The sequence below is a fragment of the Patella vulgata genome, chromosome 8 (genome assembly GCF_932274485.2).
Source record: "Patella vulgata chromosome 8, xgPatVulg1.2, whole genome shotgun sequence".
NCBI classification, from domain to species: Eukaryota; Metazoa; Mollusca; class Gastropoda; family Patellidae; genus Patella; species Patella vulgata.
In genome coordinates, this window is record NC_065886.2 from 14784218 (window position 1) to 14850223 (window position 66006).

The window sequence follows — 66006 nt, forward strand, 5'->3', positions numbered from 1 at the left end:
ACTTAGTCTAACGATCATTTGGAATAAATCGATGAATGTGAACTTCATTTCATTTTGTCATTTGTTTCTTCGTCAGTTTCATTAGGTGACTTTAATAACACTTAAAAATCAAATATCCCCTACTTTTTTTGAATAGTATATATTAAAATGAATTACAAAACCAATTTTTCCGTAGTCAATTGTTTTATTTAATTAGGGGGATTAAGGAATCAGTCTGGCGTTAATGAATACACACGCGGGCTGTATATAGGTAATTAAGGATTAAACATTCTGAATATGCATTCGGTCACTGTGACGTCACTGGCGTCTGAGGGGATTAAGAGTGTTTTCGATAATTTGCAAAGTCGTATTTACGGAAGGTCTATTTTTACGACTGAATTAATTTCAATCAGGTTGGTGTGAACTTGCCGTAAAGTTGATATAGTAACCATTGGCTACACGTATCGAAAAGTTTTTTCGTCCATCTTATGTGCACTTTAAATTACACAGACCTTACTTAAACTTGGCTTTTTTAATATTATTATGTTTCTGAACAAGAAGTAGGAGAGGTTAAAATCTCTCAATAACGATAAGTTGAAACAAATTAATTAAACTGGATCAGTATATTTTAGATGAATGCATAGACATATTGTTAATAACTGAAACATGGCTAAGAAAACAGTGACACACTATAGTTATTAATGAATCCCTTGCCACAGAGCCCAGACTGTTTCTATTTGAATATTGCCAAACCTGTAGAAGTGGTGGATTAGGAATTATCTTCAAGATAATCTCTATCTCTGAAACAGTTTATTAGCAGTGAAATCAAATCTTTCAAGTGTTTCGAACATATTGGCTTCAACTGGCAACAATAAAATGTTTTTGCTCAGATATTTGCCTTATATTGATCTCCCCCTTCTGCTAAAAACAAACTGAATTTCCAAAATTTTGAGGATGAATTCCTTGAATTGACCTCTGATCTTAAGGCCGTGTAAAATTGATACCTTGTTTCTTCTCCCCATGCTCTGGGTAAACCTAAGAGGGTGTGCGGTAAACACAACACAAACTGTAATTTTCAACACAAACTTTTGCAAGACCTTTATACACTATGAATTTGGTATTCTTTCTCATTCATATGATATACACTTGAGTTTTTTTCATGCAAACAACTACAATTTATAAAAGACTTACATATCCACAGACTACATTAATGTAGTTTTAAAACCTTAAAATGTCCCCAGATATAGAACTAATTTCAGGTCTGAAATCTGTTTTAAAAAAACTGTCGGTGACCTGGCCAACATTTGATTAAATTTGACGCAATTTGAGTGATGTTTTGATCTTCCTTTGATTTACCTACGAAAAATTTATGGCAACAATCAGCTGCTGGCAAATCCCTTTTAAACTGGTTTTGGGGTAGTATATCATCATTCACGCTGTACGCCGACTTGACAATGTCGTTAAAAGTAAAATTATACGGCACGCCAATGTCTGTCCAGTCAAGAATTGTTGTTGCTTTCCGACAGATTTTGAGCGAAACTATCAGTCCATACTTCGCCAGATCGTCCCATGCTGATTTTTCACAAGCCAGGACTCGCCTAAGAGTCGCTTTTTCATTGGTTAGATTACACGTTTCCTGCCACTTACATCCAATAAAAAATATTCTAACTTTACGATTTAGACGTTAGCATGCCGGCATTGATTTAAGATCCGTATTTTCATCGGACGATATTATTATTATCAAAAACACACGTCTCTGGCTAATGAAAGGCAATGTACATTATCTATGGTATACCGAAGCCCTAACTATGTATAATCGATGGCTATAGACCTGAACCGGCATACTATGAACTTTTAAACATTCGGAGATCGCTTATTCGGTTAAAATTTCGTATTTTTTAAATATTTTTATTTGTGTTGAGAACCTGTGCAGGCGATTTTTGTGTCCCTATTCCTAAGCGCGCGGGCGAGAAGAAACAAGGTATCAATTTTACATGGCCTAATGTAACTTGCAGACAACCCCTTTTCTTTGGTGATTATAATATCCATGTAGACAATGCTTTCGGCAATAATTCCCAGAAATTTACACAAATATTGGATAGTTTTGGATTGAAACAACTTGTTGCCAGACCAACACATGATAGCAGCCACACATTAGATCTAGTTATCTGAAAATCAACCTCAAAACTGATAACAAATGTGGATGTATGCAACCCTATCAGATCGCTTCACTGTGTTTGTGGATCTCAACCTGTCAAAACCAGCCCCTACTAAAACTGAATAAGTATATAGGAAGTGCCGAAATTATGGTGAAATATCAACTTGAATTTCCTTAGAATACATTAATAATGAAACTCTTTCACAAAAGATATCTGAATTAGACTCTGTTGATAAGTGGTCAGTTTTTATTCCAGCCCTTATTTGTACTTTAGACAGACATGCTCCCCATAAGAAGCATACTGTTACCATCAGACTCTGCAGTAAATTGTTCAATGATTACCTTTTAACATTAAAACACCAGTGTCGGAGTGCCGAAACCACTTGGTGAAGGTCGGGTTTAGTAATGCACCGTCAAATATACAAGTGTAAACGTAACGAGTACTCATCTGAGTTAAGATCAACTAAGATTAAATATCTTCAAGATCTCATAACCAAGCCCAATATCGCTAAAACCCTGTTTCAAACTTTCCCCAGGTACCCATCATGTTTTCAACAAAGATAGTCTACCAGAGGTTATCTCAGACTATTTCATAAGTAAGATAAACAAATTCTGTGATCTGTTGTCTGATGTGCCCAAGACCAAACAACCTATCTTCTCACTTGACAATGCAGAGAATTTGAACCAACTGACATTTAATCCAGTTTTTCTAATAGATCTTCAGAAGATTATTGTCCCCCACCTTTCAAAAAAAGCAGGAAACTATTAAAATGGGTTCGTCCATCCGTCCGTCAGTCAGTCTGTCTGTCTGTCCGTCACACTTTTTGGGACACAATAACTCTCTTTCTAATTGAGCTAGAATGTTCAAACTTGGTGTAGGTGTTTATTGGGTCAATGATGGAGTGCGAAGATGAGCATTTTCCGCTTAGGGTAAGCAGAGATAAGCAATCTGATTGGTTGATGCTTTAGGGGCACGATAACTTTCGTTATAATGAAGTGAGAGCGATGAAACTCTGAATATAGATTCATTATATCATTACCTTGACTAAGTTCGATTGTGCGAATTTTCTGCCTGGGCTAAGGAGCGATAAGCAATTTGATTGGTCAAAACTTTGGAAGATAAAAACTCTGCTTTTAATTGAGGTAGAATGTTTAAACCTGATGTAGAAGTTCATTTGGTGAATGTCTTGACTGATTTCAATGATTAACATTTCAAGCTAAAGCTAATCAGAGCTAATCAAAGCTAATCAATTTCATTGGTCGATGTTCTCTGATAGAGAGTGTGTAGTTTGTTTGCTCGATACTTTTGAAAAAAATAAATGTGCGATTAATTAATATGTGTCATCTATTTATTTTGGGATTTCGGCGGGGGACATCAGCCTCACTGATGGCTTGTTCAAAATGCTCCCATAAATTCATGCAATCTGGACGCTATACCGACATGACTTTTAAAGATATGTTTACTAAACCTGCTTCAGATAGTATTCACTTTAAAAAATGATTGCATCTCTAGCTGCCAGTTTCTGACAGCATTTGAAACAGCAATTAATAAAAAAGTAAAACCATGATCCAAGTCTTGGACCAGTATCACATTTATCTTTTGTTTCAAAAGCCATCGAGAAAGTTTTTGCTGAAAAACTCAAATAGCATCTCTCAGAACCATTTCATTCCGCATATTGAGACAATCATAGCTGTGAAACTGCATTGGTCAGAGTGAGTAATGACTTATTGTGTGGTATGGACAACAAGTGTGTCATTTTGTTTGTTTTGCTTGATCTATCCGACATTCGACACTATCGATCATCATATTTTACTTCACAGACTCAAAAATAGGTTAAAATTATCTGACTCTGCTATAAAACTTATTCGATCATATTTATCTAATCGTAATCAGATTGTAGGTGTAGACGATGCTAAATCAAATCCAACCCAAGTAAAATTTGGTGTTCCACAAGGATCTGTCTTGGGACCAATTCTATTTACTATCTATACCTCTCCTCTCGGTGAAATCAACTGCAAACACTGTGTAGACTACCATCTCTTTGCAGATGAAACTCAACTTTATCTATTAGGACCACCATGTGATATTCCAGACAAACAACGACAATTAGAACGTTGCATTGAAAGCATTATAGTTGAATGACTCATTGGCTCTAAATCGTGTATTTCATCATCAGATAGACACCCCATTCATGTTGGAAGTGATCACAATACCCTGCTCAACGTTTAACATTACTATGGATGTGTCAAAACAAGTTGTAGCTGTTTGATGGCATGTAAATTTCAGCTGTTCAACATTGGTCATGTATATAAGAAATACTTAGATACAAATTCAACTGTTAGTGAACTCTTTAATCACATTGAGATTGGACTATGTAAATCGGTACTTTACAGACTTCCAGCTTCTTCTCTTCGCTCATGACAAGATACAAAACACTGCCGCAGTTGAATCACTAGAACAAAACTCCAAGACAACATTACACCTTTGCTCAAATCCCTCCTCTGGCTTCCCATAAACAGATATATTTGATATGAATTAATCCTCCTCACAAGTGCATTCATGGTTTAGCTCCTGACTATCTGAGTGATCTTCTACAGAAGCGCCATCGAGTAGAACAGTTCTAGATGAGATGTTTATAGATTCAATGTTGTTTATTTCTTGTATTATACACACTATTGTTGTAATGTTTTATTGTATTATAAATACTGCTGTTGTAATGGTTATTGTATTATAAATACTGCTCTTGTAATGGTTATTGTATTATAAATACTGCTGTTGTAATGTGTTACTTAGGAGATAAACACTTCCTGTTTCGCATTTAGAGGGGTGTTATTATGCAATAGACATGTCCTGAGATTTTACATTATGACTCAAGATGCTATCTTATTTACTTATTGATATTGACAAATGACATTTATATTGTAATTTTGTATTTTATAGATATGATTTGAAAGTAGGGAGTACATATAGTTTAGAAGTAAGCAAACCATGGGATGCTCAGTGTACTCCACTAAACACCACTCACGCCAGTTTAACTTTGAAAATCAATGGAAAAACCAAGGTATTTCAGATAACATCTTCTCAGATTGAATAAATAAATTTTAGAACCTGTTGGGAACCATGGTGTTTCAGTGTATAAAATGTTAGCTCACTATCTAGTTTGACCAAGAAAGTTTCTAGTGCTTTACAGAAGGGTTTCCTCTTGTTTGGTATAACCGCTAGTTTTTTATCAATAACTAGTGAGTCTGGAATGGTTCTTCAATCTTTTAATTACTGCAACTTAATTATATCTTACAAATGACAATAATTCAATACACCTACAGCACAGTGGATGATCGACGTAGATGTTACTAAGTCGGGTGACCTAATGACTTGCCTATTGATGTACATTAGCCTATTTATACGCCCACCTTTTCATGTGAACCCATTATGCCGCCGACGTCTGTCCGTCCTTCCGCAGTTTGTTTGTGGACACTCTATAGGTCACAATTTTTATCCGATTTTAACGAAACTTAAATATATAGGTCTAACTCCCAATAATCTGGGATCCGTTCGATATTTTCATATATATCGGACCATAACTTCATGGATTATGGCCCCTGATTGTACGAAAAAATACATATTTTAGCTTGTGGACACTCTAGAGGTCACAATTTTCATCATGATTTTGATGAAACTTGAAATGCATGTTTATAACCCAAAGATCTTGGTTCCTGTCAATATTTGCGCATATCGGATCTTAACTTCCTGAATTATGGCCTCTGACTGTATGAAAAATCGTGTTTTTTAGTTTGTTATTGCCCCTCTAGATGTCATAATTATTATCCGTATTAAAACAAACGTTCGAATATATCACTGTTACATCATAATGTTGGTTGACTGCCCAACAAAATGGCCATTCTTTGTACGTCAATTGTGTAAAAGTATATAATATGAAGGTTGTGGACCTTTTAGTTATCCGATTTTGATAAAACTTAAAATCCCTTTTGATATTTGCGCATAACTTTCTGGATTATGGTCCCTGATTGTATGAAAAAACACTTTTGTTTTTAGCTTATTCTCTATTCATCTCTTGTAAAATGTTCGCGTATCTTGCCTGGCAACCGCTGGTTTATCTGTACAGTAAAAATATGGCTGATTATTTATTTAAACAGGATACAATTGAAGTGAACTCTGCTAATGGTTTATATCCATCTGTTAAGATATCTGGCAATCCAGTTAAAGTCAAGATAAAAGATTTTGGAATATATGTGGTAAGTGTTCTTGCCATCTGATTGTAAATAATCCATGGATAGATCTAGATCTCAATGTACTTACCAACCCACTGAAAGAGAAATATACTGTTATACTATAACATTAACAGAAATCAGTTTTCATGGGAAACAATCATTTCTCTGACAGCACGACGTTTCGACAAGTATCTTCTTATAGTTATCGAGCATGTTGTGCTTTTCAATCAAATTGCTTCACTCTAAGCCGAGAAAACCTTATTTTAAAATCACCATGGCCTTGATTGTCATTGTTAGCGCTGTCACGAAAATTAACAAAGACTTGATTATCCATTTTTATACGTCCACATTCATAATGTGAACGTATTATGCCGTCGCCCCTGTCTGTGTGTGTGTGTGTGTGTATGTATGTATGTGTGTGTGTGTGTGTGTGTGTGTGTGTGTCTGTGGTTCGCCTACAGGGCGCAATTCTTCATGGATTTTCTTCAAACTTGGTATACTTATTCCTTATACCCCAAGGAAGATCCCTATTGTTTTTGGTGCATGCCCGACCCCCCGGGGCAGAGCCACGCCCATTTCTAGTATTTGTTTGTTTGTCGTCTACAGGCCACATTTCTTAACTAATAATCTTGAAACTTTGCATACACATTCTTTGTACCCTAAGGAACATCCCTATCGTTTGGGGTGCATGCCCAACCCCCAGGGGCAGAGCCACGCCCATTTTCTTTTCGTGTGTCTTTGTGTCGCCTACAGGGCGCAATTCTTACTGGATTTTCTTCAAACTTGGTATACTTATTCCTTATACCCCAAGGAAGATCCCTATTGTTTTTGGTGCATGCCCGACCCCCAGGGGCAGAGCCACGCCCATTTCTAGTTATTCTTTAAGTGGCATTTAGCGATCAGGGAACAAATTAACAGAACACAGTTTTTATGGGATACAATCACTAGTTTATTCTAAAAGCACGACGTTTCCACAAGTATTCTCTTATCGTTATCAATCAAGCAAAAAAAAACAAAAAAAAAACGTCATGCTTTTAGAATAAAGACATCGATTGTTTTAAAATAAAAATTGTGTTCTGTTAATGTGAACGAAATGTTATACTGATAGCAGTCCTACAACCCAGTTTTATTTCACAGACCCTCAATGCAAACTGGACCATATCAAACAAAACAGGAATGTGGACGTATATTGCTGCGTTAGCGATGCTCTTGTTGTGTTTAATCATCAACAGACTTTGAACAGCAGATCGGAATCAAATCAAATGAAAATTGAACAGATAAGATGGCATTGAGAGTTGATTATGGTCTTTTCATGTTAATAAATGTCTAATTAATAATTTAGATAACATTTCAGGCCTAAAGAAAGACCTGCAATAGGCAGATTTAGCTCTTGCATAATGTATGTTTAATGTGCACATATTGTCTCCTCAACTTCATCCTTGGCTGTCCACTGTTTATTGTGAACGCTACACATCAAGAGTTCTTTCTGTTATAAATTATGAAGATCTTTACATTTTCACTTAATTTAATCTTATAGACCTTAGTTACAAGGAATTCTATCTAGTTTCAACAGTTGACAGAAATTTTAATTCCTAATTTGATGAAAGCACGAAGTATACTTCGAGAATATTAAGAATTTTAAAACAGATTAGAACTGCGTAATAAAATACTGAAAATAGTAAACTGATTTGTGAATATGGCGGCCATTTAGGGCAGAGACCTATGATAGCTCTCTGTGTGTACAGAATGATCTTCTCACTGTCAAGAGCTACCATGGAGAATTTTGCAGCTGGTTGGCATATTAAGTAATTCCAATAATGTTAAAATGACTTGTAGGATGTGCAGTACAATGGCTGTTTAACACAAAAACATGTGTCTATTCAAAATTGTTTCCAGCTACTGGTGTGTGTTTAAGCTGTGAAAGTTTAGAGACAAATAATGGCCTTTCAAAGCAATCATTTTTTTATCTCTTCTGTATAAATGTTGTTAGTTTCCTGAAGCGACGATTGCAAGTTTTTCAACATCTAGACGTTGCTACACTTTTTTGCTATTCCCAAACTTATAGTTACGTTATCTACCTTTACCACAGAAACGTGAACAGTAGCGTCCAATCAGAGGTTGTGACACAAGCACACTCAAATCAAACATGACGACCGCCACGGAGACCTTGACCGTGAACTTTGCAACTCATTTATCAGAGGTAGACATTTTAGCTTGAAAGCGCGAAACTTGGTATTCATGATGACCAAGGAATCTTATAGGCTCTCAAACTTGGTCAGTACCTAATCAAAATTTGTGCCGAAATATGAAGGGTAGTACGTGAAAAGCTGCTCGTATGACCCCTGATGTGACCTTCCACAACAACCAGTCAGATCTTCATGCAGTGGAGGCCATCGGAAGTGTAAAATAAAGAAACAAAATATAGATCTGTATTTTAATCAGATTGATTCTGTCAGTACTTTCTACAATTAATTTCTCCAACTGTTTTCATATTTCAATACATACATATACACATAATCCAGGGCTAACCTGATTTTGGTCTAATATATATTTTTTTCTCACCAGACGTGTCCTGACCAAATGGTGGATGTGGAATATAAGACAAAATCTGCCTGTGATTCAAATGGACTGATTTCGTAAGTTTACGTAATTTTCTAACATAAATCTAAGGTAAACTTTATGTCTGAAAAATGACAAAATGATCTAAAATCGACCGAACATTTTTACGTAATGTTTAATATTATGATGTTCTCTGGTGCCAAAGCGCTACTCATCTTGTTGTCGTTCTTGTTATTCTTGGAACAGACGTGCTTCGAAATAAGCTTAAGCTCTGCAAATTCAAGTATTATCCACATGAAACTTGACATGCATGTCCATTGGACAATTCTGCATCGATGGAGGGGCTTCAATATTCGATATTCCATCACAATTCTAAAATGACTGCGATGACATAATCGTTAGTTCCTGGTTCATAGTACTATGGTACTTGTTATAAAAGATTTATAGCATGTCTTGAGTAAATTTAATTATTTATTTATATTAATGACAGACTTTATGATACAGCGCGCGCACGCTAACCATTCAGATAATTTATTGTCTATTAAGCGACCTGAACAAGTCTTTAAGGCTTCACTAAGCTTTACAGATACTGTCTCAAGATTTGAATGAGAAAACAGGATGGCACTGTCGTCAGCATATAAGATTAATTTACAAGGGGCAGGTATGCTAATGATCATGTTGTTCACAGTGGAACAACAAGGGACCCAGAATGCTGCCCTGTGGAACACCACAAGAAGTTTCCAAGGGGTCTGACAAAGTTTTACCACCCTGTGGATTGGATGCCGATGGTTTCACGTTTTTTACACAAGATATCATGGTCGACTGTGTCAAATGCCTTTTGCATACCGGAAAATTCCCCTTAACATTTAGATCCTTGAGATGATCCAGTAAACTGTGTGACAAAGTGATCTATACCTTTCATCAAATTGAACGATCATTTAGGTGTTTTTTGATAATATATGATATTGATGTTTCGACTGTATGAATACTTTTCTTAAGTCACGATTGTCTGTGTCGTAGTTAAACATGTAATTAATTCAATATGTCCTTTACGGGCTGCACATGATCTGTGTATAACACTCGGCAGAACTTAATGACCTCAAAGGAAATAAGCAGTGCAGTTACAGATACCATAATCTGATAAATAAACAATACCATATATGATGATTCACTCTTGTCCATTTTCCCTAATTGTCGTACGCTATATATAAGCAGGAGTTTACGGACAGTAAGTCATTCTTCGAATAGAACTCCTCCCGAATTATGTCTATGTCATGTTCTTAATAAAGGTGTTAACAATTATGCTGATCTTCTGTTATCTGTAGTGTTACAGATAATTAAAAATGTGTCAGTTGAATGGCTGCCCCTGAAGCCTGATTGTTGTTCATATGATAAATTATTGTATTTCAAATGATTCTCCAGTTGTATATAAACAGCCTTTTCCAGAATCTTGGACACAATACTGAGAATGCTTACAGGCCTATAGTTGCTCACAAGAAGAGAACTGTTCTATTATAATGGTTTGACCCTAGCTAATTTTAACTCCTCCAGAAATGTAATTTAAGGATATCAGCACCGTCTTTTAGAAAACGAGCAGGAATATCATCAAGACCTGTGCTTTTGACAATGTTAAGTGATTGGAGCTCCTTATATACAAAATCTTCTGAAACATGATGCAGGCTAAAATTAAGACTGTGAGCATTACCAGTTCTGCTGTCATAGAAATCTGAAAAAAAGTTTAGAATTATAATCATAAATAAAGGTAGGTATAGGTAACTGTCGAACTAGTGTTGAAGCGACAGTAGTGAAGAATTCGTTGACATGGACATTTATACCATCATTGGATATTACAATTTACTATTTTTTTTTTTTTTTCCATTCTTATAGCCAAATTCTTTCATTTTTGGGGTTACTTTTGTTTTCATTCTGTTTATTACTCAAATATGTACATTTTTCTTTTTTAATGACTATCTGTATTTCTTACTTAAAAAAAACCTTTTGTAATCAAATTCATTTTTATACGTCCACATTATTGTTTGTGGTGAATGCCAAGCCCCCAGGGACAGAGCCACGCCCATTTTCTTTTTGTGTGTCTGTATGTCACTTACAGCCTGCAATGCTTAATCGATCATCTTGAAAACTTTTTTATACTTATTCCTTATACCCTAAGGCTGACCTCTATTATTTTTGGTGCTTGCCCGACCCCCTCAGACAGAGCCACGCCCAAAATTTGTGTGCCTTTTGTGTCGCCTACAGGCCGCAATTCTTAACATTTCCATTTGAAACTTTGCATACCTATTCCTTTTCCCTAAGGATGCCCTCAATTGTTTTTTGGTGATTGCCCAACCCCCAGGGGCAGAGCGACACCCATTTTTTCTTTGTGTCTCTGTGAGTTGCCTACAGGCCACGATTCTTTATGGATTGTCTTTGAACTTGGGATATGTATTCTTTATAAACAAAGACGACAACTGCATATCACGACCCCCAGGGGCAGATCCACGCCCAATTTTTATGTTTATATCATTTACAGGCCGGAATTCTGAATGGATCAACTTGGTACTTGGCATTTGTATTCCTTATAGCCTAAGGGCATCAACTATTGATTTTGGTGAATGTCCCGACCCCCCGGGGCAGAGCCACGCCCAATTTTTGCCTTTAACACCCAAAGGCCACAATTCTGAATGGATTATCTTGGAACTTGGTATACTTATTCCTTATACCCTAAGGATGGCAACTATTGATGTTGTCATTTCAATAACAGGATGGTACCTATTTATATTGTTTCCATATCCAACCCCAACGGGCAGAGCCATGCCCAGTTTTTGTATTTATAGTCTACATGCTGCAATTCTGAATGGATCATCTTGGAACTTTGCATACTTATTCCTTATACCATAAGGACAGCAACTATTTATTTTGATGCTTGCCCCGACCTCCTGGGGCAGTGCCACACCCACATTATTGTTAGTATTTTTCTGGATATTTGGCAAAACAAACCCGACGCCTAGCCTTCTTTGCCTCTGATCATATTACAGCAATTTCATATTTCATTCTCTTCATTTTAAAAAGTACCATATATCAATCAAAGCTGGAATGTGGACGTATATTGCAGCGTTAGCGATGCTCTTGTTGGATTTTTTGAAAGTGCCAAAAGGGAATCCATTTTAGAAATTAATTCCAAAATGGTGCATGTTTATGGTAATGGGTAAGATTGACGACCTTTCTGTCAGTTTGTACACAGGTGGATCTGTGTTTTTCATCCTATTTTCATTCCTGCCATTTGATTACATCTCAAAGGTCAATGTTATACATTTCACTGGGTGTTGGTTGGTTGAATGGTCTAAAACATGCGCTTTAGATTATCAGGTCAAGCAGTGTGGTTTCGGTCAAGCAGTGGGTTTTCTCTGGGTCGTCTGGCTTCCTCCCACTACTAAAGACCCCTATTTAAAAATTAAAATAGAACCATATGTTAATCCCGAAATGACATAGTTTACGTTGAGTGGACTTTTATTAAAATTGTTATCAAGAAATGTGGACATATATTGTGACATATATTCTTCATTCAATATTTTGGAAATTGTTTGATATTACTTACAATATTGATATATATCGTGATATACTGGTTATTTATATTTGAAAATTGTTCGATATTACTTACAGTAATGATTTTCATATCGTGATATATATCATCATACTGGTATATAAATCACCCAACTCTACCATCAAGCACAACTGTTCTTTAGATCTATAGTAATATCTTTGATTTAGACATCATTGTGTTACTTGCCTTACCTCTTGTTTTTTGCTCTGATAATCTTGTGCCCTTTCTAATGCATTGTATCACTGAGCCATCTATTTGCTCCAATGTTTTTCCTCACAGAATATCTAAAGGGAGATAATGTATGATTTTTTTTCTTAAAGAATGCAGACCACAACTGATTTCCGAATATCTTTTCTTATAGTAAATGGAAGGGATCAACAGGACGATCTCTGGTAAAGAGTAATGTAGAAGTTGGCAGACGACATAATACAATCACCATTAAATGTTTAGAAGTAGGTGCGAAAGCCAACATTGCACTGGGTATTGGTAGAGGCAATTATACTGAGGGCGATCAGCCTGGTTGGCGGGCTAATTCTATAGGTTACCATGGCGATGATGGATTGTAAGCATATCTTTTATTTGGTAACCCTGAAAAATTTCTAATGAATTGAGAAATATACCATAGGCTCAATTATCAAGTATGCAACCCCAATAAATGATGCTGACAATAATAAATGATACTTGATAATCATACATTCCTAAAAATAAAAAATTAAAACCTGCCTCTCGGATCAGATTTTTGGTAAGGATTGTGTGACCTTATATATTGTACAGTAATAAAATAACTTTCTTCAATTCTTTTGCAGTTTGTACCATAATAGTGGGTCAGGACTTGCCTTTGGAGGGACGTGGAAAAACAATGATGAAATTCGGATAAACATCTCTGGTTTTAAGTCAGACTTTCTTCAAAATGGTGACACAGTAGATATTGAATGGTTTAAAAATGGTCAACTAGTAAATATTGATTACAGTTTTATTTTGTGTTAATGAAAGCAAAACTGCAGCCATTGCAGAATTTTTATTTTCTGTATATTAATTAAAGATACATTATGGGAGATTTGATAACGAGTTGGCAGTTCTCACTATAATAGTTAAAAACTAGATAATGTAAAGGCAATTTGCTGAAAATTTCAGTCAAATTGATTCACTATGAACCGAGAACTAAGTGGTTGAAATTTCCGGCCAACCTTGGTCATCATTACTAATGTCATTGCGATAAACAGCATAGTCTCGATTATCCATTTAATCATTAAATCGTGAAGGAAAGTTATGCAGTACATCGGCTCACAATCCACTAACGATCGCAGGCTAGCGATGCCATCTAGAGTTGATTATGGTCTGGACAGGTTAATTAATGTCTAATTAATAATTTAGATAACATTTCAGGCCAAAAGAAAGACCAGCAATAGACAGATTTAGCTCTTGCATAATGTATGTTTAATATAAACTTGAATTAAATGTAATAGTAATATAATTGTTTATTATAGGCTGGGAAAAAAACAAGTTTTACGTACAATTCTGATGAAAGGTGTGTGTTCTTGATAGGATTACATTCAAAAGGTCAGAAAGTACAAATAATGAATTACCATCATACCAAGGCAAGTATCACTATTTTAATCTTTTCTTCATATAGACTACACAATATGATAGCAATATAATACATGTATATCAGGTGCTCAATTGTAGTCTGAATCCTACTCCATAAACAGGTATCAGACTAGTAATTACGATATGATAGCAATATGAAAACAAAATTGATGACATTTGGAAAAGAAAAACACTGTGGCAACACCGATCTCTGGATTCCAAATATAAAGAAATATCTCTATTGGTGTGCTGGGACCAGAAACGAAGACGATTCAATGCAGTTGTTACGTCAGTCACATCCAGAAGTACAGCCACGAAATCATTTCGTTTCATAAAAGCTGACAATTAATTATCTCTTGACACCCATCTTGTTGTCTTTATAGAAAGCGAATTATTGTATCGATTTACTGTTGGCTAACTCTAATTAATTCGGATCAAAAGGAAACAGAGAATATGGCTACAGCGACTGTCTTTGTTATTGTATTATAATACAAATTCTAAACTGGATCTTAAATTAGAATAAATTACAAAAATTATTCTGTAGTCAATTGTTTTAATTAGGGATTAAGAAATCAGTCAGGCGTTAATGACTACACACCCTGGCTGTACAAGGAATAGACATTCCGAATGTGCATTCAGTCACTGAGACGTCACTGGCGTTCGAGGGGATTATGAGATTTTTTGATAATTTTCAAAATCGTTTTTACGGGAGGTTTATATTTTCGACTGAAGATGACTGATTTGATTTTAATCAGATTGGTGTGAACTTGCCGTAAAGGTCATGTAGTAACCACTGGCTACAAGTACATACAATTCCGTCTGGTGATCTTATGTGCACTGCAAAGTTCTGGACATATAAACATTTTTCCTTTGAGATTTAGGTGCCCGATGACACTTTTAAGTGCGATCTAGCACCATAAAAGCAATTGCAGTTCTTGCTGTACTCTATTTATGAGTATTTCCACATTATTGTCTTTTATTTTATTCAATCTATTTTAATTTGTTTTATCATTTTTGTTTCAGCCAAAACTTGAACAAAATTTAGATAAGTTAACGATGGGAAGATGTTTGAATTATTCGCTTGCTGACGATGGAACTTTAAGATACAGGTAAAGTGTTTTATGTTCAACATGTATCTTAAATCTTAAACCATGTGTGGTTGAGTTGACCAACAACCTTATCAAACCTGATTCCTGGTAGTTCAAAATATCTGAACTATCCTGGGATTTCCATTTTTTTTCGTCCATTTTCTGGAGGATTGGTCAAAACTGTAAACAAACAGGAATTTATATACCAGGACTTTCCCTACAAAATATGGATCAAATGTTGACTTACCTTGTTTACCTGTGCTTTAAATCAGCAGGATATTTTAATCAAAGAACACAGGTGTACAAGCCATTTATCAACAGTTGTTTTCAGGCGATTATCAAGTTTTTCGGGCACTGGCTATATGATGAAGAATAAAATTTTAGTGGATTGTGAAAATGATTCACAAAATAAAGTGCTGAAAGTCCGGATTTTTTACTGACCATTGTGTTGGGCGATGCAATTCTCAGTTGGAGTTCAGAGTTTCAGAAAATCACTCAATTCTGATGTTGATGCAGGGTTTCTAGTTCTCAAACTGCAGCTCTAGAAGATTTGCTCTGCTAGGCGCTACTTCTTGTTATAGTGCAGTTATATATGTATATATGTAGGTTCATTTTTCAGGAGCTCCCGCCATATTTTTCTGTCAAAAATTATATAGCACCACCCCCCTTCCAGTAAAATAGATCTGTACGTTCATGCCAATGAACATGGCAAATTTAGCATTTTATTTATATTGCTATTTGTATTTACACATAGAAACTAAAGTGAACGATATTTATTGTGTTTTGAAGTTTAAGTTTTAATTCATAATGATCAACTGGTAAATTCTCCTTTTGGTCCATTTCACTGTCAGTCAGTTAAAACTGGTCAATATGACTGAAATGGAAGCCATGCTATAATCCTTAATAATGCAGTAACAAATTCAAGAATTAAATGGAGATTAGATAAAGAGCTGGCAGTTCTCACTATAACAGTTAAAAACTAGATAACGTAAAAGCAATTTGCTGAAAATTTCAGTCAAATTGATTCGCTCTGAACCAAGAATTTGGTGATTGAATTTTCAGCCTAGCCTCGATCGTCATTACTAAAGTCGGTATGATAAAATCATAATCTCGATTAACCATTTCATGATTAAATCATGAATGAAAGTTAAGCAGCAAATCTGATCCTAAGATGGTAAATATCGCAGGCTAGCGATGACATCAAGAGTTAATTATGGTCTGGATAAGTTAATTAATGTCTAATTATTAATTTAGTTAACATTTCAGGTCTAAAGAAAGACCTGCAATAGGCAGATTTAGCTCTTGCATAATGTATGTTTAACTATGAATTTGATATGATATGAATTTTTTAGGAGTTAAAAATATCCTGAATCATTAGAAATTTAGCATAAAATCCTGCATATAACATGTTGCCATATATAAAGCATGCGTACCCAACTTCTCTGATCCCAGAATTCGGGAAAAATTGATATTCCCCTATATAACATGGAGGTAAAATTTACCTGTAATCCAGCATAACACATGGATCACACACTGTCCAGACCTATACGAACGACAATATTCCTTATGTATTTATCCTGTATATGTTGGTTGTATAATATGTGTTTTCCATATGTGATATTTTGTGTATATTTGATATACTGGCCGATGAATTTACAATTATTAAAAATAGGCCAACTCAAAATAAGAAGGAAAAATAATATTAATAGAATCTACCAAACAATAAAACATTAGCTTTATCGATTCCAGTAACAACACAAAAGGCATAAGCTATACCATTAATCTGTTAAACTTTGTGCAGTTTAACACATAAATGCAGCGTAGAAAGTTCTTTTTTATAATCTTTCAATAGACGACAAAATATATCCTTAATAATAATGCCATTCAGTTTCCAATAATTGTCAAAGACTCAAAAGATAATTTACATTGCCTTATCCATAAACACACTTACAAATCTTTGAAAGAAACGCCCGACAAACAGGTCTTATAAATTACCGGTAAGCCTATTCTGTTAGTTACGTGATTGTGTTAATGCGTGAATTTTTACGATAATATATTTTTCTTCTACTATTTCCACAGCAACCAAAAATATCCTGAATCATTAGAAAAAAACTAAGAACAAAATTGTTGAACTATTAGTACGGCAACCAAAAATACTAATGTTTTTTTTTTTTACTATTTCTGTTTAAGGAAGGGTGAAACGGGATATTCTTCATTTATATCTAAGACTCCCATTAGTAAACATCTGCCATATTTTGAGGCAACTGTTATTAGACTAGAACAACATAAACACCTGTCTATAGGACTAGGTCCAGCTATCCAGCCCTATAATCGTATGGTTGGATGGGATACCTATTCAATAGGTCTCCATGCTGATAATGGCAAGTTAGTATCATTTCATGTGATTTTTAATCATTTGTAGAATATCTGTCACTATCTCTCAGGTTCACTTACACGAAAGTCATGGGCTTGATCCTGATGTTGGTATTTACTCTCTTTGGTCGGATTTCCCATGTTTGGGGCTTTAGGTACATCAACCCATTGCAAGGTGAACTATAAGTGTGTCCAAATATTTGTCCAAATACCAACAGTTTCATACTGAATTTTACTGTTACCCTTTCCTCGCTGACCCCTTTTAATTCATGGAGCTCGCAATTAAGGGTCAATAGATTCCAGGATGAGAAACACAGATGGGTTCTACATAGACTGCAGGATGGGAAGCACTGTTGGGTCTGTTGACTCCAGAATGTGAAGCACTGATGGGTCTTTATACTCCAGGATGGGAAGCACTGTTGGGTCCGTAGATTCCAGGATGTGAAGTGCTTATCTTTAGTAGACTCCAGGATGTTAAGCACTGATGGGTCTTTATACTCCAGGATGGGAAGCACTGTTGGGTCCGTAGATTCCAGGATGGGAAGCACTGTTGTGTCTGAGACTCAAGGATAGGACACACTGATGGGTCCTTATACTCCAGGGAGTTTGTATGACCGACTGGTTAGCATGTGTGCGCTGTATGATAATGTCTGTCATTGAGTCAACTGGCATGGTTTTGATTCCCTGGTTGTACGTGACAAGGACTAGAGTCATTTGTCCTACCTCGTAGGTTTTTCCCGGATGCTCCTGTTTCCTCCCACTATTAAAGACCCCTACGTGCAAGCGAATTATTGAAATATAATTAAACCATGTTAGTCCTGAAATGACCTAGTTTGTGTCAAGAGGACATTAAAACCCATTTCTCTCTCTCCCTTATACTCCAGGAAGGGAAGCTCTGATTCCTCCGTAAACTCCGGGATAGGAAGCGCTGGTGGGTCAGTAGTCTCCAGGATTGAAAGCATGGATTTAAGTAATTCTTATGCACCTTTTGATTTTGTTTGAAACTATATTTATTGTACATATATTAAAGAATATACAAAGAAGCTGGAAGTGGATTGTCAAGTCCTATAATAAACTATGGTGTAAATAGTGTTGTTGGGTGTGGTATAGATGTAACTAAGGCAAGATTCGATGAAGATGGATTCCTCGTTCCACAACAAGAATTATATATATATTTTACTGTCAATGGTGTAAAGGTAACTTCAGCTGCCTAGATATATTTTACTTGATAAACACGCATCTGATGAACCCAATTCAAGACTTTATAGGTCCAGGGACTGGAGCCCAATCACTAATCATCTTAGATATACACATCTGATGAACCCAATTCAAGACTTTATAGGTCCAGGGACTGGAGCCCAATCACTAATCATCTTAGATATACACATCTGATCAACCCAATTCAAGACTTTATAGGTCCAGGATCTGGTCTCCAACTGTTTCTCATCTTGTTGTTATTCTTGTTTGCTAGGGTGACCTTCTTTGTAAAAAAAAACCTAAGGCTCCACCATTTCATGAAACTTCAATTTCGTTATGATGTCACAGTTCCAAGAAGGATTCGATGACGTTATATAGTCAGTTCCTGGTCCATAGAACACTGGTGCTAGTTAAAGGAGCTAAACCTCTATCTCAGTATTATCCATAATATTCGAAATTAAAAACACAAACTAGAACTGCGGCAGAAGCAGTTCTGACGTGTTTCGGTACGTAAGGTCACGTCAGGTCACGCCTTGTCACGTCAACAATAAAGTTACACCATGAACTATTGAGTATAGACGTAACATCCAATACCTAATAAAGTGGGAAAACCTGTCATGTTGAACTTTTATTAAAATCAGACGTTATACTTCAAGACCAAACTTTTTGATATTAGTTGTCAGTAGATGTCAGGGTCATCATATATGCAAAGGTCAAGGGTCATTGAATGGCTAGTTCACCAGATTGTAGGTCAAAAGTCAAAACCAAAAGTAAACAAAATGGAAATTCAAAAATTGGCTCCAATTGTTGCCATTTGTATTAGGTTCAAAACAAAAATTTTTTTTCGAAAATATGGCGGCTGAATATTGATTTGAAAGTTTTTTTGTAAAATTCAATATGGCGGTCAAACAGTTGAAAATGTTATGGAACAATGGTCGCTGAAAATGAAAGACAATCTGGAGCTAACCCTACCATTTTTAGTCTTTTTTTTAAAAATTGAGAGAACTATTCATGTTTGGGAAAAATCGGTAGGCCTCTGTAATTATTGGAGGTTTCCGGAAACCATCACAAGAATTTTAATATGCCATTTTGAAGGCATCAGTGTGTTCTTTAGTCCTTGATACCTCAAATACTAACGGATATACTCCATCTTGAATGTCGAAACACGTAAAAAGGGATGTAAATCATGATTAAATTAATATATGCTTTTAGATTCATTTTCGTCTTTTGCAAAAAATAGAGCTATGTGCCCTTTAACTAAAACTAAAACTTTGCAAATCTGTTAAATATTTTAAGGAAAACTATGTAGTTAAAATCAAAGACAATATTTTATAATTTCAATTATATATTAGTTGTAATTTCTATATTCGGCAGCGTGCAGAAAATATAAAATTTCCCTACGTGACTGATGCACTGTACCCTTCATTCAGTAATCATTATGATGGAGATGTCATACGTCTACATAATTTCACCACTTCATCACCAACAACATATGCAAAACCAGAGGTAAGTTATTATATTATGATGGAGATGTCACACATCTACATAATTTCACCACTTCATCACCAACAACATATGCTGAACTATGAAGGGGATTTATAGGACCCTTGTTTCAGAACTTGCCTGTCTTGAGGGAAATGAAATGAAATGATATGGGATTTAACATCCTACTGTTCTGCTCCAACTGAGCTAATGAAGATGGTTTGAGAGAAATGTTGCCAAGACAGCAGTGCTAAGACCTACTCTTATATCGAATTCCATACGCCAAGAGATCTTTTACGTGCACACCAATGTATACACAGGTCCTCTGGTTTTTGTCCCATCTAAATGACTAGATAGCTGTCCTTGTCAGGCCATCTGTCCTGCACCACTGACAATGGGAAACCACACCAGAAAATCCCAATGAACTTTCTCGGCCAATGCATGGATCAAATGCGCGACCTCCAGTCTAGCAAGCCAGCGTCTTACCCACTTAGCCACCATGGCTCCCGTCTGTCTTGAGAACTTGCCTGTCAATCATTTTACATACAGTAAAATTGTAAGTTCATAGAATTTAAACTTAATACACACTAACTACTTAAAGATATATATATATATATATATATATATATATATTGGGATAATGCTCTGAAAAAATTATCTTGCTTACAGATGTAAACAAATTATATTTAAAAATGACCCATTGACAGAGTTTTAAAGTGAATGCTCTGGATGGGGAAATGAAATGAAATAGGGTTTAACGTCCTACTGTTCTGCTCCAACTGGGCTAATGAAGACCGGCTTTTGCCATACAGTGTGCTTTGAGGGAAATGTTGCCCAGACAGCAGTGCTAAGACCTACTCTTATACTGAATTCCAACTGCCATGGGATATTTTCCATGCATGCCAATGTGTACACAGGACATCGTTTTTTTGTCCCAACAGAATGACTATACGTTGACCCTTACCAGATCCTCCGTCCTGCACCAGGGGGAGCCCTGGCAGAAAATCCTGATGGACTTTCTCGGCAAATCCTGGTATTGAACACAGGACCTCCTGGTTAGCGAGCCAAAGTCTTACTCAATGAGTCACAGAATACTGGTTGGATCAAGGCACTTTATTGTGTATTAAAGTCTATACCCAGCTGTAATTATACACCGGATGGAGAGGGGGGGTTGGATGGCTGAATGGTTAGCGTGTGCGCGCTGTATCATAAAGTCTGTCATTGAGTCAACTGGCGTGGTTTCGATTCCCCGGTTGTACGTGACAAGGAGTAGGGTCGCCTGTCCAACTTCGTGGGTTTTCTCCGGGTCCTCCGGTTTCCTCCCACTGCTAAAGACCCCTACGCGCAAGCGAATTATTGAAATAAAATTAAACCATACGTTAGTCTCAAAATGACCTAGTTTGTGTCAGTGGACGTTAAACCCCATTTCTCTCTCTGTCTGTCTGTCTGTCTGTCTGTCTCTCTCTGTCTCTCTCTCTCTCTCTCTCTCCGGATGGATAGTGCAAGGTAAATTGAGAGTAGCACAAAAATCATGTATCATACAGATATAGATAGAGAAATAACTTGCCATATTGAAGGGAAACATGGACAATTAATGTCTTCACTTTACTGTCTTTATGATGTCAATATTACATGTATCAACCTTTCAAATATCACAAAATACATGTGTCATCCTTTCAAATATCACAATATTACATGTGTCAACCTTTCAACTATCACATGTTTTTTGACATGTTTAATCTTAAATCTTTTTCCACATATACAGAGAAACAATTTTGATTAATTCTAGTATTTGTATTTTATATTTTTCAGCAGTTTTAATAAAATTATATGTCTCTGTATCCATGAAGAGACTTTGAAATTGAACAATACTTTAAATAATGTATTTTGTCGTTATGCTCTTCTGTTAAAAATTAAATTCTTCTGTTCTAGGAGAATATCATTTCTGACACAAGTATTGAAGATGGGTGTCATTTTATAGCTGTTGGTCTAGGAAAGGGAGATAATAAGAAATTAAGTCAGATTAATCAGGCACTATCTGCCAGTAAACTGATAGATTCATCATCATTAGACTCCAGCCTTGCTAAACTTCAAAAGTAAGTGCCATTGATCTGTATGTCTACCTTGCAAAATGGAGATATATTGCTGTTCCTCCTGTCCACCAGTCTTTCCATTCACATTAACCATCTAGGGGCCCATAAAACATTAGATCTTATTATACATGCATATAGGAGTATATTGATGTCACCCCTGGCTGGAAATATCTCAGCCAACACCAGGATCAAACCTGCCACGTACTGTTTGGTGAAAGTAAGCCAGTGCTCCCACACTGATCAGCAGTGAATATTCGCTAGGCCGCTACAATCACTGATAAGGATGACATCAATGCGACTTAATGAGTCTCAAATATTAACTTTTTTCCACCGACAAATTGAATTCTAAAACATTTTTTTTATGTATTAGAAAAATAAATAAAGACGTTTGACGTATTTGTAGGTAAAAATTATTTCCTATTTAGTGTAAATGGGTATTAAAATGACTAAAAGGCAGCATTCTTCCCCAAAACAGTAACGTCTTATGTAAACAAGCCAATGATTGACGCTGCGTACTGTGACGGCATGTGTTAAAGACAGTCATCTTTTACAGAGATATTAGAAGACTAGTAATTCTCTGGGAAACAGATTGTTGGGCTCCTGGTATGTTATTATGACTTGATGTAGTCACCTTGATACTCTTAGGTCTTCCGGTTTCCTACTACCATGATAAAGACTCCTATGCGCAAGTGGCCTAGTTTGTGTTGAGTGGACGTTAAACCCCATTTCTCTCCCTATCTCTCTTGATACTCTTACCGCATGTGTAACAAATTTTACATCAGTTTTTTTACTATGTGTATTTGATATAGAATATTGCCTTGTTTTCAATTTCAGAAATGTAAATAATTTAGATAAGACAGAACAACAGAACTACAGTCAATTATTGTGGCAAAAATCAGGTCTCGCGAAATTTTCCAAAAGTGCCTCCAGGCTGAAAGTTTTCTCTGTTGACTTGGCTAGTGATCAGGTAGGTTTTAACTTCTGATATCCACTAGTACATGAATAAACTGTGTATAGTATTGTGGTTATATGAATTCAATCCTAGAATAGACTGAAAATCAATAATGTTCAATTTCTCCAAACCCAATCCTTCACACCAAATTTGAAAATCAATAGGGTTCATCCTCTCACAGTCCCAATGTTTTACTCTAAATTTGAGGAAATCCTTTAATCGCAATCAATCATTAATTCACTGTATTTTCCGGTGTATAAGACGCAGGGTGGGTTTGTTTGGGGGTTTTCTAGGTATAAATGAAGATCATGTGTTTAAGATGTGCATTCTTCAAGCAGCAGCAAACACATCACACTCCCTGCTATACTATATCTACAGATCTCATATCAGAAATTGTATACAAATTGTTTAAAAGTATGTAATATGAAGGTTGTGGACCCTCTAGAGATCACAATTTTTATCCGATTTTGATGAAACTTGAAATACATGATTATAACTCATTGGATCATAACTTTCTGAATTATGGCCCTTGATTCTACGTAAAATCATGTTTTTAGCTTGTGGTCCCTCTAGAGGTCACAATTTGTATCCGATTTAAAAAAAAACCATGTGAATATATCACCGATACACACTAAGATCTTAGTTCCTTTTGATAATTGCGTATATCCAAACGTAACTACCTGGATTATGGCCCCTGATTGTTCTAAAAATTGCATTTTTAACTTGCAAATTCTCTAGAGGTCACAATTTTTATTCCTATTGTAAAAATCGTTTAACCCATTTTTGACAATAGCGAAACAACTCTCACCAAGTGACTCACGGTAGCGAATCAACTCGCGGACCCATCATACTTTGCAACGGCATTAGCGAACAAAAGCGCCATATCAATCAACATATTTCTATTGTTTTTATTTCATAAATTAATGGTGATTGAGTAATAAAAATAAAGCACCCAATGACAAGGAATGTTATATTCGCCAATTATCGAATAAAAAACATATGTTTCAACAAAGGATATTTACGTAATAGGTCAGAGGTGAAAATTAACACCATGTCAAAGACTTTGGCATTATTCCAATATTTTCACGTTGTCACTTACGGCTAATAATTTTATGATATGAAGAGTAAAATGGAATCAGATTTTTTTATGATTTACTGCCAGGCATATCGTAGAATATGATAATGTCGAAGAAATCAACTATTTGTTATTTTTTTTGACATTATGATGCGAAGAATACGGATACTCGAGCTGAGATCAAGCATGTCGCCGCCATCTTGGATACGGTACGCTTTCAAACAGACGATAACACAAAACTTACGGCTAATAATTAATAGGCGTTTTTGTGAACCGATTAGATTAGACCGATTAGCTATTATACGCATTTGTGAACCAAGTTGATTATGCTAATCGTTACATTTGTGAGACGATTTAACTCAACTGATTAGGCAAATCGACCTAATCGTCCCAGGAGATGTTTAGGCGATTAGATTTGACGTTTTCAAAATGGCGGAATGTTCGACATCGCAAGTAATTTTTAATGCTTATTGTTGTTTTTCTCCATAAAAAATGTTTTTTTTTAAAACGCATTTGATGTGTTTAAAGTAGCTAAGTCTCTAACTCAATATCATCCAAAATCTTCAACATTGAAAACACGATTTATTTGTCAAATTATATCAACATTCATGTTGTAATCTTAACGGGAAAAGATGGGCTTTTGATATCCAATATTTAAGACAAAATAAACATTTTACCATTGGTACACGAATCGTGTACCATAATGCGCTTCAGCCCTAGTTGTATCAAGAGACTCGAGGGACGAGGCTAGACACATTGCACCAAATCAAACGGCATATGTAAACTGGAATAACCAGACGTGACGCTAGAAATTTGCACCTGCTTGAGACTGCTGGCTTATTTCGCCGAACATAACGGATTTGAAATTGGAGTAAAAACGGAAACCATTGAATGTAAATCAGTTTATATACATTCATATTACAGTATTATATGCATTGCGACCCACTTTTGTCAATTTCTAGGTCACAAATGTTAGCGATTTAGCTCCTTTAATGTTAACTTTATAGTCCACAAGAATGTAGATCACCTCTGGCTCTAAGCAATTTTAGGCCCTCTGGGTGCCAGCAGTGTCACTGTAATCTGTAGGTAACTTGGACTACACGTGAAACACACGCCCCCCTCGTTATGTTAGCAGAGACAATTTTTTTTCTGATCAGTGTCCCTGATGGCAGCCATCTTACCAAATCGTAATTATCAAATTTCACATTTGTGGACCATAGCTAATCAAATCAAAATCATACCAAATCGTACTAGCAAATCAAAACCTAATCTAATCGACTCACAAAAACGCCTCTAGACTTTGGAAAACTAAATTGAATCAAAACTTTTTGGATTTAATACAAGCTACATAGAGGAATATTACATTGTCGAAGATTTCAACTATATATTTTTATTTTTGACACAATAAAGCAAAGAAGACGACCATTCCCGTCATATATCCAAAGAAAGGCAGCAATGTAAAAATGCCGATAGCGAGGAAGTGACCGTCACTTGGGGTGATATTTCTTTTTAAAAGTTATATTTATATTTACTTTGAACACTGCTGCCAACGTTAGGGACTATATTAGTGTTCTATTTTTAAAAAAAATTATTAGGGGATACTTGTTCGCGTTATTTTACCATTATGACAGAGAAAAGTCATGATTTTAGTGGAACTGACTTTTCAATGTTATTTATAGTAATATAATTTCTACTTTGTAAAATTGAATTTTATATCATTGGAAAAAACACGACAATCTGTACATTTTTGTAACAGAGTATTTCTATGTATAGAAAATATTTTTTTAGTTATTTGCAATTTTGTAGAGGGTATTAGGATTAACAAGGTACGTTGAATTCGAATTTTGGAAAAATTGAAATGAAACTATCCAACAAAAATGGGCGCTCTTTGTACGCAAATTGTGTAAAACTATGTAATACGAGGGTTGTGGACCCTCTAGAGGTCACAATTTTTATCCGATTTTGATGAAACTTAAAACATATCTTTATATCTCACAGATCTCGGTTCCTTTTAATATTTGTCCATTTCATACCATAACTTTGATTGTACAAAAAATCGCATTTGTTTTTAGCTTGTTCTCTATCCATCTCTTGCAGAATGTGGGCATATCTTGCCTGGCAGCCACTGGTTAAGTTTTAAAATTGAAATTATTTTTAGTTGTGATATTGAAAATTTTTAGGTTTTAGAATTGAAGTTTAACATTTTTGCTTTTGAAATTGAAAATTTCTGCTTTTTTTTTTAGTTTAAAATTTTTACTATTTGATTTTACCATTTTTACTTTTTATGTTTAAATATTTTAAACTGAACACAGTTTGAATATTATTTGATTATGCTGTTTATTTTACAGTGTGATAAAGAAATAGAGAAATTGAAGCAGATGATAGTCAGTCATGAGAATAGTTATTCCAGTGTACATCATGATGTCTATAAAGTATCAGATCAATTAAAGACAGCCAGTAATTCGGTACTTACTACGTTAAAAAAATCTCAACTAATCAAAACCTCTCTACATATGGATATCATTACACATTTACAACACATGGTGAGTATTTCTGTTATTTATTTGTGTCGAGTTTATGTTAACCCCCCCACCCCCTTTCTCTCTCTTTTATATTATTTATTCCAAACCACCCAGCGCAGATTCTATCAGACTAAAAAGAGACCCATCACAAAAGGTAATGCTGTTGTGCTTACTGTCATCTGAAGATCTGACCGGTTCTAGTAGAAGATCGCATCAGAGGTCATACGAGTGGCTTTTGACACTATGCCATCAGACATTTGATTAGCCAATCGGCGTTGATGTTTCTAGTGGGTTCCTCACAGTTCCGTGCACAGACGGTTTTATTGGCTAATCCCCCACATCTTCCCGAACACAGGTTATATAACAACACTTCCAGATCCTAGTGTAGTAAAGACAAGTAAAATAAAATTTTAAACTATAAAAAACGAAACGAAATAGAATCTGTGTTTTAATCAGATTGATAAAATCTTGTAAAAAGTTGAAATAAAAAATATTGTTTTATTAAAGGGGAGTGTGGTTTATATACCTGGATGGAAACAGAAAGCCATGTTATATCCAACTTGGTTTGAGACTTGTCTTAATGCATTAAAAAACCCTGGAGATAAAGTTGGTTCACGAGCTACTTGTGTTGAGCAGGAAACCTTGGCTTGGACACAAAAACAACTGTTGAAACTTATTCCCTCACAGGTAAATTATTATCATTAATAACAAAGCTATCATTGTGCTAAATCAGATGCTGATTTTACTAGTGAAAGATATTACATGTATTGAATGCTATTTTAACATTTATTCATTTGAAATGATATCAATTTTCGACCATTCTGTGGACATTTATAAATTTCCAGATCAATATATTTTGCTTTATTTTGGTTGTTTTTAAATATTTTAGGTTGATTTCATTGAGTTAAAAATATTAAATATTTAATAGATTCCATTAGTTTTTATAGATAACGAAAAACAAAAAATCTATTTAAAAATTTATTTGAATCTGAACATTTGTTTAAACATTAGAAATGGATACACATTGTATAAACAGAATTTCCTTTATAGGCCAAACTAATCAGATTTTTAATTATTTGGGGTCTTGAATAGTCTTGAGCAATAAATGAACCATCCCAATTTCATAACTTAGATATTTTGAACCAAAAGCTTTTGAGAATAACAACCTTGAAATTTTTGTTTTTAAATTATTTTTTTTTCCTGAAGAAATCGCAGGCAAAATTTATAATAGGCGTTTCTTGAGAACCGAAATTCAGATTGGTTTTGTCGTAGATTATCAGAGAAATGTTCAATTTTTTTTTAGAAATATTGATTAATTTATCACATAAAAAGCAATTTAGCTTCTCCTTTTATTTAACTGAATTATTTTTGCATACTTGTTAGTTAGGATAATATGCTATTCTCTGAGTGAATCATCTTCTATGGTGTTATATTTATATGCATACTAGATTTGTAAAATATTGTTTTTAAATTGTATTTATTATCTGTGATATTTGTTTTTATTTATGTGTACAAATATGTTTTTGTGGTTTGATTTAGCCTGTTTTAGATATTTCACTCCATTTCTTTCATTCTTTGTATATTTTATATGTTGTTTCAGAATGATTCGTTAGAAGAAATGCTGCCTTATTTAGGAATCATAAAAATTCCTTGTTTGCGTATCAAAAATACAGATGAACATTTTTTATACACTCTACCTCAATATATCATGACAGATAATAATAAAATTGTAAGTTATGTTTTTCTATTATATACTAAGAAAAGGGTGGGGTGGGGCAAATGGTCTAATGTGTGTGCTTTAGATCATAAGGTCTATCATTGAGTCAATGAGGTGGTTTCAAAACCACACTTGTACGTGGCAGGAGTAGGGTTGCTTGTCCGACCATGTGGGTTGTCTCTGGGTCCTCTGGTTTCCTTCCACTGTTAAAGCCCCCTACGTGCAAGCAAATAGTTGCAATAAAATTGAATCATATGGACATTAAACCCATCCTCTCTATATATACTTTAAAAAAGAGAACAACTGGAGCAATTATATCATACTAATAAATTTACTTATAAATAACTATTTACTATATTTCAGGCCAAGTTTGTGTCTGCTAAAGAGAATATGAAGGATATGTTTATAGTTGAAAGGACATATACATTAAACTATCCAATCACATCAAATATATTTATACATATTATAAACAGAGCCAGTAATTACAGTCGTATACTCATTTTAAACCAATCAACAGCTGTCTTTCAAAATGGTGCTGTACAAACCATCATTGAAGCCAACGAGGGTAAGATATTTAAACTGTCTATTGAAATGTTCCCTATTTAAATGTTGGATAGTTTTCAGAACTGAATAAATTTGACATATTTGAACATTTTTGTATCCCAAAATTCCCAGATTTTCTATGATCTATGTTTATGGTAAGGCCTGTTATGTATTGTGTTTATCATCAGGCCTGTTATGTATGCAAGTCAAGGGTTTGATCCCAGGTTTGTACAGTTTCATCCCTGCTTATTATTAAAATGAATGACTGGGAAGGTGTCAAGTGGATGTAACACTCCTCTCCCTAATTTTCAGGTAGAAACTGTTTCAGTGTAACTTGTTTGATCAGTATTTAAATATATTAATACAAGGTAAAATTTTATGTATACACAATTAGTGCGTATAATACAAGGTACAATTTTATGTATACACAATTAGTGAGTATATTACCATGTAATGTTTCATTGAGGATACTCTCTCCTTTACCAAGCAAATTATCCTTGTCAAAACGTTGCATAATAATACATCCAGTAATTGAGTAACCATAAGATTCTACCTTGTATTTATTATTATTTTACAGAGAACATCAAGTTAGAATCCAGATGTTATTGTCCGGTAGCAGGATTAAATAGTATTAATAGTATTTATTATTATTTTACAGAGAACATCAAGTTAGAATCCAGATGTTATTGTCCAGTAGCAGAATTAAATGAAGCAGCGATACCAGATGTACAGGAATACACAGCTAATATATTCTATCTCTTCTCCGATTATATTGATGGTATTATGAATGATTTACAGATATCACCGAACGTTAAAGATAATATACCTCCCACTTTAGGTACGATATTATAATTTTTGGAGGGGGTGTTGGGTGGCCAAATGGCTTTTAACATGTGTGCGTTGGATCATAAGGTCTGTCATTGAGACAAGTGGCGTGGATTCGATTCCCCACTTGCATGTGACAAAGAGTAGGGTCTCTGTCCAACATTGTGGTTTTTCTCAGGGTCCTCCGGTTTCATCCCACTGCTAAATACTCATACACGCAGTCGAATTAATGAAATAAAATTGAACCATATGCTAGTCCCAAAATGACCTAGTCTGTGTCGAGTGGATGATAAACCCTATTTCTTTCTCTAAGATTTTTACAACCAAATATAGATCATCCCTTAATGAACTGAATCATGGCTCTCATTTGGCTTGTAATGTGGCAGTCTTGACTGACAGACAGTTAAACTGACTGGCTAGAGAATTTGCCTGTCAATCATTTTACATACCCAAGAATTATAGTTTTAAAAAATTTAACCTCCAGACATATTAAATACAGTTTTTATGTCTAAAAACACTGAAAAATTTGATCATCTTTGTTGAAAAAGACATTTTTCTAATCGGAAGGAAACATTTCCAAAAAAGTTTTATCAGTGCTTGTTGAATTTAGTAAAGTCTAATAGTTATTTAAAAGTATGAAGTTTAAACTCCAGATGTTTTGACTATTTTCACTCAATCTGATTTTTACAATTTATTTCATTGTTTTTCAGTAAACACATCAATAGGGTGTCAACATGACTGGGATAATCGAGGTAGTAGTAAAGTCAGGACCAGCATTTGTACATTGTGTAATCAATGCTGTGATAAAGGTCGAGCATGTCCGTGGTCAGGAATAGTTGGAGACACACCATCCCTGTGTAATTGTCAGACCAATATATATGGTTGTCAGGATTGCGGAATCTGTAAAACTTGTGCCAATGATTTATGGGTAAGTAACTGGAAATTATTATCAGCTTACCCATTGGGGAAGTTTAAGTTCTTGTATGTTGACTCCCACACAAAAAACCAGTGTAACTTTGATTCCTGCACAGGCTTCTGTATAGCCTACCACCTAATAGGTTGTCTCTCTTGCAGGACCTCCTGCAGCAACTATAGTTTCAGGGCTTCAGTGCCACCCCCTAGTATCTTGATTCCCAAACAGGGCCACCTAATATCTTGTCTCCCTTCCAGAACCTCCATGTAACCCCTAATAAATTTTCTCCTTTCCAGAACCATCATACACAAATTTGTTTAACTCTTGTTAATGCAACCCCTTATAGCTTGACTCCTTTCTGGGGCTGTTTTGTAACCCACCAATAATATTTGAGTATAATTTATTGTTTATGTATTGTTTATTTATCTAAAATAAAATTGTAAAAATGTTAAAGAAACAAACCACATTATTTCATTTTTTGCAGACATTGAAATCTGTTTTACGGCCATGTTGTGATGTCACTGTATATGGATCAAAAGACAAGGGACATAACTCTGTCTTTCCTTTAAATGGTCAGACATATAATGAGTTTACATGTGTTGCTCTGGCCAGTAATGTACCTGTTTGTCTTAAACTGTAAGTAATAGAATTACTATTAATGGATCAGTGTTTGAAGTTTTTACAAATTTAGCATAGATTGTTAATTATTTTAACAGGTACTAGACAATCGAGACTAAGTCTTTATTATCTGTTTTATCGTTAAACTAAAAAATGTCAGCAGTGTTCTAATCTACTTAAAATCGAAGCGATCCAATGGCCCAAATAGTTGATTATTGGCTTATCATGTTAATAAATGTTTAAATAATACTTTATATGACATTTGAAGCTAGAAAAAAGACCTGTAAAAAACAGATTTAATTCTTACATAATGCATCTTTAACCGTTAATGGCTTGTTTTTAGGTTCGGTGATACATCAGAACAAGTTGTACAGGTTTATCCAGGACCTGCTGTGGAGATTGAAAATCAGCAAGATCTGGAGAAGTATAATCAAAATGCTGATAATTTTAAATCTTTGATGTTTGACCCTGGTGATGAGTTAAATATCACACTTCATGCGGTTCAGGTATGTCTACAGACATGTTATATTTCACACAAAAACGTATTCAGATTTCACAAACTTAAACACTGCACCTTCCTCCATCTTCACTAGCCCTGCAGGCACAGAAAAGTTAAACCCCATTTTATTTCATACAAACCGAAAAACATTTCAATTTAAAAAATATTTTAAAAAATGTATTTATGTACCTTTATTAATTTTTGCTGGTTTAAATCATTATAGACCAGAGGCTCAGTGGTGTCCATCAAATGGGCACAAAACCAGACCCAACTTTTCTATTGTAAAATTTTGCATAGAATACATTGCCGGGTGGTAATCAGTCTGCCGTTGGGTCATTTTTGGGGTTAAGGGTCAAATGAGGTATCATGAAAATATGCTGAAAATGTAAACTTGCTAAATTCACCTTTACTCTTAGTGACCCTGGAGGTCAAAAGGTGAAATTTTCTGTTTTTGCACTAGGAAGATTTAAAGTAAAAGTGCGGTGCTCAAACCACCTAAAAATACATTTTAAATGTTCCTATTATTAAAGATACATTATGGGAGATAAGATAAAGAGATGGCAGTTCTCGCTATAATAGTTAAAAACTAGAAAGTGTAAAGGTAATTTGCTGAAAATTTCAGTCAAATTGATCCACTATGAGCCGAGAAAGAAACGGGTGAAATTTTTACATAGTCTCGGTTATCATTACTAAAATCATTAATATAAACAGCATAGTCTTGATTATCCACTTTTTCTGATTTAATTATCTTTGGCCGTTAGCGGCATATAGGAATCTAATCCAGCCTACATCGAAGGCTAGCCTTGACATCGAGAGTTTATTATGGTCTGGATAAGTTAATTAATGTCTAATTGATAATTTAGATAACATTTCAGGCCTAAAGAAAGACTTGTAATAAGCAGATTTTGCTCTTGCATAATGCATGTTTAATTAGAACAAGTTTGGCTGTAGTTTTTATATTTTCTGCTGACATTTATTGGTTTAAATCTTCCTAGTGCTAACAAAGGTGATTTAGCAAGTTTACATTTTTATTGAAAGGGTGCACGATTACTTTCGATCATTTTCAGCTTCTTTTCATGATACAAGAATGGCTGCACATTCACTTTCAGTGCAAATGAACTCATTTGACCTTTGACCCTGAATACCTTGAAAACGCCCGATGGGCGAAGAACTGATTACCTCCCGGCATCGTATTCTACGCAAAATTTTCCTATAGAAAAGTTGAGCCTGGTTTTGTGCCCATTTAATGGACACCTCTCCGCACTGAGCATTTATAGCCTCAGTTTGAGTCAGTAATCCGTATAAGCATTCCAGGGTAAACAAAATACCCTTCAAAGTAATATTATCAAATTTATTCTTTTGTTTACTTGTAGCAATTACCAGGTTCAGTGGAGCTAGAAACAGAAACCAAATCTCTTGAAATTAAACCAGTTTATTGGAGTATCATAAATAGAGAAGTTCGAATATGTCATGAGACTGGTATACTATGGTAAATTGTTTGTTTTATTCTGGGGGGTTGGGTGGCAGAATTTTCTAACGCATGCTCGTTAGATCATAAGATCTGTCATTGAGTCAAGTGAGATGGTTTTGATTTCCTGCTTGTATGTGACAAGGGTAGGGTTTGCCTGTCCAACCTCTTGTTTCCTCCCACAGCTAAATACCCCTACACACAAGCTAATTATTGAAATAAATAAATTGTACGATATGTTAGTCCCAAAACGGCAATACTATATACCGGAAACACTGGAAAACAACCGGAAAACTACCGGAAAACACCATGTTATATTGAATACCAGAAAACACTGGAAAAACACTAAATACCGGAAAACACACTAAATACCGGAAAACACACTAAATAGGTAACCCGGAGACTGGCACCCTAAATAGGTAACTGGGAGCCTGGTCCTCTGTGTGCCTGGGTTAGGGTTAGGGACAGGGTTAGGGTTAGTTTCTGGTTTATAGTATAGCCCTTCTCCGGGTTACCTATTTAGGGTGGTTTTCGGTATTTAGTGTGTTTTCCGGTATTTATTGTTTTTCCGATGTTTTCCGGTATTCAGTATAACATGGTGTTTTCCGGTTGTTTTCCGGTTGTTTTCCGATGTTTTCCGGTATATAGTATAGCCCGTCCCAAAATGACCTGATTTGTGTCAAATGGACATTAACTCATCAACAATATCTTTATGAGAGGAATGACATTTTTGTCTAGAAAAGCATTTGGTAGCAGACAGTTTGTGCTTCAACTTTTATCAGGTTCTGCTGTTAGCCATCATTAATTTTGAGTGCTAGTAGCATGAGCACATATTTATATGATGATGTTTTGAGAAATTCAGGAGAATGTATTTAAAATTATAGGTAAAAAAACTGTCTTACTTTTGAGTGATACATGAGAATTCAAGAATTAACAAATGCACTTTATTTCATGAAGAATTTTTTTATATATCATTTCAGTTATGAAACTAAGTCCAATTCTGTTCCAGTTGGTCAGTTTGTGGGACCAAAAGCTTTGACTCCTGACTGTAACAGATTTTCATTTAGTAAGCCCAGTTTTAGAATATTCATGACTAATAATTCAGTCTGTAGTATGTCGTCGAGCTGGTATATTCTCTTGAATAGTTCTGCCATTGAGTCAAGTGGCATGGTTTCGATTACCTGGTTGTATGTGTGAAGAAGAAGGATCACCTGTCCAGGCCCTCTGGTTTCTCCCCACAGGTAAAGACCTCTACGTCCTACTGCTCTGCTCCTAATAGGCTAACGATGATGTGCATACACTATACAGTGTGCTATGAGGGAAATTTTGCTAGGACAGCGGCACTAGGGCCTATATTACAAATTCCACTTGTCAAGGGATCTTTTATGTGCACGCCACTGTGTACACACCTGACCACTGTGTCATCCTATCTGAACGACTATACATAGCCCTCTGTCCTGCACCACTGACATGGTAGACCCATGCTGGAAAATCTAGATGAACTTTCCAGGCCAACGCAGGGTTTGAACACAGAAACTCCAGGTTAACCAGCCGACATCTCACACGCTGAGCCACCATGTCATCTGAATTGTAGCCATTGTTGTCTTGTATAATAGTATTTTAGATCATTCACTGAAATTTCCTAAATAAGTTTTGTGTTTTCAGAGGTTATAAATGAAGGTGTTAGTCGATATATAGCCATTGGTTTAGTACATCAGAGATATCGAGCTAATCGTCAACCTGGCTGGGAGTCCAATTCCTGTGGTTACCATGCCGATGATGGAGGGTAAGCAATGTCTAATCACATCATTTGGTACATAAATATAGATAAGTTTTGTTTCTATACATGAGGGGGGAATGGGGGGTGGGGGTTTCTAATGCATGCCCTTTATATCATAAGGTCTGTCATTTTGTCAAGTGTCATGATTTTGATCCCAAGCTTGTATGTTTTATTCATTTCCCACCCACTGCTAAAGACTCCAACACACAGGGAAATTGTTGAAATAAAATTTTCCATTTTAGTCCCAAAATAACCTAGTGTGTGTTGAATAGATGTTAGACATCATTTTTCTCTCTATCTGTCTGTCATTTTTGTTTTCGATGCAGAACTGTAGGACGTTAAACCCCATTTCATTTCATTTTCATTTTCTTTATTTCAGTGTATTTATAGGAAGTGGTTCAGCTAATACTCGTTTAAAAAAATACCACAAAGGTGATATTGTTGCTTGTGAATTTGATTTTGATATTACACAATATAAATTCTATTTGAATGATGAATTGGTAAGTTTCTGATCAATATCAACACAGAATATTTTGAAGTTAGATAATTGTTGGTTTTCTAAAAATCTTTTGCATTCTTACACATAAAAGCCACTGATTGTCTCATGCAAACCACAATATTGTGAAAGTTGAATCTCTAAAAGGAATATCACGCCAAAAATGGTTCAGTTTTGTTCAGAATTGACAAATATATGATGATTGAAAAATTTGCATGCAGAGGCTATAAACATACTCACACCACCTAAACTTTTATGATGAGACATCTTTTTAATCTGGCCCCGAGTTCACAAAGCATTCTCAGACTTAAGTTAAGAATTTACTCAAAATTGTTCGTCTTATTATAACGAAAATATAGCCCTTTATAAAACTTTTGTTGTTTTAATGTATCAAATACATCAATAAGAACCTAAGTGCAAAGTTTTGTGTTTCTGGATCAAAGATATTTCTTATGAACAGTGATTGAAAGTTGAGTAAATTCTTAACCTAAGTTTGAGATTGCTTTGTAAACTTGTGGCCTGATTGCAATTATAGTATGATTGTCCACTAATGTTATGTAATGAGTAGTGGGTTGGGTGGTTGAGTGGTATAATGCCTGTGATTTAGATTATAATGTCTCTCATTGAGTCAAGTGGCGTGGTTTGATCCCAATCATTAGGTGCTGGGTCAGACAACAAGACCTTGAGGGTTTTCTCTGGGTCCTCCTGTTTCCTTCCACTCCTAAAGACCCCTACACACTAGCAAATTGTTGAAATAAAACTGTACCATATGTTACTCTTAAAATGACCTAGTTTGTGTTGTGTGGACATTAAACCCCATTTCTCTCTCTGTATTTGACCAACTAGTACAACTGAATAAAGGATTCTGTTTTTTCACACCCACATTTTATGGTAACTGTTACTGACAGTATCAATATGTATTCAATAGAACTTGAACTGACAGTATCAATATATATTCACTTGAACTGACTGTATCAATATGTATTCACTAGAACTTGAACTGACAGTATCAATATATATTCACTTGAACTGACTGTATCAATATGTATTCAATAGAACTTGAACTGACAGTATCAATATATATTCACTTGAACTGACTGTATCAATATGTATTCAATAGAACTTGAACTGACAGTATCAATATGTGTTCAATAGAACCGACAGTATCAATATGTGTTCAATAGAACTTGAACTGACAGTATCAATATGTGTTCAATAGAACTGACAGTATCAATATGTGTTCAATAGAACTTGAACTGACAGTATCAATATGTGTTCAATAGAACTGACTGTATCAGTATGTGTTCAATAGAACTTGAATCGTGACATGTACTATTACCGTTATATTACATGTTGATAATGTATCCATTGTATTGTTTTGTTGTTTATTCACCTATTTTCATATATATATATATCCATATTTATTCTTGTATTTAAGAGAGAGGTCATATAGACTATGCCTGTTCCTCAATCCCTTCAATTTCTAAATAAAATATTGTTTAAGAAAAAATAAATATTACAGGTTTACACAAGTAAAACTTGTCGAATACCTCCTGGTGGTTTTTACCCGGCTGTTGGGTTTCATTCTCGTGAAGAATCTGTTCAACTACTAGAAAAGGAGCCTTGGGAACTACCTGCTGATCAAATCGGGGTAAGTTTGACGGTAGCGAATCATCTCGTGGACCCATCATAATTGGCAACAGCATTAGCGAACAAAAGCACTACTAGATCAATCAACTGATTTCTATTGCTTTTTTTTCTTAAATTAATGGTGATTGAGTAATAAAAAATAAAACACCCAATGAAAGAAAAGTAATGTTATATTCGCTAGTTATCGAATAAACAACATTCGTTTCAACAAAGGATCTTCCGGTATTTACGTAATAGGTCAAAGGTGAAAATTCACACCATGTCAATGATTTTGGCATTATTCCAATATTTTCATGTCATTTACAGCTGATAATTTTATGATATGGAGAGTGAAATGGAATCAGATTTTTTTATGATTTACTGCCAGGAATATGATAATGTCAAAGAAATCAACTATTTATATTTTTTTTGACGTTATGATATGAAGAATACGTATACTCCAGCCAAGATCACGAGTCCATTTAGTTTAAGGACAATTAAAACTATGACGATGTATATGTCGGATATAAACCTTCTCCCTCTCTGATTGATATGATAGAGAACACTTGGGCTCTACCTGCATGTTCTCTATCATATCAACCTTGGATAGGTTAATATCCTATATCTACACCGGTAGTATGCTCTCCAGATAAGAATATGTCTAGCCTCGTTCTTTGAGTCCCTTGTTACAAATGGTGCTGAAACGCATTCTGGTACGCGATTGGTGTATCAATGGTTAAATGTTTATTGTGTCTTAAAGATTGGATATCAGAAGCCCATCTTTTCCGGTAAGGTCACAACATCAATGTTGATTTAAATTGACAAATAATTTGTGTTTTTAATGTCGAAGAATGTGGATGATATTGAGTTAAAGACTTAGCTACTTTAAGCTTCAAAGATTGTAAACATAATTTTGGTAATTTGACATGTATCTTTTTGAGACAGTATTCAATATATTAATCTTTTAATGGTATTTAGTTACTCATGGATAGAACAATAAACTATAACACAGAATGCTAATATTTTTGGACAATGTTTAGAAGAGTATTCTTTCAATGTTATCAAGGTAATAAGTTGTGAGATTACTCCTTGAAACGTCTCCCCAAAGCAGCTGTTTTCCATATTACTGGTACCAAATACATTAGTAGCTGTTTTACATACTTATTACTCATATTTGATTTTATTTTATTTTTTTCTGAACTGTTTACAGAGTCTACCAGTGCCGTTATCTTTTGATACATACAAGTATGGCAACTTGTGGATCAGGTAAGATGATATCCAATTTAGAAATGTTCTAGAATATAAAATCTGGGAGTATTAATTGACTTGGAATTCAGAAGCATAATCACCTACCACATTGTTTGAAATACAAATAGTGCGAAAGAAAATTATTGGTGACATGGAGGCAACCCTAAAATTAGGTATTGTTAGGAATATTGTTGGTGGTCTAACCAGGGCTTTCATTTCAACCCTGTTTGTCAGTTTTGACTGACAGTAAAATTGACTGGTTTTACATGCAATACAATTAGAATTTCAAGCAATTTAACCTTAAAGATGCTTTCCTGCATACAAACAGTGTGATTTGATGGTATATTTAGACTATAAACATATTTATACTATAATTTCTGTCAAAATTGTGCTTCAAATCCCCCTCAAAACATATTAATGTAATCTCAAGAATACCAGTAGCTTTATTAGTCATGTGACTAGATTTTCTGTATGTATTATAGCCCTGGAGCTGTTTTGAATGTGATATCTTCACGTAGTAAATCATCTTTAAGTGGCTGGTTATTATTGTTTAATCCCAGTAGAGGAACAATAGCTTATATAGTAAGTATAAAAACCTTTTCTCATACTCTAATATCTTACCATAATAACCACCCCACTTCAGTGAATCCCCACTGGTTGGTTTTTCTTGTATTTCAATATCTTAACATAATGACTACCCCACTGCAATATGTGACCCTTGCTGGCAAAAAGAGTCGGAATATGCAAAGTCTAATAATGAGCTACAGACAAAACATGTACAAGACTTAAACCTGTATCACCATAACTCACCGGGGATCACATGGCTAAGTGGGTAAGACGCTGGCTTGCTAGCCTGGAGGTCGGGTGTTTGATCCCTGCATTGGCCGAGAAAGTTCATCCAGATTTTCCGCCGTGGTTCCCCCTTGTCAGTGATGCAGGACGGAGGGCCTGACAAGGACAGCTGTCTAGTCCTTCGAATGAGACGAAAAACCGAGGTCCCGTGTATACATTGGAATGCACGTAAAAGATCCTTTGGCAGTTGGATTTTGATATAAGAGTAGGCGTTAGTGCCGCTGCCCGGGCAAAATTTCCCTCATAGCACACTGTATGGCATATGCCCGTCTTCATTAGCCCAGCATAGGAGCAGAACAGTAGGACGTTAAACCTCATTTCATTTCATTTCCATAACTACCCAAGCCATGAGTCGTTTCAGCCAACCCATGACGGGGGCTACAAGGCCCAGTAGTTTTATATGTGCACTTAAGGTCATAAGGTCTGTCATTGCGTCAAAAGATGAGGTTTTGCTCCGGGCTACAACTGAAAATTTGTCCGGACAGCGGCATTATGACCGTCTTTTATTATTTCCATTTTTTCAACTGTCAGGGTTCTTTGACATGCTACAAATGGGTTTCATGAGACCTAGGTTTCTTTGTCTGTTCTGAATGGTTTCTTTGTCTGTTCTGAATGATATTTATATATTTATTAGATTCATCTAGACAAAAAACAGTATGGTACATTAGGACCACGAGAAAATTTTACACAATCAGTCATTGTAGGAGGTAGGTGTTGTCATTCATGCTTGATATTTATGGACTCTTTGTCTTCAATTACCCCATTTTTATACGCCCACATTTTCATGTGGACGTATATTGTCGTCGCCCCTGTCCCTCCGTCCGTCCGTCCGTCCATAATTGTTTGTGAACAGTCTACAGGTCACAATTTTTATCCGATTTCAATGAAACTTGAAATATAGGTTTATAGCGTAAAAATATGGTATATCAAGGTTGTGGACCCTATAGAGGTTACAATTTTAATCCTATTTTGATGAAACTTGAAATGTAAGTTTATAACCCAAACATCTCGGTTCTTTTCGATATTTGCGCATATCGGAACATAACTTCCTGAATTATGGCCCCTGATTATACGGAAAATTGCGTTTTTAGCTTGTGGACCCTATAGAGGTCATAATTTTTATCCGCTTTAAAAAAACATATTATTATATCACCGTTACACCCTAAGGACGACTGAGTTCGAATTTCGAGAAAATCGGCCCAAAACTGACAGACAAAAATGGCCGCCCTTTGTTCTCAAATAGCGTAGGTCACAATTTCTATCCGATTTTGTTAAAACTTGAAATGTAAGTTTATAACCCAAAGATCTTGGTTCCTTTCGATATTTCTGCATATCGAATTGTAATTTCCTGAATTATGGCCCTTGATTGTAGGAAAAATCACTTTCGTTTTAGCTTGTTTTCTATCCATCTCTCGAAAATGTGGGCGTATCCTGCTTGGCAGCCGCTGGTGTCATTTGTCATAAAAAAAATTTATCAGCACAGATTGTTATTTGACAGTAATTGGCCATTTTGCCAATGTTTTTCCGATATCCAATAGTCGGTATTCCTGACCGCAACAGAATTTGACATAATATAGCTGAATTGATTATGCTTTTAATTTCTTTTTGTGCTTCTTTTTTACGAATTGAAATTACGACTTCATAATTGCAGATATGGCAAATAAAGTTATTTGAATAATTTCGTTAATCAATGCTTCCAACAGATTGCAGAATGGTGGGATTTAAACGGTGGGGTATCTAACACATCCACAAGAATTGTTGTCAAACAACAATCATCACTTCCCCCCCACCCCCACCACAATCCAATCCAATATATATCAGCTGATAGTATTACTAAAAGTATCTGATATCAATATAACACCTGTAACCCTTGTCCCTAGTAAATATATATCTTTATATAATTAAAGGGATGGATGTTGAGATTGAATGGTTTACGGTAGATACTGGAAGGACGTACACTGAAGAAGCTATTAAAGATGAATATTCAAAAAGAACAGGTGAAAGCCGATTTTTCCACAGGTAAGAACTTATTGAAGAGAGCTATTACACTATAAATAATGTCTCGTGTTTGTAAACCAGATTGTCTCACATTAGATCTTAAGGTCTGTCATTGGGTCAAGTGGTGTAGTTTCCTTCTGCTGTTAAAGACTCCAACATCCAAACAGACTATTTAAATAAAAAGTTAAGTCTCAAAATGACCTGCTTTCTGACCCCATTTCACATGTTCACTTGTAGACATGGAGTTTTTGTGCTGATTGAATTTGAAGACTATCAACAATTTCTTTATGAGAAGAATAACATTTTTATCTAGAAAAGCATTTGGAAGCAGACAGTATGTGCTTCATGCTTTGCTGTGTATGATATTGAATAAAATATGTGTTGTATTTTGTATAGATTGAGTGTAAATAATATGTCAACTACGTCTGTAACACCAGCTGGAATGAGTCGTCTGCTAAAAACATCAACACCATGTAAACCATCGGTAAGTTACATCATTATTTTCTAGCATGGTTCCCCCTTGTTAGTGGTGCAGGATGGAGGGCCTTGCAAAGGGACAACATATAGTCGTTTGGATGGGACAAAAAAACAAAGTCATGTAAACACATTGGTGTGCATGTAAAAAAGCCTTTGGCAGTTGGAATTTGATATAAGCTGTAGTGCCGCTGTCAGGGCAAAATTTCCCTCTTAGCACATCTTCTTTAGCCCAGTCAGAGCAGAACTGTAGGACCCCATTTCATTTCTGACAAATTGGCTGCTCCTATTTAAGCTAATAGTATAAAAAGCATGTAATACTAAGGTTGTGGTTCCTCTAGAGGTGACAATTTTTATCTGATTTTGATGAAACTTAAAATATATGTTTATGTCTTAAAGATCTCTCTGCATGTCGACTATAAAAACTTTTTAAGCTTGCTCTCTGTCCATCTCTTGCAAAATGTGGTTTTATTTTGCATGGCAACTGCTTGTTTTATATCTCACACCAAGGTTTTTTCTGAGGTTAATTTAAACACCAGGTGAATTAAAACAAAGGTTCAATTTTAAGAATATACAATACTGGATTTATTACTATGATCGGGTCCATTGTGTCGATAAATTGTACCTTGTTTTATTACAAATGCCTTTCAAGAAAGCAAGTGAATTGTTTTATTTATACAGATAGGTTACAGTATGGATGTGAAAGTGAATGGTATACACCAAAATAGCTTTTGGTTAAAAAGGGGCAAATATCAGGTGTATATACCTGTTTTGAAGGACAGAAGGGATCAAACAACATGTATTGTACGAAACCCTAAGTTCCCGGTAAGTAACAAAACTTAGAGTCCAACAGCTGGGTTAAAACTTAGCTATGACTCTATAGCTATAATACAGTTCTTTCTAACATTAGCTATGATTCTATAGCTATAATAAAGTGCTTTATGGTGTTGTCTTATTTCAGACTGTAGGAGTAATAGCATAACAAAAACTTGAATATTGCACTATACATTTAGCAGATTTTAAGACGTTTAACTATCCAAATTTCTTTATTTGATGTTTTAGACATTTATTTTAACTATCCAAATTGTTTCATTTTATGTTATAGACATTTGACTATCCAAATTGTTTTCAAAGAGGAATGACTGTAATAGCTGATTTACAACAAAATGGGTGAGCATTGAATTAAAGTTTATACAAAATATGTTATAAATGTTTGTATAGGAGCCAGACCACAATTAATTTCCACATTGACTTTGACTTTCTTGTCTATTTTGTCAAATTTTCATTGGGCTGGCCACGTCATGCTCCAAAACTTATAGGAGTTTAACCATTTAAATTTTTAGATACACAAAACTTGGAAAAAAAACTAGTAAAAATGTAACTATCTGACATTCAAATCACCATAACCAGACTTTTAACCATGTTATCCTTTCTGCTTCTAAACAATGAATATCCAACAAAACCTGACAGAAAGTGTCAATATTATAGTAAAGTATATACAGAATGTGTTATAAATGTTTATATTATAGTAAAGTCTTTACAGAATGTGTTATTAATGTTTATATTGTGGTGAAGTATATAGAAAATGTGTTATTAATGATGTTATAAATGTTTATATTGTAGTGAAGTATATACAGAATGTGTTATAAATGTTTAGTAAAGTATATACAGAATGTTTTATTTATGTTTATATTGAATGAAGTATATACAGAATGTGTTATAAATGTTTATATTATAGTAAAGTATATACAGAATGTGTTATTAATGTTCATATTATAGTGAAGTATATACAGAACGTGTTATTAATGTTTATATTGTAGTGAAGTATATATAGAATGTGTTATAAATGTTTATATTATAGTAAAGTATATACAAAATGTGTTATTAATGTTTATATTGTAGTGAAGTATATACAGAATGTGTTATTAATGATGTTATAAATGGTGGTAAAACTCTGATGATAGAATATAATAATGTATCTGCTGATGGTACTGAATCACAATGTCTACAAGTGGATGTTAAATCTAAGATAATACAACTAGCTAATGTTAAAACTGAGATGATACAAAGTGGAGGAGAACCAATAGAAGGACAGGATCAAGTAGATAATGTTGCACCCTCTAAAAAAGTCATGCTAGAACAACTGATATCAGATGTTAAAGGAAATGATATTACTCTAGGTAAAGGGTATAGTCATAGTGTGTGTGTGGGGGGGGGGGGGGGGTATTGACCTTTACAACAGAATTTCTGATTCTAGAAAAATCAAATTCTGAAATATAATAATTAAGTCAAAAATGAAAATTGGCAAATAGGACAACTTTGAATCTGTTTTTAACTCGAAATCATAAATTTGGATATGTATTTTTCATCAGGAATGTCAAACAGCTGTAAGTTAGTATATAGCAGCATTGCATATTCTATGATAATTCCTTATTTAATATTAAAAAATTTAGAAATTGAGTTTGACCAAATTATTTCAATAGCATTTAGTAAATAAATAAGAAATGACCTTTTTTTATGTCGTGTGGATGTTAATCTCTCTCTCTCTCTCTCTCTCTCTCTCTCTCTCTCTCTCTCTCTCTGGGAGTTTTACCAAGTTGAAAACTATTGAAGATGTTACGAGCCTGTTTTGAAGTACTTTTTATTTATGTCCATTTACAGGTAAGCCTATGTTGAAGAAGAGAGGATACGTTCCTGCACCATTTTATCTGGTCACAAAGGTAGACTTTTAGTTCTGATTATACTAAAGTATTTCTGAAATTTTTATCCAACACTAGACAAATGTTAAGTTGGGGATATTTGAATGTGTTCCTTTCGTTCTTCTGTCACAGTTTTTGTATCCATTCAATAAATCTTCATGGAATTTTTGTACACACATCAATCTTTGATAGTGTCATTTACTAATTTTCTGGCATGGTTCCCCCTTGTCAGAGGTGCCGGACAGAGTGCCTGACAATGGACAAGGTATGGGAAGAAAAACTGAGGTCCCATGTACACACTGGCTTGCACGCAAAAGATCTCTTGGCATTTGAAATTTGATATTAGAGTAGGCCATAGTGCCTCTGTACTACGGTAAAAATTCCCCTCATTGCACACTATATGGTATATGCCTGTCTTCATTAACCCAGTTGGTGCAGAGAACAGTAGGATATTAGAAAAGAAAAACAAATTACACCAGTATTATAGCCATTCACAGATATATATATAATTACATCCAAAATTTATTACCTGCTTGTCAAATCCTCAAATGATAATATAGTATCTGACCTGAATTTTAGATGATTAAATCTACTGAATTAAAATAAAACATTCAATAAATTTTCTGTCTGTATTGTTGTCTTGTAGGACAGTCAAAGAGTAATGGAGCTGGGTTTTGACAGTCGATGGAAGGAAAATCTATTAATAACTAAAGCTACTTGTAAAAACATACCAACAAGATTAACAGGTAATAACCATTACTGTTTGTTGTTTTACCTTATGTAGGTATATACCCCCACTTCATCAAATACCAACTACATGTCTGTCACTATACTTTACCAGACATTAGGAGAAACCATGCTTAAAACAACAAGGAACTTTCTTGGCCAGCACTAAGATCAAAGCTATTTTTTCGTGGTTATGACACAGCCCCTGACTCACAGAGCCGCTTCTGCTTTATTCTACCTTTTTCCCTAAAATATTTAATGTTTGTGAATGAGTCCAAATTTTACGCGAAAAAGGGGGACGTAATAAACGTGCCTTTAGCTGTGGTATGTTATTAATTAGAGTTAGTAGAAGGTGTATCTTCAGACAGACATATGACATATTTAATTTTGTTATATTTCAGTTCAAGGACTACAGCAAGTAGAAGCTGTGGTAGACGATGATACTTTTAATCAAAATATTTTACCTTCTCTTAAAACACTGGCCATTTATTTACCATCTGGTTTAAATACCAACAACCTATCAACACCGTCTGCTGTCAAAATGTTTACTGATATTCAACTACATCTTCTGTGTAATCCAGGTTTGTAGAGAAACTCCATTTCTTAAAGGCGTCTGTGTAATCCAGGTCTGTAGAGAAACTCTATTTCTTCTTAAGGTGTTTCAGAAATGGGTCAAAATTGAAAAATTGATTGATTACCCCTCCCACACCCCCCCCTATCAATATGTTTTAAGATGATTTGATTAAGGTATAAACATCTATATCTTTTTTCTCGAAGTTGGATTCAATTAGACCCAGATCCCATGAATTGAAATAAATAACAGCTCCGTTGGCTGTTATATCTAAAAGAAATAAGAATCTATAGGCTTTTCATAGGTATTTAGAATTTTATAGAAAAGAGTCCTTCCTGTATCTGATCAAGGAGTCCATTACCTCAAATGCTCATAACAACCAGACAATTGCTACAAATCTTCCCCTCATTTATACACAAACTATATTTACTGTGTTTTTGTATTTAAGGAAAACCAGAAATGGAAGAATTTAAAGGATTATTTAACCCTCATTTAGTTGACATGCCACCAAGTAATTTACAAAAGAAACTGTCTGCAGATGAACTGTATGGAAATGTAGCTGTTGGAATAGCTTACACACAACTTACAGCTAGACGAGTAAGCAAAATAAAAACCTAAAAATTAGGCCATTTAAAATAATATTCTGGTTCTCAGATTAAAATAAAAACACAAAAATAAAAACCTCTCCCTACCTGCATCAGAATATATATTCTTTGTATGGCCTTATATAGGTTATTTATCTTTACTTTCAATAAGATCTGATAAAGTAAGGTTATTTAAATATTCCATATTCTTATTTGAATATGTTGTGACTTAGAAAAGCTGATTTTCAGTGGGTGTACATGTTTTATTTTCAGTTTAGGTAAATTTTTGATTCATTTTATATTTGACCACTTCCACAGAAAGTTACCTTAGATTGACATTGTTTTTTTTTTTTGTATTATATATAACTCTTTTTTATGTCTTAAATTGTCATTGTTTTTTTTGTATTATAAATTTTTTTTTAGGTGTGGTTAAGTACATATGAACAAATTTTCACGGGTGGAAAATCTGATTTAACAGAAGAAAAGGTATACAGAATGTTTAATGTCTGATCTCTGGTCTGAGAGATTGTTTAGTAGCTTTCATATCCATCATATTTTCATGTTCTCAGTGGTCAAAGATATTTAAAGGTGCCTTCCGCGTACAAATTGGGTGATTTGATGATATATTTGGACTAAAAACATATTCAAATTAATTAAACTATCTAAAATTTGCTTCATATCCCTCCCATAACATTATATTTGTGAGGAAATACCCCAAGATATAAAAAATCTATTTTTAGAAGCCATTTTTGTCATATAACTTGATTAAAGGGGGGAGGACGGCAAATTGCAGAATGAATTTGTCGTTATTTATACACAGCACATTATCTTTTACAACAATAAGTATTAATAATAACATTAATCATGTTAGGAATACAATATGTGTCTGGTTTGTTCTAGTCTTATTATTTTCTATTCTTCAGATCCAGACATTACTATACAACTTGTTAAAAATGTACACCTCTTTATGTCATATCTACACAGAATTTTACGGAGAACTAAAAATGTCGAACCTTTTCATCAGCCAACAGCAAGATAATCTAGAGGCTAATATTAGTCAAATCAAACATATCGTTGATGTGGAGACCATGAAGAAACCATCTGATCACGCTTTGATCAAATTACCCAATGATTATTATGTGTGTAACGCTCATCTCTTGTCACAACAAGGATCTTTTCAAGATAAAGTGAACGAGGCCACGATGGATTTTAAACATTACAATCCATATTCAAAGGTGGTTAATATATTCGCCAGGCGGGGAATGATTATAAAGAAAATTTCAGATGAGTTTTTCAACAAATTGTCCAACCTACAAATTCTACATTTAAGCAAATGTAAACTTTTAGAAGTAATTCCCGATGGTCTATCCAAAAGTTTACAATTAAAGACACTTACGTTGGTAAATTTACCGAAAATAAAGTCATTGCCATCGGATATATTCATGTCCCCTTCTCTCGAATACCTGGAAATATCACAAGTACCAGTTAAAATTATTCCATCAAAGTTTCTTGAAACGAGCAAATTGACAGTTTTGATATTGCGATCTATGGGTCTAACCAGTATACCAGATGAAATAGGCAACCTATCACAGTTGAATACACTGATATTAAACTATAACCCAATAACAGATTTACCCATGTCACTAGGCAAGTTGCGAAACCTCACAGATCTAGATATTGATGGTAAGAATTAGACTTCACTTTAACAATATTTAAAATTCAGATCCTTTGATTGTTGGTGTATTATATTTCAAATGATGGTACGGGCAACGGGCCAATCGTACATTATTTACACTAGATGAAATATTGGATTCGCTGGACGATTTCATATAATTTGACAGCACTTTAATGGTCTCCAGAGAGTGTCTTTGAGGCAAGTGGTGTGTTTTTGATTCCCAGCTTGTACATCACAAGGAGTAGGGTCACCTGCCAACCTCATGGGTTAAGAGTCCTCCAATTTCTTGCTACTGACCCTACGTACAAGTGATTTATTGAAATGAAATTTAACCATATGTATGTGCCGAAATGACCTAGTTTGTGTTGAGCGAAGGTTAAACTCTCTCTTTCTCTTTCTCTTTCTCTCTCTCCCTCTCCCTCTCCCCCGTTCCCTCCCTACGTTGATGCCAATGTGTACAGAGGACCTCAGTTTTTTGTCCCATCCAAATGACTAGACAACTGTCCTTGCCAGGCCCTCCGTCCTGCACCACTAACAAGGGCAAGCCACGCTGGAGAGTCCTGATGAACGTTTTTGGCCAACACAGGGATCGAACCGGGGACCTAAAGGCTAATGAAGCAGCGTCCTATGCACTTAGCCACCGTGGCTCCTGTATATTTCCATGGCTGAAATGAGAGAGTTGGTGCAGAAAAATAAGAAGCTAATTCCCATTTTATTTTCTTAACAATTTTAAACATTTTTTTTGTTTGTGTTGTAGGAATGTCGTTATTAGAATATGAAAGTGGTTTTAGTGCTGATGATTTGATGAAATGGTTTCATACCAAGGCTTCTTTTTATGTTGATTACCTAGGAGAGGAGGTATGTAGCACAAATATTTTATTTTGATTACTTACCTAGGAGAGGAGGTATGTACCCCAGGTATTTTATATTGATTACTTAGGAGAGGAGGTATGTAACCCAAGTATTTTATATTGATTACCTAGGAGAGGAGGTATATAACCCAAGTATTTTATATTGAATACCTGATAGAGGAGGTATGTACCCCAGGTATTTTATATTGATTACCCAGGAGAGGAGGTATGTAACCCAGGTATTTTATATTGATTACCCAGGAGAGGAGGTATATGACCCAAGTATTTTATATTGAATACCTGGGAGAGGAGGTATGTAACCCAGGTATTTTATTTTGATTACCTTGTAGAAATGTCACTGATCATCATTTAAGGAATTTTGTATTCTTTGAAAACTACAACATTGTAAAATTGAATCTTTAAAGATGCGTTAAGATCAAGAGATAAATCTGCCTATTGCAGTTCTTTATTTAGTCCTTAAATGTTACATAAATTATTAACATGACAAGACCATATTCAATTCTCTAGTTCATCAGATGACTCTGATTTAAAGTAGATTAGAATGGTTCAGCCATTTAATGGTTTAATTTAAAAATGGAGAAACGAGGCTAAGTCTCGAATAACCAGTACCATGGTTATGATAATAAACAATCAATGCACACATCTTTTCAAAACTAAAAACAGTAATAACTATGCTCAGAATAAAGTAATTTGAATGAAATTTTCAATATATTTATTTTGCATTATCTATATTTTTGAACTGTTCTAACAAGAACGACCAGCTCTTTATCTAAATCTTACATAATGCATCTTTAAAGAAATATCAACCCACAAATGGTAAACTTCGATCAAGATTAGAAAATCTGAAACTGACTCTTATATTTTGTGCTGTAAAAATCACACAATAATCTTTGGGTCCTAATTATCTCCGTAAATTCCTATTTCACAATACCACGCTTCTAAACTCAAAACAGAAAGTGTTTATAAAAGTTTATCTTGTAATTATTATAGGTTGTACAAACTTTATTCGAGAAGTTTGATATCAATAATTCGGGAACTTTAGATGTGAATGAAGTGGCTAATCTGAATAATTATTTATTCTGGCAAGTACCAAGACTTGGTTCCAATAATATCAGTAAGTATATAATAATCTGAGGACAGGTTTTACAATTATAATGACACCATTTACTTCTCTATTCCGAGCATATTGATTATCACCAAAATGTGTAGTTAGAATAATGTTCTAACAAACTGAATGTTGTAGGGTTTAAATCCAAACATTCGTTTCTCAAGTCGCCTTGTTGAACTTTCATATGTTCAATTCAATTCTTTATTCAATTCATCAGATAACATATGCATGATACAGTTACACACAAACAGTATATACATGATACAGTTACATCAAACAATATATACATGATACGGTTATACACAAACAATATATACAGTTACAGTTACATACAAACAATATTTTACAGTTATACAAACAATATATACATGATACGGTTATACAAATATTATGTGACAACTAAATACAAAGACACAAAAGCAGTGTGATGGTTTTTGGGGTATTTAAATAAGTTGAATTAGATAATTAATAGCCATGATTAAAGAATAAATATCTGAACATACTTCTACTTATTCTACAGAGTAAAGTTTTTAACAGATTTTAATTATGTTTTAAAGGCTCAATACCACTCTTGTTGTAACTGAATAATATGTCCCAATCTTTATTCTGGTCAACAAATTGTACTATTTTAGAATATTTCAATTAATTGATGATACAAATTTCATCTTAACACACCCTATTTAAAAATTTTGAAAAATTCAACGTAATGGTTTGAAACGTTTAACGTAAACCTTTTCAAATGAAACTTCGATTTAAAAATATTTTCGAACCCTCTGGACAAGTAAAATAGGATGTAATGGATAATTTACACAACAGGTAGGACACTTAAACATCTAATACTTAGAATAAGGCTAATAATTATTTTCTGGAGCTTTCAAGCCAGCAAGAGTGTTATTGTCCCTTTAAGAATTGTTATTAGAATCAATATTACCATACTCATGTATATATATATACACACTTTACAATTCAATTCTTCACTACTTTCCATTAGGGGTGCCAGTGAATTCTGAGCCTTCTTGTAAAATCAGTTTCAGAAATATATCCTCTGACTGATACATGATTATAAATGTCATTCTACAGATTTATATTCCTGACAGATTTTCATCAAGTTTTAGCCAGTGTTATTTATGTACTGGTATATCTAATTTTGATTGGTTAACTGGCAATCAAATAGTGTGTAAGAAATTAAATCTAGATTGCACAGCTATAAATATGGAATATGGAATATCATGTACATTAAAATCTTGTTTCGGCCAGAAAGTGATAGATATTATAATTTTTTCAGGTTGCACTAGATGACCTAATTAACATTGTGGGAATGAATCTTTAAATCAAGACTTTGATTCATTTCTTTTCAGATAATGAAGAATATGGAGGAATACCACCTTGTGTGTTTCTACTCATGAGTCTAGAACATTTGTCTTTAAAGAACCAGGCTATTACGGCTGTACCAGTGCATATGTGTCGTCTGACTAATCTCGCTAACCTTGACCTTGCTAGTGACCCCCTGTTAGAAAGTTTACCAGGAGCTCTAGGTCATCTACCAAATATTAAATGTAAGTTTCCCTTGGAAGTGTTTTTAGGATTCATGGGATATTTGTAGAAGGATACCATCATATTGCAATAAACGCAAAAAAATCATAGCCATGGTGTGAATGTACTTCTACATTCTGATGACAGATGGTGACAGTATAAAAGTTTGTGTTTTTAGTACCCCCCCCCCCCCCACCATGCCTCTGTTCGTCACTCTTTTAGGAACACAATATCTCTGCTTCTCATTAAGGTGTGGGTGTCTTGACAGAGGTTGATGATGAGCATTTGATTGGTCAATGCTTTGGGGTACACAATGACTTTTATTCTGATCAAGTAAGAGTGGTGGAACTTAGTGCATAGTTTCATTACCTTGTCTAAGTTTGATTATATGCATTTTCTGCTTAGGCTAAGTATACACATTTTTGATTGCTCAAAATTTTTCAAAAGATAAATGAGCAGTTAATAACAAAAATGTGTCATCTATTTATTTTGGAATTGTTGCTAGAGACATCAGCATCACTATTGGCTTGTCAGACTCTATATTACATGTAATGTATGTCCATATTGTACAAGACTCATATTCAAATTCTCTTCTGAAAATCTGTTAATTTGTTCACAAGTGGTCATTCAATCCTTTATCTAGAATTAGTTTAATTTCTTAATGCAAATTTCTTTCTGTTTTAGCCATCAATTTATTCCGATGTCCATCGTTGCGTACACCACCCAATGAAGTTGTACAGAGAGGTTTTGAATCTGTTCAGGCGTATTTAAAACGTTTGGCTGGTGGTTTTACGGAATGTAGACGAACAAAACTGATGTTGGTTGGATTAGGTGGTGCCGGTAAAACAAGGTGAGTTACTCCACTTTGATTGGGTGGGTGGGGCATGAGTGGAGGGGCATGATGGAAAAGGGCAGGGGCCTACTGTACAGGGAGGATTAGAACTCTGGGTGATAGTTGGATAAGGTGGTACTACACGGTGATAAACTTACTCCACTTCAGTAGAGTGGGTGGTGCATGAGGGTTGGGGGTGGGGGCATAACATCCAGGGAGGATGGGAACCATGCTGGGTGTTAGTTAGATTAGGTGGTGCCGGTAAAACAAGGTGATATAGTTACTCCACTTCAATAGGGCAGTAGGGTATCCTGAGTGTCCCACCCAAATGTTTGGGCAGATCATTGGTACTTGTTGTCTATTCTAGATATCTTTATGAAACTCTGTATACCATCAGTTGTGCTTATTTTTAATTAGATATTTCTCAGATTTCCTTGTAGAAACATTTTGGTTTATAGGTTAAATTACAGGTAGCTGTTAATTAATTCTGTTATATAATTTGTTACAGTTTATTAAAAGCTATAATGAGTGTTAATAATAAAACAGTAGGAACTAAAGGTGAACAGATTACTGATGGTATAGATATACAACCCTGGACAATCAAGACTAAAGACAATATTGAAGTTACATACAGTACATGGGATTTTGCTGGGCAAACTTTATACTATAATACGCATCAGGTATACATTTCTCTTGTAAATATTTATATGTAATAGTTGTGTAATTGTTAATTCCTATACAAAATTGAATACAAGAGGGTTGTGTGGTCGACTTGAGTGGCGTAGTGTGTACCTGAGATAAGGTCGGCAAGGATGAGCATCTATTCCTTCAGATAGGACAAAAAACGGAGGTCATCTATGTACATGTTGGCATGCACAGTTGGAATTCCAAATAAGATTAGACCCTAGCACAGCTGTCCTGTCAAATATTTACTCATAGCACATTATCTGGCATATGTAGGTATTCATTTGACCAAATGGAGCAGAAAAGTAGGATGTAAACCTCATTTCATTTTAGTTCATTCCAGAAAATGTTAAATTAATGAAGAATACATTTGTGCATTTTTCATTTTTATTGGATTGATAAGATAAACTATAGCAATAATTTCTCTATTTCCAGTTTTTCCTATCTAAAAGAGCGATATATGTATTAGTATGGTCAACACGTCAAGGATTTGAACATGCTGGGTTAGATTTCTGGTTGAGTTCCATCTCCTGTCATGCTCCTAAAACACCAATATTTATAGTTGGATCTCATTGTGATCAGGTAAAGTAGAATCAAACATCCTCTGCCATTCAAACATCCTTGTGATCAGGTAAAGTAGAATCAAACACCAAGTTTATAGTTTGATCTCATCGTGATTAGGTTAAGTAGAATCAAACAGCTCATTCACACACCTGATGGTAGGATAAAACATCTTTCTTAACGAAACATTTTTACTTTCAACTGTCAAACATCCATTTTTTGATTGTGATCCCTTGGAAATTATTTGCACAGGATGATAAGATTTAGTCTCGAAGGGCCCCCACACTCATTGTATACTTTAATTTGATGTGTCAAATACCCATCCTAAATATACCCATCCTTAGATATACCCATCCTTAGATTGTGATCCCTTTCGATTGTAGGGTCGGAAACCCATCCTTAGATGGTGATCCCTTCAAACATCCATCCTTAGATGGTGATCTTTTTAAATTCTAGGGTCAAATACCCATCCTTCAAATTGTAGGTGCAAACACCCATCCTGAAATTGTGATCCCTTTTGATTGTAGGGTCAAACACCCATCCTTAGATCTTTTTTAAATTGTAGGGTCAAATACCAATCCTTAGATTGTGATCCGTTCAAATTGTGGGTCGAACACCAATTTGTGCTCCCTTTAAATTATAGGATCAATCATTCATCCTTAGGTTGTGATCCTTGTATTGTTTATTGCAAGGTCAAACATCCATCTTTTATAGGCAGAAATTTTTTTTTATAGTTTTGAGCTCATTTTGTGCTATCTTACATTTATAAGATCATTGTATAATGTTCTTATTAACTTATCTTTTCTTAAAGACCTATTTATAATTATTTAGGTGCCTAAAGCTGATATTGCTATGAATGAACTGAGGAAACTTTATCCACAGATTATAGATTTCTATTTTGTTAGTTCTATAACAGGGACGGTAAGTTTAATATTATCAATGTATTCATTGTTTCTAATTTGAATGTTTAGTTCTTCAGCGAAAATAAGCCATTGTCAAGAGAATTGAAATTTAAAAACTGTTAAACCTGACTGATATTGTGAAAGGTTAAAAAATGGTTCATTTCTGTTCAATATCTATAAAGAAATGATAAATTGACAATTTGACAGCATTCATCAAACTTTATATATACAAACCAGCACCACTAGTGTAATGGGCATCTGTTTAATTTGATTGAATCCAAACCAAGAGATTATCTCAAACATTGTTAAATTAAATGTTGTCTGAAAAATGCATTTGACAAGCTATAATAATAGACATGAAATATAAATTAACATGAATGATTAGGTTGTGTACAGGAGGAAATGTATATTATACATGAAGCATTGACAATTTGATATCCTGGGGAAGTGCTGGATTATTTCGATTTGTGTGCTTTTTTAGCACATTTTGTTAGTCATTTTATTTTTACAAATTTCAGAATATTAAACAACTAAAAGATGACATGTTACGAGTAACTCTGGAACAGAAAAATATGGGAGAAAAAATACCAAAAGTCTGGCTTAATTTGGAGAAGAAATTTTTAGAGTAAGATAATCTTAGTTGGTGATATCTCTTGTGACTTTCATGTCCAAATTTATTGCAAGATTCTAATTTATTTCTATAAATCTTTTGTATGATTTGAAAATCATTTTGACTGTTATTTTTCAGAGCTAGAAAGGATACAAGTATAATGGAATGGTCAAAAATAAGACAATATGGTATGGAGGAAGGAATCTACGATGAAAAAGATGTATGTTTTCTCTTTAAGTTTAACCCTTTCAATGCTAGACGTAAATCCACTGCCTGTGCTAGATGACCTGGCGCCTGGTACGTTCGGGCATTTTTATGCGCGAACTCTTAGTTTTTTTTACTGGCATGCGCACAGGTACTATTTCTTTTTCTTTTAACAAGTACCCAAATCGGGGATTTCGTGCGGAGGTAGTTCAGAGGTAAACAGTCTGTGAAGTACAACACTTGCCACTGTACCTGTGTATCGCTAATTATAAACCGAATGTGTGAAGACAGTTCATACATATCACTCAAAAATTTTTCAGTACAAACTCAGTTGATTCACGCTCGATTTGCTACTAAACAAACCCATCGGTTTATTTTCTGAACAGTGTGACCCGAAGTGACCGTGGATTTATTGACCTTGTATGAAATAATCCATAGCTATATCCTTACACCGAGAGAAATTATCTAGTCTCGGTGAAAAGAACCATGGTCATCTGGTAGAAAATTACTTTTGTATTTTTTGGAACGGAAAACAGTGTTTTTAGAAGCAAACTAACCTGCCGCACATGAGGAAGTCATTATACTAATAATAAAAGGCGAGACGTCTTTTTGCGGCGCAGGCTTATCACTGAGTAGTAAACCGTCCACAAACAATAATATAGGAAGCCTAGTGACGAGTGTAGTAAGTAGACTATAGGTTTGAGTCGAGATTACTCGCTTTCAGTTTACTCTGTTTTTGCGATAACCAATTATGTGAGAAATACCATACTGACATTCGGTTTTTAAAAGTTGTACGCGAACTAAATGTGTTTGTTAGATACTGACAGAGCAGCCCCGAGTCAAACAATCGCCGCCCGAGCTGTCTTCGTCAGCTAGTTTCACAATATCGTGCAATAGGTGTATTAATGTGATTTTTAGGTTTAACCCTGCAAACAATGCCAAAATAGTGTTTTCACTGCTTACAGAAAACTGAAATTTAAAAAAAAAAATTTTTATGAGGGTGACCCTCCCACACACTCCCTATCGAGCTGCTGCTCTGTCTGCGCAGCCTCATGCCTGGCACATACTGTCAACATTGTATATTTTTCCGTTTCCGCCCTTCCCCCCCACAATATATATTTCACGGCTACGTTGCGACGGTACCAGCATACCCAGTTGTTGACACCCATTACATCACTCCTGTCTAACAAATCATAAAGCTGTGGTGTTACGGTGGCGGCATAGTATTTCACCGTAACACCACAGCCACTCTAACCATTCATAATACATCTAACTATCCCTTTACAGCACTTCACTCCCTACACATTTCCCCTCGTCCTACTTTCCCAAACGTCAACAACACATCTCATACATCCAGTTCGCTGATTAACCCTTGTACCACGTCTACTGGACCCTTTTTTGAGGAAAAATGTGGATTTAGAACTAAATGCCAAACAGTACTTATGGAAGCTTTTATGAAAATTCTTTTTGGTGTTTGGATGGGCATGATGTTGGACTAAGAGAAAAAAATAGAATTTTGGAAATTTGCATAATCATGTAGTCACGTGACGTCATGGCGGCCATTTTGGATTTTTCATTTCTCACTAAAGCTAACACGAAAACGAATTTTTCTCCATGAAATACTTATGGGATATTGTTTTTTTCTCTGGATTTTGATAAAGATATATAAAATGAACAGAAATATCAATAGTAGCCATGAGCAATGCCACCACTAACACGCACACCACGTCTCCCGCTGCCATGACCACGTGCGGATTGCAATACCTTGATTTTACTTTCACTTTCATCAAGTCCCATATCATTATCACTATAGTCAGTCAATAGATCTACACGTTCGGGACTCAGGAATTGCATTATAATCAACATCAGAATTATCGTCAGAATCTACTAGAGACATACTACATAGGGCTATTATGTTCACACTGGGCTTGTTCATCATGCACGGGAGACATAGCCATAGGCGGAAGATCGCGCAACACATCACGCACTTCATACTACCAATCACTGTCCTGGCTACTATTATTATCAACTAACTGGAAACGAATTATGTGTATCAGTTCCCGCCTCGAAATTGTCCACACTATCTTGGTCAGCGAAGATGCCATTCACGACTTCGCCGAGATTGCATCATCTACGTTGTCACTATGCACTCTGCCATTTTACGGTTTGCCGCTTTGAAACACGTGGAAATATGTTCTAGTGCATAGAAAATACAATAGATGGCATACTGAGTACCCGGTAATACCGGGTATGCGCATTGTAACGACATTTTATTATACCCGGTACTACCGGGTAGACGCAATGAAAGGGTTAAATCAAACATATACAATACTGAGAAAAAATCCATCTCTTACCATTTTGCGTGTTGTATGTCATTGAGTCAACTTGTGTGGTTTCAATTCCCTGGTTGTACATGACAAGGAGTAGGGTTGCTTGTCCAACCTCAAGGGTTTTGTCCTGGTCCCCCGGATTCAGATGTCAGCTGTATATGAACAGGGACTGACAGTTACCATGATGATGTCACTTCCTTATGATTTAAATCAAAATGATTTGTATTTCAGGTTGTTCATTTTCATAGAATATCAGATGATAAAAAAGAATATCAGATGATAAAAAAGAATATCAGATAATGAATAGAATAAGGGATTAGATGATGAATAAAATATTATTAGATGATGAATAAGATATTAAATGTTTCTATTTTGTTTTGGGTGATTCTTTTAGATTTCTGAATCATCATAAAAGTAGATTTGAGAGCATATGTTAAATCAATACCTAAATTATAGAAATATGACAATCACTGATTCATTTAATCAACCAATGGGTTGATTGTATTGCGAGTGTATTGAATATATATCCATTAATTTGTGTCATAATATTCATTAGTTCACTGTAACAATCCTATTGTATTGAGTATAAAAAATGTGTCCAGATATATATAGCCCATTAAATATCTGTCACATTATTCATAATATTTATCATATCAATCCTGGCATTATTATTTTCAGATTAAGGAAGCCATTCAGTTTTTACATGAGTTAGGAACTGTACAGTATTTTGATAATGATGTATTAAGAGATAGAGTGGTGATCAACCCCCAGTGGATTGTAAATGTTATGTCTTGTGTCGTATCCGTTAAAAACTCTCCCATTCAGGTAATTAATCTTCTAGAATCTTAGTTACATCACAGATAATATATAATTTATAATCATGGGGGGAGCCACAATGGCTCAGTGAGTAAGGTGCTAGCTTGCTAATTAGGAGGTCTCAGGTTCTCTTCCGGTGTTGGTGTGGTTTGCCTTTGTCAGTGTTGCAGGACCGAGGGACTGGCTAGGAACAGCATTTAGTTGTATGGATGGGACAAAAATAAAAACATGGTCCTGTTTGTCTTAAATGTAAAAGAATCGTTATTAGTTGATGGAGTAGGTGGAAATGCTGCTGTCACTGGTTGGTTGAAATGAGTATAAAATTGATCTCATAATTTCCAGCTCCTCCAACAAACTCAGTGACTAACCAGATATTGTGAAAGTCTTCTACAGAGGGAATGTGATTTGATGTGATTTACAATTTTAATTTTACAATTTTAATTTAAAAATTTTATTTACAATTTTAATTTCAATTTACAATTTTAATTTACAATTTTAATTTTAATTTTAATTTTAATTTACAATTTTAATTTACAATTTTAATTTTAATTTACAATTTTAATTTATTTATTTATTTATTTATTTATAGACTAAAAGAGGAGAATTTCATCATTCTGACATGAAGACAATATGGAATGAATATCCTACAAGTCTCCATCAATGGTTATTACAGTTAACAGAACAATTTGATCTGACCTTCCCTCTACCACATCAAGATATTAATATAGTACCTTGTCTTCTTCCACATGAAGAACCTAAACAAGCTATTGAGGTAACTTTTTCATCTTTTAATAAACACAGATTAATGTTGGTAAACTTAAAGATGTATTATGTAAGAGTTAGATAAAAAGCTGGCTGTTCTTTGACTAATTTATAAATAGATAATGCAAAATGAATATTAACCGATTAAATGGCGCATGTGTTCCAATCCAATTAATATTGCAGCCATCTTGTGACCAAGATAGTTGAGTATTGACTTGTCAGGTAGATAAATGTCTAAATGATAATTTATGTAACATTTGAAGCCAGAAAAAGACTTCCAATAGACCAAAAATTAGCTCGGTTACGTAATACAACTCTCAGTTGAAAACTGAACAAAGGTTTTGTGTCCAGATTATTCTGTCATCCAATATCGCGACGATAAAAAGCCAAGTATATTAAAGTAGATAAGGTACAAATAATTCTATGTTTACCGTAGATGAATCTATGAATAAATAAAAAAATACGTCCAGGTAAAATATTCACCACTTTACTCCATTCTGACATATATTAAATCATATAAGCTAGCTGTCTGCCCCCTATAGGCATCTTCACATATTAATAATGTATATAAGAAATTATATTTGTAGCCATACATATATACATTTGTGGTATAATAGATTTCCATGGCAATGACAATTATAGATAATAATAGGTAACATACAACAATAGGTTATAAAGTATATAATACATAATGACATTAATTTACATAGTCTTCCTGTTATAATCTAACAATAATACAATACAGGAGTAATGAGTTGAAATGAATGTCCATAGAATAATTATATATAAGAAAAACAGATCACATCTAAAGTCCTCTCCAGGTTGATGTTTGGTTGTTTATTTAACTCTTGAATGATGATTAATAGTTGATTAATGTTGTTTGTATTTGTAGACTGTCTGGCCGTCTAATGATAATTTATAGTTGATTAATGTTGTTTATATTTGTAGACTATCTGGCCGTCTAATGATGATTTATAGTTGATTAATGTTTTTTGTATTTGTAGACTGTCTGGCCATCTAATGATGATTTATAGTTGATTAATGTTGTTTGTATTTGTAGACTGTCTGGCTGTCTAATGATGATTTATAGTTGATTAATGTTGTTTGTATTTGTAGACTGTCTGGCCGTCTAATGATGATTTATAGTTGATTAATGTTGTTTATAGTTGTAGACTGTCTGGCCGTCTAATGACAATTTATAGCTGAATAATGTTGTTTGTATTTGTAGACTGTCTGGCTGTCTAATGATGATTTATAGTTGATTAATGTTGTTTATATTTGTAGACTGTCTGGCTGTCTAATGATGAATTATGGTTGATTAATGTTGTTTATATTTGTAGACTGTCTGGCCGTCTAATGATGATTTATAATTGATTAATGTTGTTTATATTTGTAGACTGTCTGGCCGTCTAATGATGATTTATAGTTGATTAATGTTGTTTATATTTGTAGACTGTCTGGCTGTCTAATGATAATTTTAGCTGAATAATGTTGTTTATAGTTGTAGACTGTCTGGCCGTCTAATGATAATTTATAGTTGATTAATGTTGTTTATAGTTGTAGACTGTCTGGCCGTCTAATGATAATTTATAGCTGAATAATGTTGTTTGTATTTGTAGACTGTCTGGCCATCTAATGATGAATTAAAGAAGAAAGGTAAAGAACAATCAAAGATGGTTTATAGATTCAGTTATTTACCTGCTGGTCTTTTTAACAGATGTCAGGTAGATTTAATATTTTTCCTTTCATTACCCTTAATACGTGGAGCATCTGCAAAGCCAAATTCAAAAGGGAACCAATCAACTAATATAACAGATAAAATCACAAAGAATGAATGAAATATAGATAGACAATTAGTTAGAGGCTGAAAATACAAAATAGATAAAATAACAAAGAATGAATGAAATATAGATAGACAATTAGTTAGAGGCTGAAAATACAAAATAGATAAAATAACAAAGAATGAATGAAATATAGACAACCAATTAGTAACTGTTACAGGCTGAAAATACAAAATAGATAAAATAACAAAGAATGAATGACATATAGACAACCAATTAGTTACTGTTACAGGCTGAAAATACAAAGAGATAACACATGGATAATGCTGCAATGTAAACATTTGATTAAAACAGAATCTATTTCTTTAAAAAAAAAATAATCATCACAAAAAATAAGCATACACGACCCTAAATGAAAAGGACTGTAAACAAATTATTTTTTAATACTGGCCAAAACAGTACTGTCTGAAAATATACTATTTTTACGTGAAAGTGCTGTTTTGTTCCCCCAAATGATTGGTACGGGCTGATATATTTGGGGAGGTTGCCACCCTTTGATCCCAATAGTCAGATATGATAACAGCTGGCACATACTTTATCACTTGATATCCTCAAGTTTACCTTTGTTGCTACTGCTAGTGTTTGCTACTGCTAGTGTTGCTAGTCTTGCTACTGACAGTTTTGCTACTGATAGTGTTTAGTGTTGCTACTGCTAGTGTTTGCTACTGCTAGTGTTGCTACTACCACTGTTTGCTAGTGTTGCTACTGCCAGTGTTGCTACTGCCTTGGGTTTGAGAGAATACAATTTGTGTTTCAATATTTTCTCATTTTTTTAAAATTTGTTTATTATTTGTTTGTAGGTTAGACTTTTCCAGTTTTCAAATGGGAAATCAATATGGAAGAGAGGTTCTATGTTAAATAAAAATAATCATCTTGCTCTCATCAGACAAATTAGGTAACAACCAACTTTTCCCTATAAACTCCTCAAACCGGGTCCATTCTAGGTATAGAATATTAATCATCACATTACACAGGAGACCAAAAGTTAATTGTCATCATGGGTCTCGAACATCAGGTCATCAGAACCTACTTATACAGGTCACAATTCTATGGAATATAATTACTGCTTATTACTGAGCGATGTTTCGGCTAAGCTTCTCTAGTCATTATTTGCAAGCCTAGTTGAGTGGTTGCTTGTACATGACATGGAGTAGCTTAGATGTCCAACCTTGTGAGTTTTCATCAGGTCCTCCAGTTTCTTCCCACCACTAAATACTAAATGAATTATGGAAATAAAATATAGTAATCCCAAAATGATCTAGTTTGTGTTCAGGGACGCTAAACCCCATGGATTTCTCTGGTTTCCACCCACTGCACAAGACCCCTAAGCTCCTCTCTCTCTCTCTCTCTCTCTCTCTCTCTCTCTCTCTCTATGTTATGTTTTTATTACAGTGAAAGTAAATTAGGTTATGTTTTTATTACAGTGAAAGTGAATTATGTTATGTTGTTTTTATTACAGTGAAAGTGAATTAGAAATACAAGTATGTGGACAGAAACCAGCTAATATAATATTCCTTGTACATGAGATAATAGAAGGTTTAATAGAAGAATCTTTTCATGGTGTTGTTTATGATTTTCTTGTACCCTGTCCAGATTGTGTTGTAAAAGAGGCAAGTTGAATACTTTATTTTTAAACCAATGTAATTTACTTAAAAGTCATTTTCACAGATAATAGGAAATTTTCCTGGATTTAATCCATGCTAAAATGTCTTCAAATTGACTTCTTACATTTCATGAAGAAACCAAAACATCATTAGTTAACTTGGATTCTGTCAGATTAAAAAGAGCTCCTCTAAAGATTTCGGTAAAGTCGTTTGGATTGGACAAAAACATTTTGATTACCTCAGATTAGCAAGTTATTGATTTTTTACAAGAATGACAATTTTTAGCAAGTGTTATATTATGTATAAAGACTATAAATTTAACTATTTTTATTTAGTTTAAGCTTAAAGTGTTTGAATTCTAATTTTATGACAGCTGAATTCTCCCTCCGGTCAAATAGACTGTACAACATTTCAATACATTGAATTTGTCGAGTCAACACCACCTTAAAATGCTTGTTTCTTTTATTTTCAGGGAACTTTAGATCCATGTCTGTTTGATTCTGATTTAGTAACAAAAGCCAAGGATCATAAAGCACCATTTCTACAATGTCGTAAATATTTCCACACCATATCCATGTCACATTTAGAAGGTAAACATTGATTTTAATTGAAAGTTATATTTGATATTGTTAGGGGGTTGGGTGGTCTAACATGTTTGCTATAGACCATAAGGTCTTTTAATGAGTCATGTGGCATGGTTTTTATTCCTATCATGAATGAACATGGGCTGCCCCAGATATATTTTAGTACTCATAGAAAAAATGGCGTCTTTTATTTAAATGAATGTTGTCTTTGACCGTTTAGTACTTGAAACTCCAGTAACTAGGTCTCCTTAGACCTCACTAGACCATCTGAGTCACTTGAAGCTCCAGTGTCCTTATACTAGACCGTCCGAGTCACATGAACAGTGAACAATACGAAGAGCTGCTGACCATACCAGGGGCAATACAAGATGGTCTAAGGAACACTAGTATGAGCTATATGACTTATCTCTAATTGTTTTCAAGGAACTCGGATAATCAATATCTACATACTGCTAAAGGGTTAAAACTGTTTTAATATTTTTAGAAACATTACCATCAAATAGTACGACCGACTTTGATGCCAATCTACAGAGAAGTATTATCATGATGCAGGAATTAAATACAGAAATGTCAAAAGATGTGACCATTTTATACAGTGCGTCAGATATGCCAACAGACAAGGAAACTGGAGATAAAATTAATCCAAAGTGGTTAAAAGATGACCTGGAAAAAGCTGGACATTCTTGGTAAATGAAATGTCATGTCCTTAGATTTTACATGTACATGAACATTATCCCGTTTTACATTTATATAAGGAAGCTAAATCTCCCTAATCATCACAAAATTAAAAAAAGAATATTTTGTTGAATAATTATTTAATGAAATAATTATATTAAGCTGTTTTCTAGAATCATTTTTAAAGATGGGTTCCCAGAAAAGTATTTATCGTGTGGTTATTTCCAATAAAAGTATGGCAATTTTGGTATATATGGAAAGTAGAGATATCCAATCTTACTAGAAAAATACTGGTTTCCCCGAAAAACACTCATGGAGTGTATACAGGACAAAAATGTAAGGGTTCCCCTAATCAACAGCCCGACGATTAAGAACTTCTGCACGCGTGATGTCAAAGGTCACAAGCGAACATTGAGCGCTTGATGTACAAGTTGATAAACTTTATGAAGAGTTAGTAGTACAATACTTTCTAAGATAAAAATGACAGAAAAAGACGCGGGTAGTGGATAATCCGAGATTTTAATTATACTTCGATATTTGTAGTAAATAGTAAGCGATTAAAGACAACAACGTCTTATGTATGCAATGAACATGACCTGGTTTGATCGAATTTTAATAGCAGGGCATTCCTTCGCAAGTACAATGTTTGAGAAGGATTTGAAGCATAATTATGACAAATTAATTAGTTTGAATATGTTTTTGGTCCATATATAACATTAAATCACCCAGTTTGTACGCGGGAACCCATCTTTAACACTATTCAATGCAATGATTATTTTTTACTTATTATCAAACAATCATCTATGTGTATTTTATTTGGTTTAACAGTTCTATGAGGACTGTTGGTATCAATGAAATACTTATATTTGACTATCTGATATGAGAACTGTGTTGGCATCAATGAAATAATTATATTTGACTCTGATATAAGGACTGTTGGCATCAATGTAATAATTATATTTGACTATCTGATATGAGAACTATTGGTATCAATGAAATAATTATATTTGACTCTGTGTATTTTAGTTGGTTTAATGGTGATATGAAGACTGTTGGTATTAATGAAATGACTCTTGCTCTAAAGAATTGTAAGGTAAGTAGTTTATATGTTGTAGTTAATATCAGCTTCTATATTTATTTATGGTACTTGAATAACATTTGAGTGTGATATTATACATTTCAAATATCAAAAGACACATTTTATATATAAAACATTAAGTTGCAATATTCAAATGTTTTAACAGGTTGTTTTTAGTTCTGATAATTTTATATTTTACATTTTCTTTAGCTCTGATATTTGATATTTCTTGACAGGTTTTAATGGATGTTTTCACAGGTCGTTTTAACTCTGATGTCATGTTTTTATGGGTGGTTTGAACTCTCATATGTAATAATGTTTTTAAAGGTTGTTTTATCTCTGATATGTAATGATTATTTACAGGTGGTTTGAACTCTCATATTTAATAATGTTTTTAAAGGTTGTGTTAGCTCTTATTATTTTATATTTTTACAGGTTGATTTAGCTCTGATAATTTATATATGTTTTACAGGTTGTTTTAGCTCTGATATCTGATAATTTTGAACGAGATGAAAAATGTCGTGATCTGTTGCTATATACAATAGATGGTTTAACTAAACAATATGTTATAGCACCTATTGGTAATAGTCTAGCCTGGTTTAAAACAGATCTAGGTATGAGGATTGGACAACAAGAGGTACGTCTACATTTTATATTGTAAAGCAAAAATTAAAGGATCTCTACAGATATCTATAGTTGAAATAGTAGAATAACACAAATTATTCAGAGGATCTTTGCAGATCTTTGCAGTTGAAATAGTGGAAGACCACAAATTAATGAATTATGCTCTACTATAAAA

The 66006-nt window shown here is 34.4% G+C and overlaps 2 protein-coding genes and 2 long non-coding RNA genes across 4 annotated transcripts; all 4 read left to right on the top strand.

Annotated features, from left to right (window-relative positions):
- The first annotated feature begins 27457 nt into the window (after positions 1-27457).
- Positions 27458-29134, top strand: LOC130014042 (uncharacterized). The gene is made up of 3 exons (XR_008789005.1): positions 27458-27583; positions 28497-28625; positions 28977-29134. It is a non-coding gene; the product is annotated as an uncharacterized LOC130014042 (long non-coding RNA).
- A 1594-nt stretch (positions 29135-30728) lies between these two features.
- On the top strand, positions 30729-32008 carry LOC130014043 (uncharacterized). Its single transcript, XR_008789006.1, has 3 exons — positions 30729-30909; positions 31379-31530; positions 31856-32008. It is a non-coding gene; the product is annotated as an uncharacterized LOC130014043 (long non-coding RNA).
- A 921-nt stretch (positions 32009-32929) lies between these two features.
- Positions 32930-43130, top strand: LOC126829487 (uncharacterized). Its single transcript, XM_056102830.1, has 13 exons — positions 32930-32935; positions 33385-33500; positions 34460-34545; positions 35145-35265; positions 35639-35759; positions 37278-37406; positions 38595-38650; positions 39115-39214; positions 40119-40191; positions 41392-41503; positions 41879-41966; positions 42638-42781; positions 43062-43130. The coding sequence occupies exons 1-13, from the start codon at positions 32930-32932 to the stop codon at positions 43128-43130; spliced, it is 1221 nt and encodes a 406-aa protein (XP_055958805.1).
- Positions 43131-45307: 2177 nt separating this feature from the next.
- LOC126829486 (probable serine/threonine-protein kinase pats1) lies at positions 45308-60571 on the top strand. The gene is made up of 17 exons (XM_056102831.1): positions 45308-45401; positions 45783-45962; positions 46401-46549; positions 46960-47022; positions 47460-48219; positions 48969-49069; positions 50074-50197; positions 51550-51747; positions 52409-52574; positions 53065-53236; positions 53676-53822; positions 54633-54722; positions 55222-55328; positions 55452-55533; positions 58526-58672; positions 59253-59435; positions 60542-60571. Exons 1-17 carry the CDS (start codon positions 45317-45319, stop codon positions 60569-60571), a joined length of 2784 nt encoding a protein of 927 aa, XP_055958806.1. The 5' UTR covers positions 45308-45316.
- The last annotated feature ends 5435 nt before the right edge of the window (positions 60572-66006 follow it).

Coding starts and splice junctions, on each gene's coding strand:
- LOC126829486 (XM_056102831.1), top strand. CDS start 45,317: ATGGAGCTGGGTTTTGACAGTCGATGGAAGGAAAATCTATTAATAACT. Junction 45,963..46,400: donor ACATCTTCTGTGTAATCCAG/GTTTGTAGAGAA, acceptor TTTGTATTTAAG/GAAAACCAGAAATGGAAGAA. Junction 49,070..50,073: donor TTGATTACCTAGGAGAGGAG/GTATGTAGCACA, acceptor TAATTATTATAG/GTTGTACAAACTTTATTCGA.
- LOC126829487 (XM_056102830.1), top strand. Junction 33,501..34,459: donor CATGAGACTGGTATACTATG/GTAAATTGTTTG, acceptor ATATCATTTCAG/TTATGAAACTAAGTCCAATT. Junction 38,651..39,114: donor TATGGCAACTTGTGGATCAG/GTAAGATGATAT, acceptor TATGTATTATAG/CCCTGGAGCTGTTTTGAATG.